General features: G+C 41.8%; 2 protein-coding genes across 4 annotated transcripts in view; one reads left to right on the top strand and one right to left on the bottom strand.

The window, feature by feature from the left end:
• Window positions 1-6,629, top strand: part of LOC110532180 (RING finger protein 223) — a 7,261-nt gene extending 632 nt beyond the window's left edge. Inside the window, exon 2 of the mRNA XM_021615852.2 lies at window positions 5,287-6,629. Within this exon, the coding sequence (XP_021471527.1) occupies window positions 5,369-6,079 (711 nt within the window). The 5' untranslated portion in view covers window positions 5,287-5,368 and the 3' untranslated portion in view covers window positions 6,080-6,629. The remainder of the gene's footprint in view (window positions 1-5,286) is intronic.
• Window positions 6,630-11,745: 5,116 nt separating this feature from the next.
• On the bottom strand, window positions 11,746-69,650 carry LOC110532179 (tyrosine-protein phosphatase non-receptor type 11). 3 transcript variants are annotated; one of them, XM_021615849.2, is made up of 16 exons: window positions 69,487-69,650; window positions 43,148-43,270; window positions 32,665-32,859; window positions 32,064-32,256; window positions 27,286-27,405; window positions 26,919-27,032; window positions 26,158-26,254; window positions 25,989-26,068; window positions 24,899-25,054; window positions 22,952-23,083; window positions 22,379-22,533; window positions 20,720-20,787; window positions 20,278-20,429; window positions 19,856-19,959; window positions 19,569-19,697; window positions 11,746-15,128 (listed from the first exon to the last, which is right to left on the bottom strand). In XM_021615849.2, the coding sequence occupies exons 1-15, from the start codon at window positions 69,498-69,500 to the stop codon at window positions 19,607-19,609; spliced, it is 1,794 nt and encodes a 597-aa protein (XP_021471524.1). In that variant the 5' UTR covers window positions 69,501-69,650; the 3' UTR covers window positions 11,746-15,128; window positions 19,569-19,606. The 3 variants fall into 3 exon arrangements, with proteins under 3 accessions (XP_021471524.1, XP_021471525.1, XP_021471526.1); XM_021615850.2 differs by having other exon boundaries at window positions 27,286-27,402; window positions 69,487-69,648; XM_021615851.2 differs by lacking the exon at window positions 69,487-69,650 and adding an exon at window positions 65,857-66,174.
• Between the last annotated feature and the right edge of the window lie 2,439 nt (window positions 69,651-72,089).

Below are 72,089 nucleotides of genomic sequence, written 5' to 3'. Positions count from 1 at the left end.
AGTATTAAGCAGAGCAGTATGCTGTTGCACACCTCATGTTTCTGAGGATCAAGTTACGTGTACTTTACAATTGGAGAACAGGTAGAGCAGCAATGGAAGAGAGGCAGTTTAACTGTCTACTCTTAAGGCTTCAACAGATGACCTCACAATAAACCCGGCTGAAGAACACAACGGCCACGCTAGTCAGTTGGAAACACCGTCTGCTGCCCTAAAAAGTCAACATAACTCTACTAGCTTTGTTTCATCGTATCATCGTAACATAATGTTCTTACCTTACCATTTAAAAAAGGGAGACCTGGTAACACTTTAAAATAGCTATCATATATAAGCACTGATAAACTATTTATATACTGTTAATAAATAAGTATTTAATTATTTGTAAACATTAATATACAATGCCTTCAGAAAGTATTCACACCCCTTGACTTTTTCCACATTTTGTTGTGTTACAGCCTGAATTTAAAATGTACTAACTTGAGAATTGGTGCCACTGATCTACACACAATATCCCAAAATGCCAACGTGGAGTTTTGTTTTTAGAAATTAATTAAACATTAAAAGACGAAATGTCTTGAGTCAATAAGTATTCAAACCCTTTGTTATGGCAAGACTAATAAATAAGTTCAGAAGTACAAATTTGTTTAACAAGACACACAATAAGTTGCATCGACTCACTCTGTGTGCAATAATAGTGTTTAACATTATTTTTGAATGATTATCTCATCTCTGTACCCCACACATACAGATAATTGTAAGGTCCCTCAGTTGAATAGTGATTTTCAAGCACAGATTCAACCAAAAAGACCAGGGAGATTTTCCAATGCCTCGCAAAGAAGGGCACCTATTGGTACATGGGTAAACATTAAAACAGACATTGAATATCCCTTTGAGCATGGTGAAGTTACTAATTACACGTTGGATTGTGTATCAGTACACCCAGTAACAAAGATACAGCGTCCTTCTTAACTCAGTTGCCGGAGAGGAAGGAAACCGCTCAAGGATTTCACCATGAGGCCAATTTTAAAACAGTTACATAGTTTAATGGCTGTGATAGGAGAAAACTGAGGACGGAACAACATTGTAGTTGCTCCACAATGCTAACCTAAATGACAGAGTGAAAAGAAGGACGTCTGTACAGACTAAAATTATTCCACAAGATGCATCCTGTTTGCAGTAAGGCACTAAAGTATTACAACAACAAAAAAAAAACTGGCTAAGAAATGTAACTTTTTGCCCTGAATACAAAGCATTATGCTTGTGGCAAATCCAACACAACACTGAGTACCACTTTTGTGGCTATCTCATCTTATGGATATGCTCGTCACCGGCAAGGACTAGGGAGTTTTTTTTAGGATAAAAATAATTGGAATAGAGCTAAGCACAGGCAAAATCCTAGAGGAAAACCTGATTCAGTCTGCTTTCCAACAGACACTAGCAGATGAATTCACCTTTCAGCAGGACAATAACCTAAAATTCAAGAACAAATATACACTGGAGTTGCTTACCAAGACGACATTGAATGTTCCTGAGTGGCAGAGTTACAGTTTTGACTTAAATCGTCTTGAAAATCCATGGCAAGACTTGAAAATGGCTGTCTGTCAATGATCAACAACCAATTTGTGCTTTCTAAAAGAATTTAGAAAATAATAATGGGCAGATATTGTACAATCCAGGTGTGCAAAGCTCTTAGAGACTTAACATTAGCCAGAAAGACTCACAGCTAAATCGCTGCCAAAGGGGATTCTAACATGTATTGACTCAAGGGTTGAATACTTATCTAATCAAGATATGTTTTATTTTTCATTCATCTTTAAAAAATAACAGAGTATTTTATGTAAAAAAAGACAAATCCATTTGAATCCCAATTTGTAACACAACAAAATGTGTAAAAAGTCAAGGGGTGTGAATACATTGATGGGTTATTCATGTAAGTTATTATACAATGTTACCAAAAACTTTAAACAAGCTAAGATTCCACTCTGAAACACACTAATTTCAAAATATCTCAACTCAAGCAGCATGTATAGATTTGGAGGCAGTGACAAAACCAGGTCATTCGGCTAAGCTGGCGATAGGGCAAAAATGTGTCGTATAGATAGTGACAGGGAGAGTAGGGAGCACAAGTGTTCCGACTTGCCTGACAGAAATTAGGTTAATGACTAACTGTCATTTGTCCCGCACACTAAAATGTGCCCCTAAGCACCTGATCTATAGTCAGTGTTGTGGTTTGTTGACTGTTAAATAAACCTGATTGTTCCAGTTAAAAGTTAGGGAGGGTAAGCTGATCCTAGCTCTGTGCTTCGTTGGTAACTTATACCTGAATTGCAAACAGTGGATTGGGGATCGTGGTAGGACTCAGTTAAAAGTGGTTTAAACAAGTTTAATTGACAAGAAATACGTTTTTATCAGCTCCATTAAAGTGAAGGTTGGAATGAAATCCATAGGCCACAAACAAGCTGGAGATATTCTCACTAGGTCCACTTAGTGATTGTTGTTCATATTTCCCAATGTCAGAGCAGTTGCTACATTGTAGTAGTTTGCGGAGGAGGTTGGGGTGGTCCACCGAGACCTCTATTTGAGGGCCTTAAATTGTTACGGTCTGTGACATGGTGGTGAGAGAGAGAGTGAGAGAGAGAGCGAGAATGAGGAGGCCTGGGCAGAGGCTGGCCCTGCAGGAATGCCAAGGGTAGATGGAGCGATGAGAGGAGAAGGAGAACAAGCAGGCACATTGTGTCAGCCGGCTGGCAGAGCTTGGGCCGGACAGAGAGAGACAGGGGTAGGGCTGCCCCCGCAGGGCACGGCGAGGGGAACACCTGCAACTCAACCACCCCCCACGTCGCCCCCTCATCACAGCTCTCACCTGTCCTGTACCTACCTACCTATCTTAAAGGAACACAAGTGTCAATCACACTCAAACCAATACCAGACAGTTTGCCATTTGTCAGGCGTACATAGTTACAGCTATTCTGACTGCTTCTATACAACAGTAATCCAATCATGTTTTTTTAACACTTATCCCATACCCATGTATCTATGATAACACCCCCCCCCCCCCCCCTCCGAGACTGACAGCTGGCTGGGTGACTTAAGAGGTTCTGGCCAGAGGGAGGTCTCTGTCATGGGTGCTCATGCTGATGTCTGTGAGAACAGGGAGTAACAAAGCACTCTGTGTCCGTCCCTAGTACTGCCTGATGAGAGTCCCACATAACCATTCCCCCGTCACTAGAAAGAGGCTTTCAACAGCTGGGGCCTCGTTCAGCCGGCGCACAATGTTTGTGGAACGCTCAGATGCGCTTGTTTTAGATGATGTGTTAAACTGTTTGGATCATAAAAATCCTTGTGCCGCCTTATTTATAGACCTTCCCAAGGCCTTCGACACCGTTCACCATCACATTCTCATTTAAAGGCGGACTGAAATAGGCCTGGATCAGGCGTCTTGCGAGTGGTTTGAAAATGATCTGTCAGACAGGACTCAATGTGTGATCTCTGATGGTTTTAACTCTAGTTTCCTGGATATTACAAAAACTGTACCACAGGGGTCAGTCGTGGGGCCTGTTCTCTTTACTATTAATGAAAATAATATTCGGTCTATCTGTTAAAATTTGTAATATGAATCTGTATGCAGAGGACAAGGTTATTGGCCATTGCTCCAAGTGTTGATCAGGCTGTTAGAGCTGCAATCGGACTATTTTACCTTACAGAGAGCCCTGGTTGGTTTAAAACTTGTACTTAATGCAGGCAAGACTAAATGCACGTTGTTCTCTAGTTCTCGCAAGAATGTTTCAGATGGACTACATATTTATTCATTGGATGGTTCTCCCATTGATAGGTTCCCACCTACAAGTATCTGGGAATTTGGATTGACAAAGACAATGTTTTAAAAAAAAAACATATGGATGAGCTAGTTAAAAAGCTATGATTTAAAGTGGCCTTCTTTTTGGAAATAGACCTTACCTCTCCCTAAATAATAGGAAGCAGATTGTACAGTCAAAGTCAAAGTCAAAGTTTCCTGCCAGTTCTTGATTATGGTGACACCATTTACCAGATTGCAGCAGCCACTAGTCTTAAACCTTTGGATGCCGTCTACCACAGCGCTGTTTATTTTATCCCTGGGGACAGGTTTAATACTCACCACTGCATCCTGTATCAGAGGTTTGGCTGATCTTCATTAAAGTCCCGTAGATCAATTGATTACTCCATTTTTCCTTTACAAAGCCCTACTACACAAGTTTCAACTTACTTAAATTTGCTGCCAACGTATTAAAGAATGAGCGACCAAACCCGCTCGCAGGATTGGTTAACTCTTGAGGTCCCTCTGGTCTCAACCAATTTAAAATCCTCCTTTAGTTTTAGTGCCCCCCCCCATTGTTGGAATAACCTACAAAATGGATTCCCTGGTGCCGCTAGGGCAGTTTAAGACTCTGGTATTGAATTAATTCATTGACGATTGCAGTTGTTTCGATAGATTGTAGGGTTTTAATTGTTGAAATTGTGGTGTTGAGGTTGTGGTTATTTTTTATTCTTCTAGTTTTAATTATAATGTAAATTGTTCTTCCTGTTGTGAGAAAAATGTTGTACTCAGGGCACCGTTGGGAATCAGACCCGGGTCTCCATTGGGCTACCCTGAAGAAAAAAAACATTCTGATATAGGTTTCCAGGTCACCCCTTGTAAAAGAGGTATCTTAATTCAAGGGTCGTTCCTGGTTAAACAAAAGTGATAGAAAATATAGAAATATATTATGTGGAACAAAGAAGCCTCTGACATGTAGAATGAGGAATCGTGTCAGTTCTATTAATGCCATTAATGACAACGTTTCCCTGATGAACGTGGCCCAGGGAATGCAAGAGGTTGCTCAGGGACTTTAGTGGGTTTAGTGAATGGAAGTCAATCAGCCCCATACTGTATAAAGTAGAGAGTACGCAATAAATTAATTGTAGATGGCATGGTCTGATATTAAAAGCAAAAAAAATATAGACATATTTAAATTATAGACATATTTATATTCCACCAAATGCTGAATTATTTGTGACTACTGTGTAACCTCTAGAATAGTTCAGAATGTAATCGTATTCTGAAGGGAATAACATAATGGTATTGCAACTCCGTCTGCATGGGGTCATAAACCTTAAACCTACTGTATTTTATAATATGCACTTGACACAAAAATCACAAAAATCCTGTGAACAGTTTGGGATTATGTCCACACTGCATGATTTTAAAAATAGATTTTACTCACCATCTGAGCACGTTATTAAGAGATAATCTGCATTTCCATTCATTCTCAGATAATCCACATCAAGTACAAAGAAGAGAAAGGGGGACAACGACTAAAGGAAGCGGGAAAAGGATACAGAACATCCATTCAAAATGGCGCAGATCCCTCAGGTGTGGCACACCCAGGAAGAGAAAGTGGACCTGGATATAATGGGGGCTGTTGGCAGCCAACCCGAGTGCTCCATCTGCTTCAACACCTACGACAATGTCTTCAAGACGCCCAAGCTGCTGGACTGTGCCCACACCTTCTGCCTCGAGTGTCTGTCACGCCTCATGGCCATTTCACTGGGAGAGCAGGAAGGAGGAGGCAGCAGCAAGATCCTGTGTCCCTTCTGCCGCCATCCCACCCTCCTGACCAAGGAGGGTCCCCCGGCCCTGGCCACCAGCAGCGAGGTACTGTGTAAGCTGCCCAGCCACCAGCAGCACGAGGAGCCTGTGTGGCTAGATGGAGAGAAGCTGTGCTACAAACGGGCCTTGGAGGCCAGCCCCGAGGCCTCTAGCTCCACCTCGACCTTCTGCATCTGCATCGACATAGGGGCCAGCAAAGCAGGCGAGGTCCCGGCTCAGACACACCCCCACAGCACGGCCTTTATGAGGCGTCTGACCAGCTGTAGGCGGCTGCTGCTCTTCATGGTGCTGATGGTGCTGCTAGTGGTCATCGTGCTGTGGCCCCTGCAGTGCATCATCACCACAGGCAACATGTACTGCATGCCTCGCCCTGTGGGCTCAATACAAGGCTCCATCACCACCACAGCTACCCCATTTACCAGCATAAACCATTCCACAAAGGGAGCCTCTCATTAAAATACATGTATGTAGTATGCCAGATTCCACCGCTGCCACATACTCCTTCAGCTCCACTAAAGGGTATCCAGCCACAGCCCCCCCCCCCCCCGGATATAGACTGGATAGAGAACACAACTGTGAGAAACTCTGCGCACTATCCAGTTGTTTTAGCAATTGATATTGGCATGCTCAGCGTCATTATTCTGACAAGGAAGTTAGAAATTCATACATGAATTCCAATTCTGGCACTTTGATTAACTGATTTTCCTTTTCTCTTTATAACGTCATTTTGCTGTAGAAATATAATATGTGGATGAAATGTGTTGTACTATTCAGACTACACAGACCATCTGGGTGAAATGTATTCATATCTACATTATCAGATCTGATGGCCACAGTGTAATCCCAACTCAAAATGTTCAGTTAAGAAAAATGTGCAAGTTTATTGCTGTTTTGAAAAAATGGTATGCCAAAACATGAAATTGTAAGTGTATATACATGTATAGTTGATTGTACTATTTTGATATATATTTTGTTTACAAAATTACAATAAATGAAAAACAAAACAGGCATGGTCAAGGTTTTAGTTCTGAAAAATATTCTGTATGTCACGGTTTTCCTCCTCTTCGTCTGAAGAAGAGGCGAGAAGGATCGGAGGACCAATATGCGGTGTGGTAGGTGTCCATGGTTTTAATAGGAAAACTCAAACATGAACACAACTACAAAACAATAAACGTGAAAACCGAAACAGTCCTAACTGGTGCATAAAACACAAAGACAGGAAACAATAACCCACAAAATACCCAAAGAATATGGTTGCCTAAATATGGCTCCCAATCAGAGACAATGATAAACACCTGCCTCTGATTGAGAACCACTCTAGGGAACCATAGACTTACCTAGACAACTAAACTGAACACAACCCCATTAATCTAATAATCCCCTAGACAAGACGAACACAATAAATCACCCATGTCACACCCTGACCTAACCAAAATAATAAAGAAAACAAAGATAACTAAGGCCAGGGCGTGACACTGTAGCTTTGTTTATGATAGTCTTTGAACAAAATGAAGTACAGTAGACATGGGTTGTTGGCCGTGGTAGGAACTAATGATTACTGGACTACCATTCCCCACTTGCTGTTAGGATCTTATCTGGGCACACACCAGTAACCTGTAAGGATTTTCCAAATACACAACGATTATTACTAACAACAAGATGTTGTAAACTGCTTCAATGAAATTGTGAACCCTTCCTCGTAGATTAAGGAGTGGTCATAACAGTAAGGAGTGGAATTTCCTGTATTGGTGTGAAATTACTGGATAGGTGTGTACAGGAGACCAAAGGTGAGGTCTGGGGGAGAATCTCAAATGCATTTCCTTGATTCCTTGCGTCCTCTTTGTTTCCTTCTCAAAATCCATTGGTTGAAATGGTGATTGTATAGACTCTATTTTGTAGAGTCTTTGTGATGCAAGGTCACAAGTGTTGGGTCGTTCCACGAAACGAGTGCCTTTGATATTTTAAGTAGCACCAGTATTGATTATTTTACTATTAATAAAGACTTGCTAAATTGTAAAAATTCTGCATTTTGACATGTCCCGTTGTGCACCTTCTGACTTCTAGGAAGATTTTAATCCACTTAACCCCCAAATTCCTAAGTTTCCTGCATCAATGTAAATCTTTAGTTATTTTGTTGCTTTGACAAAGTCATTTCTGGAGAATAATTATTGACAGTATTTCATGCGACCAGTGAAACATTTGAAGGTTAAACAAGACCTGTCCGTAAGGTCGACCCTGATAAGTGAACTGAACTCTCGTTTTAATGTGGTGAAACGATTCCTTATGAAATAGTTTTTCAAAAGAAGCATTAAACATCTAGTCAAATCCTAGTGTAAAAGCAGGTGAGTTGGTTCTACTTTTTTGGGCCATTTTCTGGTGTTTTATGGTGGAAAACTGAGCAGGCTGAGCATCACGCACCAACCATGTTACCTGTAGATAGACAGGTTCGAAATGTTTTAACAATAAAATTAAATTGTTAAAGAAGGGGATTTATGGCTGATTTAAGATGAAATCGTCAACTGTGTTTCAACACTGTTACATTATTCGGCACTTAATAGGCACTTACTATCCTCATTTTATTTAACCTTGCGATGGTAACGTGTTATTTATTAAGTTGAACTAGTGCTCTTTTGATCAAAGTATATTGGTCACATACAGTTTAGTTTATGTCCTAGTGGGTGCAGCAAAATGCTTATTTTACTAGCTCCTAACAATGCAGTAAAATGCCAAACAAGTACAAAAAATATATTCCAGAAATGTCAGAATCCAGTTGACATCCCAAATGGCCCTGTAACAGTAGTTCAAATGCAATCTATACATTATATACACCGGATGAACTTACACCAGATACACTAAGAACGATATGTACAGCAGTAGATATATTAGAGTGACCTATATCAATAATCCAGTATATACATAAATATGTAGTGTGTACAGTATAAACAGCGTAACTAAAACGCAGTAGTAGAAATATGTTGAGAAAATAATATTTAAATACAGTGTAAAACAGGAAGTGTCTGGTGGTTTAATGTCTCTATAACATGGGACAGCAGCGTTGGCTGTGTATGTGTTTGAGTGTGTGTGTCTGTGATAGATTGTGTGTGTGCGCACATCACCTGGTATAGACTGCTAGTGATGGCTGTTCAGTCTGATGGTCTGGTAATAGAAGCTATCAAGTCATCGGTGATAACATAAAATTCTTTAAAAAAGGAGTCAGAACAGGTACATCAGAGCCGGGACCCAGAGAGTGAAAAACAGCTTCTATTACCAGACCATCAGACTGTTGAACAGCTTCTAATACCAGACCATCTGTTACGCACGCCTCTATGAAGAAAGAACGCAACACCCTGCTACAACTAAACTCTCCGTGAAGCGAAAGAGGTATGGACGGACTGTAGGCGTGAGTAAGGATGACAACAGGCAAAATGTGGTACCATTTACAAGGACTTTATTCCTTTACACTGTAATATGGGGAAAAGGGGCTGGACGGAACCAAAGCAAAGAAAGTACATCTCAAAGCCCCCCCCCCTCTCCTATCTTACCTGCCTACCCACTACTTACCTAATTTAGCACCACCTGGTGCCCTAACCAAAATACAGGGGGTGGTCTGCCCAGGTCTTACCTATTGTGCCTAGACAATGAATATACTACGGGTATATGTATGCCCGCGGGCCTCTTGCCTAAGCACTCCCTAGGTGCCTTCCCCTTCCCCCCTGGGAACAAATGAAACAGAATATTAAACAATTTCACAAACAAACTAAGAAACAAAGGACATCAAATAAGCTCTACCTGAGCAACAAACTCACAGAACATACCAACTGCTACCAACAACTAACATAGTAAATTATCCACAGCCATCAGCCTCCTCTCTCAGCAATGACCTCCCTCACATTCAATCTCTCTGCAATGACTTCCCAGCAATGAACTCCCGGCAAAATCAACCTCACTCCTGAACAGAACACTGGCTTTTATATAGCTTCTGAAGGAATGGGTAATTGGAGACAGCTGTGTCTTGACGAGGGGGCGGGGTCAGTTCTCCAATTAGCCATGGAGTCGACCAATCAGCTGCTTGAGGGATTTCAGGAAGCCATTTCCTGAAATAAACACATGCAAATACACAAACTACAACACAAACTGGGGAACGTAACACCATCAGACTGTTGAACAGCTTCTATTACCAGGCCACCAGACTGTTGAACAGCTTCTATTACCACCAGACTGTTGAACAGCTTCTATTACCAGGCCACCAGACTGTTGAACAGCTTCTATTACCACCAGACTGTTGAACAGCTTCTATTACCAGGCCATCAGACTGTTGAACAGCTTCTATTACCACCAGACTGTTGAACAGCTTCTATTACCAGGCCACCAGACTGTTGAACAGCTTCTATTACCAGGCCACCAGACTGTTGAACAGCTTCTATCACCAGACCTTCTATCACCAGGCCACCAGACTGTTGAACAGCTTCCATCACCAGACCATCAGACTGTTGAACAGCTTCTATTACCAGGCCACCAGACTGTTGAACAGCTTCTATTACCACCAGACTGTTGAACAGCTTCTATCACCAGGCCACCAGACTGTTGAACAGCTTCTATCACCAGGCCACCAGACTGTTGAACAGCTTCTATCACCAGACCATCAGACTGTTGAACAGCTTCTATTACCATCAGACTGTTGAACAGCTTATATTACCAGGCCACCAGACTGTTGAACAGCTTCTATCACCAGACCATCAGACTGTTGAACAGCTTCTATTACCATCAGACTGTTGAACAGCTTATATTACCAGGCCACCAGACTGTTGAACAGCTTATATTACCAGGCCACCAGACTGTTGAACAGCTTCTATCACCAGGCCACCAGACTGTTGAACAGCTTCTATCACCAGACCAGACTGCTGAACAGCTTCTATTACCACCAGACCATCAGACTGTTGAACAGCTTCTATTACCAGACTGTTAACTGTTGAACAGCTTCCATTACCATCAGACTGTTGAACAGCTTCTATCACCAGACCATCAGACTGTTGAACAGCTTCTATTACCACCAGACCATCAGACTGTTGAACAGCTTCCATTACCACCAGACCATCAGACTGTTGAACTGCTTCTATCACCACCAGACCATCAGACTGTTGAACAGCTTCTATCACCAGACCATCAGACTGTTGAACAGCTTCTATTACCAGACCGTCAGACTGTTGAACAGCTTCTATCACCAGACCATCAGACTGTTGAACAGCTTCCATTACCACCAGACTGTTGAACAGCTTCTATCACCAGACCATCAGACTGTTGAACAGCTTATATCACCAGACCATCAGACTGTTGAACAGCTTCTATTACCAGACCGTCAGACTGTTGAACAGCTTCCATTACCACCAGACTGTTGAACAGCTTCTATCACCAGACCATCAGACTGTTGAACAGCTTCTATCACCAGACCATCAGACTGTTGAACAGCTTCTATTACCAGACCGTCAGACTGTTGAACAGCTTCTATCACCAGACCATCAGACTGTTGAACAGCTTCCATTACCACCAGACTGTTGAACAGCTTCCATTACCACCAGACTGTTGAACAGCTTCTATCACCAGACCATCAGACTGTTGAACAGCTTCCATTACCATCAGACTGTTGAACAGCTTCCATTACCATCAGACTGTTGAACAGCTTCTATTACCATCAGACTGTTGAACAGCTTCTATTACCAGACCATCAGACTGTTGAACAGCTTCTATTACCAGACCGTCAGACTGTTGAACAGCTTCTATTACCAGACCGTCAGACTGTTGAACAGCTTCCATTACCATCAGACTGTTGAACAGCTTCTATTACCAGACCAGACTGTTGAACAGCTTCTATTACCAGGCCACCAGACTGTTCAACACTGATGGTCTGGTATTAGAAGCTGTTCAACAGTCTGATGGTAATAGAAGCTGTTCAACAGTCTGGTGGCAGTCTGGTGGCCTGGTAATAGAAGCTGTTCAACACCTAATAAACCTAATAAATAACCTATCAGTCCACATTTCCCTGCATATATAGAGAAGGTTGTGCCATCTGTCCACGGACATCAAGCATACAGCATACATCAGCATACAAGAAGGCACTTGACATATTTCATTCATAGATTTTTATTAAACTATTACATTTTGAATCATTTTGTTGTCATTTCTGACATTCTCATTGCATCAGCGCTATAAGCCTGGACAGAAGGCGTTAAGGCTGAGCCAGTGCAAGAGGGAAAAACAGTCTTCACCTGAATACAGGAACAGTCAGTATACCACTACTCAAATCAGGCATATCGCAACCAACTATGTCAACATCATATTCAAGTAAATTAAGGAGCAGAAATAAGATAACTCATATAATTTCTGTATACTTTCAAGAACACCTGCTTAACTGACAATTCATTATCATTATGTTATTATCAACGGTGTAATAACACCAAATAGAAACTAAAATAATAACAATAATCAAACAAATAACCTTACACAATATAAAATGCACCAACAGGAAATGTAAAATTCGAAACACCTCAGTAAATGAAAATTAAATTTACAACACTGATGTCATAATTCTAGCAGACTGTCAACATACTGTACTCTTTTAAAACAGCCAATGGGCATCCTGACAGTCACAGATCACAAGTCTGCAGCTACAGGATTTAGCCATTTTGAATAGAATTTCAAGTATTGAAGTGTTAAGAGCGAACACTAATTTCCACTTCAGTCAAATTTTCACATCGTCTCCCACTGACATCAATGCATAACTCAATGAAAATTCATCTTTAAGCTAAGTAGGATTCACCCCTCAATGTTTCACCACATCATACAAAGTTGACCCTTAGAGGCAAAGTGAAATACAATAAAAAAATCATCAACAACAGTGCAACATAATTAAAGGACTCTAATCAATCACATCCGATTTAGCCGACATCCACACAGTAGTAATTTTGGCAGTGCTGTAGGTGGAACAGCGTTAGAGCTGTCAAATGCATAAGTGTTCTCCTATCATTATACATAAAGCGGACATTGCCATTGGCTGCACGGAGTCACATTAAGAGTTCGAAGACTGGAATGTGAGACGTAATCTACACCTCGATTAGGCTGATAGAAATCCTCATTATTTTGTTTAATGATTTTCAATTTGAGCGTCATTATTTCTATGTAGGCTAAACTTTCTCCTTCTGAACTAACGCGAGTGGGACAGGGGTGGCTTTGTGACAATGATCACAAGAGCAGCTCTTCACCGATTTGACAGCTCCAATGCAGTTCCACTTGCCGACACCGCCAAAACATCAGCTATGCGAGTGTCGGCTATCACCGGTTAACGATTGATCTGATCGAATCTAGGCCTAAGAAAATAGAAACTAAACATTTCCATTTTCATTCATTGGACAAGATTGAAAGTTCGGCCGACAGTTGAACAATGGAGAAGGTTCATTTGACAAAGATTTTCAATGTTCACTTCAGGATAGCATACCATTTATAGCATACCACTTATAGCATGAGTATTATATCAACAACTAAACTGCAGCGAAATATGTGTCCTATAACACTTACTGAACTTACTGAAACATTATTTGAAGGGAAATACTGAAACATCAGACTTTCAGTATTGCGGAAAGTTACTGCACTGGTGTTAGGATGAGCAAGGGATGACGTAGTCAAGCCCTAGTTGAAAGGCCTGAACACTATGTACAAGAACAGCTCTGCACAACCAGCAGATGACACTGCACAGCCTCTATCTAGCCAACCAGCAGGGTCGCTCAAAAGGATGACATCATTGAGCCACTGGCTAAATCCAGTGTGAACACCTTTGACATTAGATTTTTATGCAAAATGCTAAGAATAGTTAAGAAAGAAGCCACTGCCCAATATATATATATATAACTGAAGGCTCTTTGCTGTGTGGTGTCACCCTTCCTATGACATCATCACTGATGTCGGTTTTTACTCTCCCAAACAAAGTCAAGCCTGGATTATAACCATCTTGTAAATTACTTTTTGGAGACAAATCCACTCTTTAATCTTGGGCTGTAGGCCATCTGGCCCAGTAATATTCATAAAGACTTCAGTGATGGCAGCCTGGCTGGCATCCTAACATTTCTTCTCCCCTATCCCATTTTCTGCTACCCTTGTCTATCTCTCACTTGGCAAAGGTTTAACCCTGTTTATTATGCCATTCGATTAGGAGGAAAACCGTCGCAGAATCCAACGGGAGTTATAACCTACACAGAGAGAGACAGACTGCAGATCTGACCGATTTTATCGTTTGACGTTGACCTCAAATTTCACACACATAAAACAGGATCTGCAAAGCAACTGCAAATTCAGAGAATTGTGCTTTTTGTCGCCTGATAATAATGGAATTGGATCTAACATTAAAAACCATGTCCTGTACATTACAAAATCACACCAATAATAACAATAAAAGAAACAAGACTGAATTGAAAGGACACAGATTAAAACTAAATAAATAGAAAAATTGCACAAGTAAATTGGTGCTTCAAGCTCCCCCTCCTTGAGCTTCAAGCTCCCCCCTTCCAGCAACCACAGGACAAGAAACAAAATGGAGTCCGGAGAGGAGCTCATTATCCTTGATTCAATAGGCTCTCAGTAGCTGTGATGGTGGAAGCACTACAGTAGATGAGCATGGCACAAAAGACCATCGGTGGAACCAATAAGATAAACAAATCAGCTCCCCACTGACAAAGGCCCATTAGGAATATCCTGACTTTCCTCTTGCCTTTCATGGGAAAGGGTCGTGTAAGGACTTTGCTTGTCCGTGCCAGTGCCTCAGTGGTAGCAGATCACTTCAATGTTTCCCCGCCATTACTCAACGCTGCAGTAATGACTGCTGCTAGCAAAAACAGAACATCGCTAGAGTCTTTGGTTCAAGTAGATGATAGCCAGCAGAGAGAGTGAGCACTTTGAATTGAGAGAGAGAGAGAGAGAGAGAATAGATTGGGATTCCAACAGCGCAAAGAGAAACGGCATAGCTTTACCCATTCTTGTCCCGTCCACCCCATTCATGGTTGAACACGATGGAGCAAAACATCACTTGAACATTGAGTACACCATTGTTTGTTTCTCGCGTCGATTTAGTTCGAGAGTCGACAGAAATAAGCAAAGGATATTTGTTGGGTTGGGGGATGAGACGGAACAACTGTGGGACCAAATACGGGGGTTACAGACATGTCTGTAGACGAGGCACTTTGTCCGTAGACAGGAGAGGTTGTAGAGACTTGAAGTCATTGAGAGAAAGAAAGAGAGAGAAAGAGAGAGAGAAAGAGAAAGAGAGAGAGAGAAAGAGAGAGAGAAAGAGAAAGAGAGAGAGAAGGACAAGAGCACTGTGCTGTACCCCTCTATCCTTGGAGAGGGAGGCTCCAGACAGCCAGCAGGGCAGCGGGAGGGGGGGTTCCACTGCCAGGGGGTCAGGGGCCAGAGCTCCACAGGTCCCCCATGGTGCGCTGGCGAAGCGGCACCTCTGTTGAAACTGAAGCACACACAAACAGCACACCACTTTAGACATACACAGTACCACTCTGCATAGAAACGCACACAACAAACACAGTTGTCCGCATGACATCCTAATAAATACTAGAATCACTATGATGGTCAACAGCAAAATGTGTTTGTGACGTCTTCCCTCATCTGGAATATGTCTGGAACCAATTCTTTGGAAAAAAACTGACATTTCTGTCCTGTGTTGCTAGAACAAACAATAACAACTGCTTGTCTGTAGACACTGAGTTCTGTATTTTCGAAGGTTTACTGGGTCGAATTCTGTTGAGATTTGATTATTTATTCCCCCCCGAGTACCCAAGGAGCCTGTATATATATACACAATGACACAGTTTTACCCTGCCTTGGTGTTCCCTTTTTAGGGAGCGGGATCTTTAGAAACTCTTGAAAGGAACCCAACAGTATGCAGAAGTGCATCTCAAATATGATGGTTTATTAACACTTGACAGATGAGAAGACATAACTGCTTGCTAACATCTCTCCATCTGCGCCCGCTCACAGGGTAGCAGAGGATATATCCCAGGCCCACAGCCAATGAGGACCTAACAATTAAGACAGTTATAACCAAATCACACACATGCATTCTTTGATAATGCACTGAACAAGTTCATGCACATTTTAGCAGTGCATAACACTGCTGTATATTCTCGTACACAACATTTCCCTCATCCCACCTGCATTGTTTTTTCAGATATCGGCTCTACTGTAATCATTGTACTCAGTTGAAGAGTGCTAAATCTGATTGAAATGTTAAGTTTAACCACCCTATTAAACTTGTATATCCTCCTGACCTCCACATCTTCTGTACGTTGTAGTTTGTTATGCAAACCGTTATATGACACAAAGAACATTTGTCAAAACAGACAATAAAACGCCTTCTTAAATCTTCTTTGCCAATAATGATTATTTTTCCTATTACTAATTAAACTGTTTAATGTTGGTTACTTTCTAAATGTAATCAGTTAGTTACTAGTTACCTGGCCAAATTCAGAATCAGTAATATAACGTTTGGATTACCCAAACTCTAATATAATCTGATTACTTTCAGTTACTTTTAAAATGGTGTTCCCCTAAAGAGGTATTAGAAGAAGTTTGTAGGAATATTACCAATTGAATGACATTATTGTAGGATAAATCAATGTTAGAGTTTACATAGCTGGCCATAAATGGATGTTGCGTTTTAGTTATGGGTAAATACACTTAGGTTGGAGTCATTAAAACTAGTTTTTCAACCACTCCACAAATTTCTTGTTAATGACCTATAGTTTTGACAAGTTGGTTAGGACATTTACTTTGTGCATGACACAAGTCATTATTCCAACAATTGTTTACAGACAGATTATTTCACTGTATCACAATTCCAGTGGTTCAGAAGTTTACATACACTAAGTTGACTGTGCCTTTAAACACCTTGGAAAATTCCAGAAAATTATGTCATAGCATTAGAAGCTTCTGGCTAATTGACATTTTTGAGGCAATTGTAGGTGTACCTGTGGATGTATTTCAAGGCTTACCTACAAACTCAGTGCCACTTTGCTTGACATCATGGGAAAATCAAAATAAATCAGCCAAGTCTGTTTCAGTCTGTTTCATCCTTGGGAGCAAATTCCAAATGCCTGAAGGTACCACGTTCATCTGGACAAACAATAGTACGCAAGTATTAACACCATGGGACCATGCAGCCGTCATACTGCTCAGGAAGGAGACGCGTTCCGTCTCCTAGAGATGAACGTACTTTGGTGCGAAAAGTGCAAATCTATCCCAGAACAACAGCAAAGGACCTTGTGAAGATGCTGGAGGAAACATGTACAAAAGTATCTATATCCACAGTAAAACGAGTCCTATATCGACATAACCTGAAAGGCTGCTCAGCAAGGAAAAAGCCACTGCTCCAAAACCGCCATAAAAAAAGCCAGACTACAGTTTGCAACTGCACATGGGGACAAACATCAAACTTTTTGGAGAAATGTCCTCTGGTCTGATGAAACAAAAATAGAACTGTTTAGCCATAATGACCATGGAGAAAAAATGGGGAGGCTTGCAAGCCAAAGAACACCATCCCAACCGTGAAGCACGGGTGTGGCAGCATCATGTTGTGGGGGTGCTTTGCTGCAGGAGGGACTGCTGAACTTCACAAAATAGATGGCATCATGAGGAAGAACATTTATGTGGATAGATTGAAGCAACATCTCAAGATTCAGTCAGGAAGTTAAAGCTTGGGTCACAAATGGGTCTTACAAATGGACAAAGACCCCAAGCATACTTCCAAAGTTGTGGCAAAATGACTTAAGGACAACAAAGTCAAGGTATTGGAGTGGCCGTCACAAAGCCCTGACCTCAATCCCATAGAAGATTTGTGGGCAGAACTGAAAAAGCGTGTGCGAGCAAGGAGGACAACAAACCTGACTGAGTTACACCAGCTCTGTCAGGAGGAATGGGCCAAAATTCAACCAACTTATTGTGGGAAGCTTGTGGAAGGCTACCTGAAACATTTGACCCAAGTTAAACAATTTAAAGGCAATGTTACCAAATACTAATTGAAAGTACATAAACTTCTGACCCACTGGGAATGTAATGAAATAAATAAAAGCTGAAATAAATAATTCTCTCTACTATTATTCTGACATTTCACCTTCTTAAAATAAAGTGGTGATCCTAACGGACCTAAAACAGGGAATTTTTACTTGGATTAAAATGTCAGGAATCATGAAAAACTGAGTTTAAATGTATTTGTCTAAGGTGTATGTAAATTTACAACTTCAAATCTAGGCTTCTTTCTAACCAATTTCTTTCTACTACAGATAATAATACGATTAGGCTAGATTTTTACGTTAAAACATCTGTCAGATTTCCAGTCATTCCAATTCATTTAATACCCCTTAATCTTCAAGAATACGAAATATGGAAATATGGAAATATAGATTAGCCAAATTGTTTTACCTGAGCATAACTTATTAGCCTACTCTGTTGTTTATGATTTTGTTGTCATGGAGGACTGATTGCTTTGCGTTGAAAAATAAAGGCTGCTCTCATGGAATGGCATGCTTTGAGCACTACCAAAAAGTGCTATATGCATGTGAAAAAGGTACGGCATATGCTGCATTTGCTATAGGCTTATGTTTTAGTTGGTGACACCATAGAATACTTCATTATTTTAAATACATTTTTTATTGTCACATACACCAGATAGCTGCAGTGAAATGTGTTGTTTTACAGGGTCAGTCGTAGAAATAGGGCACCCCTGGAGCAAATGTGGGTTAAGTGCCTTGCTCAAAGGCACGTCAACAGATTTTTCACCTTGTCGGCTTGGTTATTCGAACCAGCGACCTTTCGGTTACTGGCCCAACACTCTAAACGCTAGGCTACCTGCCGCCCAGGATCTAAGGATTTAATACAATCTCTATTGGTGACACTTTGATATCTCGATAATTTGCAGTCTATCAAAAGTGCGGGAGTTTAAGCACGTGTCCATTAGGCCTTTGGATTATTTTATTTATCAGCATGAATTACATTGAGCAATAAAAGCCCCACTCGTGGTCTTTGTGAATTAAACTAGTATGGAGCTCAATACCACGGAGGTGTTGGGAGGAACATTTTTCACTGGCTGTCCACTGGTCTCAAAAACAAGGATTTATAGGCAGCTTAAACTTCTTAAATTCAACAATTATTGGGTTAAAATACAGAAATACATTTGTGAAGACCCATTCACAACAACCACAATCCGCAAGGCGCAAATAGCTAAACGAGAGAGCAGCAGTGTGATTCACATCAATGCTCTATGTAGATATCAATAATAAGTGATATCCGTATCGCCTGTAGGCTACACCACCGCTGTCATCCTTACCTCCAAGCGTTTATTCAAATTGGATAATCTTTGGATGCAGACAGCAGTCACACCATTGAAAGACATAGCTTGGACTGTAGCCTATAAATGTCTATTCCTGCTCTTTTCCCCGCGATCCATCAAACGCATTTGACGCATTCGCTCAGGCGGAACAAACATAAACTGATTTGAATGTAATTGAGAAAACAGAAAGGTGTTTTTTTTTTCTGCAAACCACCTTTAAAAGTAAAAGTGAATTCAAAAGTAATCCTAGAAGTAATCATCTAGTTTTTCAACAGTATCTGTAATCTGATTACAATATATTTGCTGGTAATGTAATGGATTACCCTCTTTTTGTGTGTACATGGAATCCATTATAATAATCCCTAACCCTGTAAATCAAATAGAGCAATTATATGGAGCAGTTCCTCAACAAAAAGTTAACAATGATTTAGCTAAGAAAATAACAATAACACTTTACTTAGGTATGCCGGTATGATGCTTCGTAACTTGTTATAAGCAGGTATGATCCTTTATAATATCTTATATAATGTATAACTAAACAAGCCACAGTAATTTAACACTCACAGAGAGGTTGAGAGAGGCAGAGGTCTGTGGCTGAACTTTTACTTCCTGGTGTTACTGCTGTTCCCAGAGGTACTTGGGTTCTTGATGTTCAGGTTCTCATACACAGCGGACGGGTCTTCGTTCGTCACTCTGCATCACACAAAAATGGACACACGCACGCACACACGCAGGCACACACAGACAAAACATGGTGAGATGAAATGATAGCGGTAGTGTGTATTTAGAGAGAACAAAACACTATTTGCCTGTGTACTATATGAGCTGTGTGTATTTGCAGGGCTACTCACACAGAGGAGGAGCGTGACACACAGGTCATGTTGGGTTTTGACCGAGCGTTGGTCATCTGGGGGTATTTGATATTGGAGTACTCCCTCTCCTTTGTCTTATTCCTCTGCAATGAAAGCAGCCACAATAAACCATATTCTTTTAGCTTGAAAAATAAGATTATCATTGAAACATTGAGGCAAGATAACACGCACCTGGCCAACTTGCTTAGCTGGTTGACACCATGAAATGTAATACCTGTATCTCGGGTTTATCTTGATTGTTCCTTTGAATGAAGCTATCATGAAATGCTTGGGGCTCCAACTGTAAGGCAGTCACTTTTGAAAACATGTACTGCGATAATACTGTTGGTGTGTGTGGTAGTTACTGGTACCTTTCAAATTAAACTACTACTGTATTGGCAATATTATAGTATAAGTACTACCTGCTCCTCCTCCAGTCTCTTCTGTGCCGTGTCAATGTACTGCTGGACAGCCATGTAGATGAACTTATACTGGGCCTCTGTCTGCACCATGCCTGACCGCTGCTGACGAACCCTCTGGATGGTCTTAGGGATGTCGATGTCACAGTCTAATCCTGAAACACACACAAGCACAAAAGGTCAAAAGGCAGCATATTTAGCACGGTTACACTAATACCTAATACACGCAGATCCCTCCCAAGACTGGATCTCAGAGCCGTAACATTTGGATAGGACTGATATCTAAGTTATAACATTAGGATATGACTGTTTTCAGAGCTGAAACGTTTGGATAGGACTGATGTCGGTGCGGTAATGTTTGGATAGGACTGATTTGATTGGTCGGTAACGTTTGGATGGGACTGATGTCAGAACCCTCATGTTTGAAAGTTCAACATTCTCTTACCTTGTCTGTTGATGATGTCAATGAGAATATCAATGACAATGATGGTGCCTGTTCTCCCGATTCCTGCACTGGAGAGACAAAGGAGACAATAAGGTGTCATATTCATAACGGACATACTGCGATTCTGCTAAAGTTCCAAGTAGAATTTTGGGCATGTGCTCCTGAGGACTGCTACGCTAATAATAAGTTACACTTGTAAATATGAACAAATCTATATGAAAGACAATTCAGCTTGTGCTTGTGAAAATAAAATATATAATTTTAACGTTAAAATGTTTCAACAAAATTGGGATCCTTAACATTAAGACAAATCACTATCCAAAAAAACTGTTTTTTTTGCCCACAAATTTTAAATCACAGTGCAGTCAACACAAAACATATTATTTTCTGTGTTATAGCCTAACTAGACAATAGGCTATGAAGGCCTGGGGAAAGTTGTGTAATTTAAAGCTAAAACCATAAGAAGCAGATGCAGAAAGTAAACATCAGAAAGAAAACATCCACTGTTTTGGTGCCCTACACATGGGCAGATAGTGGGTGTGACTGTGTGAGAGTAAAGTGTTGCATCTCGCACATCTTAATATCCTAGCCTATTAATTGATGATTGGCCCTGCTTTACTGAAGTTGCGAGACATTGCAAGCCAAGAAATTGCGAGATACAATATTCCATTTGGTGGTACAGCTTTTTTGTATTGATGATAGATGTGCCCCGTGCACAGTTCTGACTCTTGTCTGCCTGGTGGTCAACCTGCCTATACTGTGCCCCTACCCTCTCTCTCTCTCTGTCCCTCACTAGCTCGCTATGAAAGATGCTAGCGTTCATGTTCTCAGAAGTACGGCAACTAATCCATCTCCTCCTTTCCAAAAATACAGAATCTTAGGAGTCGCTTCCCATGCTCTAGGCCTAAGCCTATTTAACTGCTTTTCAGTGACTGCTGCAACTAAAAAAAACGAGGCTATTTGGTAGGCTATTCGCCACGAGCGTGCTTAAAACAATCCACAGCTCATTTTTAAAAGAAGCTGAAGATCCTCTGTGGCCAAATCACGCTCTCTGGTGTAGTATTTTGAATGATTTCATTTATTTCTGTATAGGCACGAGTCATTATATAGCCATTTTTTTTGCAAATGTAATTCAATTTATTTTAAGGGAAGCTTATCTTCCCCTAGCCTACTGCACACGCCGCCTATGCCGACATCAATGTGAAAGTAACCGGTGCGTAAAACAGCACTCAGGCTTACAAGGTGCGCAGGTTGGCATCTGCTCTCTGAGCGATGCTCCGCATGGTCCTAAAGCCAGTCACTCAAACAATATGCTAAAACAGACGTTGCATTTTCAACGGGATTGGAATGATTTTAGTGTACTTTTTTTGTAACATACTTTTACATTTTTGGTCTTGAGCTAGGGTATGGTGACTGCCCTGCCATACCCAACTGACGCACGTGGACGTTTGTAGACTGTCCTAGACTACTATATCTATAATTCTAGCTTCATGTTTTGCCAAACATAACAAATAAGAATGGTCAACTCAAACAGGCCCGGTCAACGTGGTGCAGGCATTTAGGCGTTTGTTATGACTGATGTTATGTCAGTAGGGCTTGGAGAGGTGTTGTGTCTGATACATGCGGTCTGTCACAATGTGTGCACCCTGTGTGTTTTACCTGCAGTGGACCACAATGGGCCCGGTGTCTCGAATGGTGGTCTGCGTGCGGTTGACCTGCTCCAGGAAGCTGAGCACGCCCCCAGGCTCGTTGGGAACACCGTGGTCAGGCCAGCTCAGGTACTGGTAGTGCCAGATATACCTCATCGGCTCCCTCTGCAGATCGGGAGAGTTAGCGCTACAGTTTACGGGCCTATTCCAGCATGTGTTTTACCTGGTATTTGCTAGGTCTTGGTTAGACACTCTATGATAAAAACAGGTGCTTTAACTTCAATTCATAAAAAAATGATTATTTAGCTATGTTATTGTTACGTAAAAATAAATTCAACATACTACCTTAAAATGTCTACGTAAATATCAGGTAAAGTGGGCTCCAATTTTAACAAGTCAATCAGAAATGGCCCATGTGATACAGGTTCATTAGGAATTACATTTCATACAACCAAAACGTTATACCTAAATCAAGCCCCCAGCAGAAGTGGGCTTATTGTGAAAGAATGTGCCATACTAAAACAGACCACTTTTATAAAGATCCTCCTTTGATTTTTGTGGTCACGACACGGGGCTGTCTTACCCGGTCCAAACGCGTCACCTCCAGTTCCCTCAGGATGTAGTCCTGAGCCGGACGCTCCTCAACGTTCTTCACACACACTTTCCCAAACTCCTTAGTGGCGTTGAGGTCAGGCCAGTAGCGCACACACTTGTTCTGACGAGGACAAAGTGGAACATTAGACAATCTAGAAGGCCCAACTTTTCTTTTCAAGCAGCTTAAACAACCACCTTAGCTGTCATACTATCCTGTTAACCCTGACCCATCCCCAAACCCCACGTCGCTCACCTCCACTCCTAGAATAAAAAATACAACAAATATACATACTGAACAAAAATAAACGTAAAGTGTTGGACCCATGTTTCATGAACTGAAATAAAATATCCCATACATTCTTCAAGCACACAAAAAAGCTTATTCATCTCACATTTTGTGCACAAATTTGTTTACATCCCTGCTAGTGAGCATTTTTCCTTCACCAATATAATCCATCCACCTGACAGTTATGGTATATCAAGAAGCTGATTAAACAACATGATCATTATACAGGTGCACCTTGTGCTGGGGACAATAAAAGGCCACTCTAAAAGGGGCCGTTTTGTCACACAACACAATGCCACAGATGTCTCAAGTTTTGAGGGAGCGTGCAATTGGCATGGTGACTGTAGGAATGTCCCCCAGAGCTGTTGCCATAGAATTTCATGTTCATTTCTTTGCCATAAGCCGCCTCCTAAGTCATTTTGGAGAATTTGGCAGTACGTCCAACCGGCCTCACAATCACAGACCACGTGTAACCACGGCAGCCCAGGACCTCCACATCCGGCTCCTTCACCTGATTGTCTGAGACCAGTCACCTAAAAACTGATGAAACTTAAATTTATTACATAGAGAAATACTTCTATTTGGATTGGCTAGGTGGGCCTGCCCAGTCATGTGAAATCCATAGATTAGGGTTTAATTTATTTATTTCAATTGGCTGATTTCCTTATATGAACTGTAACTCAGTAAAATAATTTAAATTATTGCATGTAAAATATAAACATTTAAGCTGCTTCCCACATAATAGTAGAGAATTTTGCAGTACGTCCAACCGGCCTCACAACCGCAGATCACGTGTAACCACGCCAGCCCAGGACCTCCACATCCGGGCTTATTCACCTGCGGGATCGTCTGAGACCAGCCACCCGGAAAGTTGATAAAACTGTGGATTTGCACAACCAAAGAATTTGTCGTCCTCATCAGGATCTTGACCTGACAGCAGTTTGGTGTCGTAACAGACTTCAGTGGGCGAATTCTCACTTTCAATGGCCACTGGCATGCTGGAATAGTGCTCTTCATAGATGAATCCCGGTTTCAGCTTACCGGGCAGATGGTAGAAAGCATGTACAGTGTTGTATGGGTGAGCAGTTTGCTGATGTCAACATTTTGAGTGTGCCATGGTGGTGGTGGGGTTATGGTATGGACAGGCATAAACTACAGACAACGAACACAATTGCATTTTATCAATGTCAATTTCAGTGCACAGGGATACTGTGACAAGATCTTAAGGCCCATTGTCGTGCCATTCATGTCCAGCAACTTCACATAGCCATTGAGGAGAAGTGGGACAACATTCCACAGGCCACAATCAACAGCCTGATCAACTCTACGTGAAGGAGATGTGTCACGCTGCAAATGGTGGTCACATCAGATACTGACTGGTTTTCTGATCCACACCCCTAACGTTTTTTAAGGTATCAAGGACCAACAGATGCATATCTGTATTCCCAGTCATGTGAATGAATTTATTTCAATTGACTGATTTCCTTGTATGAACTGTAATGCCTGATCTAATAATTATATTTCGTACTCTGAACTTGTTATTTTTGGGTTGAAAAGAGCAAACTGGGATCCACACCACGGGGGGGATATATGTGACTCCATAGACGAGACCGATATCACCCGTTCATAATTCTATTTCTATGACCTCACCCGTCCTCTCTCCATCTCCTTGGTGGTCATGACAATGACGTGCGTGTTCTCCTGGTAGACCATCTTCCAGAAGTCCACCACAGTGTTCTGAAGGCAGCCCTGGGTGGCGATGAACACCTTGCCCTCCTCCACGTGACAGCCCTCTTCATGCATACTCTGGGGGGAGAGAAACATTTCATTCATCCCATGTCTTCATTGGTGAGGAACATATAAAACGTTGATAGCCTAGTGGTGGTTCAGTCTGTTAGTGCTTTAGCCAACTCCTCACTGCGTTAATTCATTTTCATGCCAAACATGGAAGAGTTGGCTGCGACAGCACATAGGCTACAGTATAGGACCCGGACAAATCTTTAGGGCCCGTCTGTGACAACATGTACGGACGGATCCGTTACTAGAGACATTGTGAGAAACTTCCAGAGTTTCCAGTGCGCAGATCAGTTTCAAGTTACGTGTTTCACATCAGAATATGGTCATCGATGAACATGATAGGCATCTCATTCTGCATTTCTAACAGTTGTTTATTATGGTGCTTTAATATTTAATTGTAAGGGGCGAATTAAATTCAAGCCACATTTTCACTTAGTCGTGCATTGATGAAGTGGAAGTTAGGTTTCGCCCCTAAGTGCCATGTAAATTATTCCACTCAGCAATAGACACGTGGGTTGCTTAGCAAAAAAACCGATGCATGGGGCAAAACAGACAGGGTTGGCTTACATTGTCGACAACATGTAAACTATATTTCGTTGCGAATGTTTATTGAAAACATAAATAGCCCTGGTTGTCTCTCAAATACATCATTACAGTTGTTGGTTAGCTAGCTAGCGAATTTTAGCTAAATTAGCATTGACGTGACATCAATCAAAACACCTCAAAACAAGACATGGTACCAAGAACAAGATAAAATGAGCCACCTATGATTCCCCACATGGCAGCTTACTGTCACCGTTGCTAGCCATCTGACCAACCCAGAATCACAACACATGGACTTCACATGGACTTCTCCATTGAAGAGCGCGCATCGTTTTTGTGACCTCGTCAGATAAAGTGCATCGCTAAATTCTTGATTCTATCAGTCATCTCCAGAACTCACTCTGATGTAGTTGGCATTGATGTAGTCTGAGCCAGGCACATCTGCATCTGCTTCCCTGATCTCCACCCGCGTAGTGTCGACTGGAACATAGATACACAGGGACGAGGGCCTTTAGTCTCGCACACGCACAGTTTTGTAGACAGGATGTACAGGTCGGTATTTCACTCACAAGGGAGGATGTTCTTGTATCTGTTTTTACTCTTGTTCTCTGCGGTCTGTCCTTCTTTCCTGGGGTAGAGGAGCTTACACTCCTGCTGCTGTAGCACCTGGAAGGAGACAGGATAAAGAAGAGAAGAACAAAAAGAGATTAGGGAAAAAAAGTAAAGGTTATAGAGAAATAAGAGATACAATAAAATCATACAGAGGCAGCATCTGAAATGGCATTCCTTCTATCAAGTGCACAACTTTTGACCAGAGCCTTAGGGAGCTATTGTTTGACTCCCCCTTGTGAAGAGCCTGACGTGAGCCACAGACAACCCAATTTATGCTTAACTATATTTATGCTTAACTGAACTAAGCTAGTTCAGTTTGTTTTAGGACCGCTTTTTGTGTGTTTGGCCACACATACAGTAGGGGTCTCTATGGAGAAGATGAAATCAAATCAAAACTCTGCTAGAAAACAGGAGGCTGAAAGTTAAATCTCTCACCACAAGAGGTCACAATGAGACAAATCCCTTAGACCCAGGCTGTGTCCTAAATGGCACCATATTCTCTAGTGTCCTACCTTTGACCAGGGCCATGAACCAGACCATGACAGGAACCAGTGGTGTCTGTCTTAGAGTTAACAATAGTGTTCCTTGGGTTGTCCCTCAGACAATGCCTCATGAACATACTGGACTTGACTTTCATGTTTTGGAATATGAGATGATATATGTGATCTAGAATCATTGAAACACACTGGTGGTGGTGTTGACATCACCCCCCTTGTACCTCAAACTCTTCCCAGAACCCTTGTTTGGGCTTCTCGGAGTTGTCCGCCACTTTGTTGAGCTCCTTTACCCTGTTCTCAATGTTGGCTGCATTTATTCTGGTGGCATTGAAGGGCTTTCGTTGGAAAAAGGGAAGAGAAATACATTCATAAATTAATTCCATGGATTATCATATGATCCACCATTCACATTCAAGTATATGTTATAGAACTTGCAGCTTAACCATACTTGGACTTACACATAATTCCATATTTAACACACCCGATTTTCAGAGTAGATGTTCTAGAAACAACGTGGCTTCCATTTCTTTTACAAGGACATCACTGTTTTATGTACTGCTGTCTGAACGCACTGGTCCAGTCTCTCACCTGTTTGAGGTGAACAACAATTCCGCTCTTCTCCACCATGGGGTTCTTCTTGTAGTGATCCACCAGGTCAGCTAGCGTGTCAAACCTCTCTCCTCCGCCCACGTCATACTTCCCATCCTGCTGGGGCCACACAGAAACTCTGTTAGTAGGGATGGAGAACATTCAGCCTGCTTCATAGTCAATATGGAAGCTCTAGTCTACAGTGCCTGGCATTGCCTTATGTCAGATGGCATCACTCCTTCGTGACACTCGTCCCTCAATCAGTGCAGGCGGAATTGCCGTGCTATCTGACCTAAGACAATGGAATGCCCGGCTAAAGAAGAAGCTTTTTAAAACTCTCCATAGTTGAACTAGTTGCAATTTTAGAAAAATCTATGAGTGTGCTTTATTAACTATCATCCTAAATCTAAATATTGAATCATTTTGACAAATGTAATTATTTTATATTACGCAAATGTCGTCTATGGTTGACTGAACATCTTACTACATTACACAGACTAAAGTTAACACAAAATAATTAAAAGAAATTCACATCCTGTTTACCTTAGATTGGTGATGTTAGTGTAAAAGTTTGTAGTCATCACGATCTCACAACATCAATTGCTTAAAACATATCAATTTCTTTGGTTTAGTATATATGTTTTTGTCATAGTGTGCCAGTTTGTAGTGGAACAGAAAACACAGCTGCTTATAAATGTCTCTGACCTAACATGAATTCACAGATTTTATGGTTAGCTATCACTCAAATGAAAGCCAACCTCTGTCGCTATTTAGAAACCGATGTGAGGTGGTGATTCGTTGAAATTATCCAGTCAAGAAAAGTGTTAACTTTTTCGTATTAGCCATCTACCGGAAAAAAATTCTTACAGAGATAAGTTGATAAATGGCTACTACAGGTTTTCATCTACCGACTGGTGTATGTAGTATACCCAATATCTTTGAGTTTGATCTCTTAGAAGAGTTTAAAAGGGACATGTCGCCGCAGTTATTTTCCCACTTCCATTGATCTCAATACAATATTGATTTGAGTGATTCATTTTGCTCGCTATTGATTACAGTAGAACAAGGCCGCTTGGTAAAGGTGCGTGTGCACTTCTAAGGTACTAATTAAGCAAAATTACAAGTCATCTGTGACACGTATGTTTAGACACAAATGTTTATGTTTTGGTGTTCCAAATAGTATGACATATTTCAGCATATTGATTATGAGTTTGGACATTTAAAACCTGTGTTTTGACACTAGGCTTTTAATTTAAAAAACGATGACAACAGGAAGCAGAAAACAGCATCATTTTCAATTTATAAGTAGAAATGTTACTTTTAACAATATTTTTTGATGGGATTCTGCTTAATCAGGTAAAAACTACTGAATGAGCCCAAAAAACCTGCTATGATTGATTTTAATGTCATTGGTGAAATCATGAAAATGTGTTTCTTGCCTTCTGTTAGATAGGCCAATCTAGCTGGCAGGATAGGGGCTACAAGCATGCTAGTTCCTACTAGTCTGCCAGCTAGCTTGCTAGCCCTACAAGCCTGCTAGTCCCTATATTCCTAGCTGCCCTACTGGTCATCTAGCCCTGCCAGGTAACCTGCTAGACCCTAAGCCAAAGGCCTTTCTATGATAAAAGCTAGCCTGTAAGAGTTAGCCTACTGCTAGCTAGTCCTGTTTTCAACTAATCAAGCCCCTGTTAATTTGAATCAGGTGTGCTTGTGTTAGGATATATGGAATACTGGTTGGGCCCACGACAGATTGAGAAAGGCTGCTCTAGCTCTTAGTCTAAACAATTAAGTCTATCAAAGTATGTGCTCTACAAATTGCTTACCAAGGTGTGTTATGCAAAGATGGTATATTATAGGAGTAACAATTGCAGTGCCATCCGGCTCACAGAAGGCGCAGGGTAGTGAGTACCTGTCAGGTGAGCCAGAAGCGATGACTCTCATTGTATTTTTTTATATTTCCTTCTGGAGACACAGTGACAACTAGGAAAGACTAGTTCACAACCATGAAAGTATGGTGACAGCTAGGAAAGACTGCTGATATCTGGGAAAGACCAGAGACGGGGAGTGGAGGCTTGGCAGGCTGAAGCACGACCTTTACAAGGAGATACCCACTATCAATTACTATGGAAAGATATATAATAAGACCCCCAAGGTCGGACGAGAGTGGGGTAGGATGATCGACCTACAGGACAGACCACTGTTGAGACGGGGGAGATTCCGGGGTAGGAGCCAAACCACAGTCCCCAGAATCTCCATATGCAACATCACTGAAGCATCAGGGGAGACAGACGACCAACAGGAGAGACAAGGCAATCTGTATTGAACACCAACACAGGAGAGACCAGGAAGCTACCTGTGGAATCGACTGCTGCATCAGCAACGAAGGAATCGGAGATGTTCAATTGAGATGTAAACCAAGTGCTGGAGGTAACCCTCACAGGAGATGTAGGGAAGAAAATCTGAGCAATGTCAACTATCATCTGGATCATAGGGGCTGACTGCTTTGGAAAGGAGGAGAGGAAATCCAAGGCAAACATCAAGACAAAAGAAAACCGAAGTCTGAATGACATAACACTAAGAGGCGACTTGCGCAGGCTTATGAAGGCTTTTCAAAAACCAAGGGGGGAAGAGAAACTAGCATTGAAGAACATCCGTGACAACCTGAGAGAGTGCATTCAGACTTTGTGGTGAGCTGAGTACCATCGCAGGGCCAGAAGGAGGCCGATGAAGGAGAGGAGAGACTTTACAAAGAACCCCTTCCAGTATCTATCAAAACTCCTGGGGGACAAAATATCAGGAGAGCTAAAAGCAATGAAGGAAGAGGTGGAGGAGCACCTTTGTGGAGTGCACAGTGACCTCAGATGTGAGATGTCAGAAGTCAGCTGGTGGAGGTGAATGACTTTCTCAAAAAGGCCAGGGGAAGATCAAAGCCAGAGCCTAATGGTATTCCATACAAGGTGTACAAATACTGCAAGAGGCTCAGGCAGAGAGACTGAGGCTGCTGAAAGGGGCATGGAGGAAAAACTATCTGGCAGAAAGCTGGCTAGTTGCTGAGGGGTGTTTCATTCCAAATGAAGAAAAGTCCACAAACATCAAGCAATTCCGAAACCATCTCACTCTTCAAGCGGAGACTTTACCACCACATGGCAGAGGCATGAGAGGGGCATCGTGACCGGGTGCACTCAGTCATTGCTTTTTCTGCCGCGATGAACTTCCTTGTGAGACGGGGTGCGATACTGGCAAGCGGCGTTCATGGACGATCTGGTGATTACAGCTAAGTCAGTCCCGGAAGGCATATCGATTTTGCAGGATCTGGAAGAGCTCACCAAATTGTCCAGAATGGAGTTAAAAATCAAGAAGTCTATTCCTGAAAAATATGTCCAGGAACGGTACCGATTCATAACCGGAGAGGAAACCATCTCCACCATCAGAGAGAAGCCTGTGAAGAGCTTGGGGAAGTGGTATGGGGCAGAGCTCAATGACAAAGAGAGTGCACTCAATGACATCTACGTGTGCAGGCCAACACGTAGATGACATCTGTGGATAAGTGCGGCCTACCTGGCAAGTGTAAGGCATGGGGCTTCCAACACGGGGTACTTCCTAGACTCCTTTGGCCACTGTTTGAATATGAGGTACCTCTTTTAAAAGTGAAGGCACTAGGAAGGAAACTTAACAACTTCCTCAGGAGATGGCTAGCGGTCCCAACAAGCTTCTGCTCCATCGGTCTGTACAGCACAGGCAGCAAGCTGCAGCTGCCAATATCATCTGTGGTAGAGGAGTTCAAGGCAACAAAAGCATGTCAAGTCCTGATGCTTCGGGACAGCAAGGATGAAATGGTTTGCCAGGTACTTCCACAGGTCAGGAGAGAGTGCAGCAAAGAGAACAAGGACCAAAGGGATACTTGCCACAGCAGGCAACTGGGAGATGCAGGCAGACCTCAAGAAGCAGCTGCTCTCCCAGAGGAGATAGCCAGCACAAGCCTAAGACCAGATATAGTCCTCTGATCTAGAAGCACAAACCAGGTGGTCCTCGTCGAGCTTACAGTGCCCTGGGAGGAGAGAATGGATGCACAATAAACACCAGTCCCTCATCCTTGAGAGTCAGCAAAATGGATGGAGCCTGGAATATACCACTTGAGGTTGGCTGAAGGGCCTTCACAGGCAATTCACTCTGGAGAACCCTGGGGCTGCTCAGCATTGAAGGAGTGGCAATGAAGAAGCTGGTGGCTGATATCAGCAAGCAGGCAGAAGAGGCATCTCGTTGGATCTGGCTGAAGAGGAATGAACGGTGGCAGAGCCAAGCAGGCATTAGGGAGGCTGAGTTGAGTGGTGGGATCGAGGGGGTAATTCCAGAATGCTGGTTCTGCCGCTGAGGCCCTCCGAAGTGTCGTGTGCTTATCGACGAAACACCAGTCGAGGGGGGTACCACACTTCAGAAGTCCCACTCCAGTTACGTGTGGAGCGCCTTGAAGGAGGAAGAATGAGTAGCGATTGCAGTGTCATCTGGCTCACAGTAGGTGCAGGGTAGCGTGTACCTGTCAGGTACGCCGGCAGCGATGACACTCATCGTATTTTGATAAAACCAGAACTAGTTCAGTCTGCAATGTTGGCATCAAACAATGTTAATAACCGTGTTATGACCTGCCTAAAACGTTTGGTGCTAACATGGCACCCATTAAAAGTCTACATCTCAAACATTGCTTGCCAAACTATATGCATAGCTCTGGCTCAGTATAGGCCCTAGCTGGTCTTACCTGATATCGGATCATGACATGTTACCTGGTATCGGATCATGACGTGGGTAACCTTGGTCTTGCGGTCCACATTTTCATGCTTCTCCTCGTTGGTGAGGACAGAGAGCACGAAGTCACCTGGTTTACTCTGGCTCTCGCGCACCAGGAAACTGCCAGGCTTGCCCTTGTCCGTAAGCAGCTTCTCAGCGTCGCGCCCAGAGAGGTGCCCGTGGTACCACCTAGGGTAGATTGGTAGATGTAGAGCCAGACAATTTATGACATGACTATTACGTTTGAATATACTAATACCATTGAAAAGCAATGAGGACTGAAATGAAAGTCACCCCAACCCAGCCGTATATATTGAATTGTTAACTTAAGAAATCAAAAAGTGTGTTTGTTTCTGAGTTGAGTTTGCACACGTGATGGTGTTACAAAGAAACTTGAATAGTGTGTGCCTCTGCATGTCTGTGTCTGTATGAGAGCTTGCATATGTGAATGTGTAGGAGGTTCCAACAAGAGGTCTCAGCAGGTGTTTCATGGAGAAGCCACAGAAACCATGCTTGACAGAGATCACACATTGTTCTTAGAAATAGATACATTGTACGTCACAATGTGTGGTTGTTCATTTCTGTGTGTGTGCGTACCTCTCGGAGGTTGGGTCTTTGCAGTTGAGTGGGTACTTGAGCTCGATGACGTCTCCATTCCTCTCTCTGAGGAGGTCGTGCTGCTCTGTGTAGTACTGCACCAGCTCTGCCAGCGTGGCAAACTTCTCCCCTCCATAGAGGTCGTAGTAGTCCCCTGAATTCTGGATCTTAATATGGGTGACCTCATCACTCCGCCTGACACACACACACACACACACACACGGAAGAGAGTCAGGGAAGAGAGTTAGTCACAGCGCACATTGTTCAAATAGGTCACTTTTTATTAGGTAACCGGTTTACCCTGCAGTATGTAGCAGAGGTTAGGTTAATTAGTCCCTCCAGGATTTCGCAGGGATTTTGTGTTTTTGCGGGGTAATATGCTATGAATTTCTAACATTTGTCGCGAAAATGCACCGATGAGGACAAAAGTCTGTTGACTTGTGGCTTGATTGAACCATATTATGTGGTAAATGTTAGGTTGATATGGCGAGCCCTCTTTCTACACTACGGTGATGGGTCAGTTTTGCAATGCTTTGACAATGAGGTAATTATGCAGTGAGTGGTCAAATTTACAAGCCTTCGCATAATATTTGGGGGATTGTTGATTTTGGTAAAAATGTGGCCATCGCAGAATCCTGTAGGGTTGGCTAATAGAGGTTAGATTACCACTGTTCTGTGTGTGTGTGAGCGTGTGTGTGTGTGTGTGTGTGTGTGTGAGTATGTGTATACAAACAGAGCAAGACCACAAAAACCTGCATGAAAACAACAGGTTGATTTGATCAGTGGTACAGTGAATACCCAATCATTTCTAAACAATAGGAAACCGTTCATTCAACAAATCTGTACAGAAATAAGACTGTTTCCCTTCTAGAAAAAAACCTTATCAGACAATATTATCCCTCTATAATACCATGTTTATTTCATATTAAAGGCTTAAAAGAGATTTTATTTGAGGTGAGTATTTGAAAGAAGCTGCTTTTCATTAAATGCAGGTGACTAGAGAGCACAGCTCAGACAAGGTCATAAAACAGTCACTGCCACTTTACAAGATACACAGCCACAAACAGACAGTGACACACACACACACACACACACACACACACACACACACACACACACACACACACACACATTCTAAACCGAAACATTCTTATCAGTATGGAAACAAGTCAGACTTCTTCTTCAATTTTTTCCATTGCAGTAAAAATATCAGAGCACCATTTTTCTGCAGCAACAAGCAAAACCAACCTTCAAAACATACGCTTTGTTGTCTAAGTACACCTACACATTCAGAAGAAGACCGTTTTTGAGCATGCAGCCAACCACAACTCCCACTCCACGCACTTTTACAAAAAAGATCATAGCTAGCGATCTAACACAGGCAATTAGAAAAGTGACAACACTGCACATTACGCTATCTGATATCTAGTTTGAATGTAATTAGCAAGCCTTCGCTCTGCAAATTGATGATCAAGTAACAGTCATAAAAAGTGTAGCTAATCATATCTCCCTCCCTCCCTCCGTTACTCTGCTTCCCATCACTCTCTCTCTCTCCACTTCTCTCGCCATCCATCTCTATCTTGCCTATAAACCTGCACTCCCTCCTTCCCTGTAATTGTGTTATGAATGTTTGAGTGGAGTAGTATGCCTCCCTGTCTGTGGCTACTAATGGCCAGCGATGGCTGCAATGTGCGCGCGTGCGTGTGGCAGGCTGTTTTGAGGGAATTTAACACGATTAATGACATCTCAATGAGCCAAAAACATCCAACTAGATTTTACTCTGCAGATGGGCTTGGTCTGTTGCAGACTTGGAGACATTGCACACATTATCAATGTGCCATACTTCATCCTTGAATCTGCTAGATACTAGCTCCTGTACCTGATTATGACAAATGCAATATCAAGTAGTACTGTTGGACAGGGTTGTGTATTTTTTTTTGGGGGGGGGGGATACAAAGTATTATTTACAAAATTGTTACTGTGTAAATGATTAAAGGCCGAATTTGGGCAAAAGCGCAAAAATAACGGCTGTTAAATGTATAACTGATCAACGAACCATTATACCAGGTCGTTTAATGCTTAAAAATTTTAACAAAAATGGATGAATAAGATATTTTGCTATAGAAACGCTGTATTTGGCTCCATTCATTGTGCACTCTACAGTCCGCAAAAACACTACAGTTTAACTATAGTAATACTACAGTATTTAATTTGCTTATACCATGCACATTTCCTTCCCCCATATCCTAATTTGTGCCACCCATAAGTGAGAAACCTACATATCAAGTAAAGTTACTTCTACAAACTAAGGGGTGTGAATACTTGTGCAAATAAGATATATCTGTATATTCATTTCAATAAAAAAATAGAAATATATTTTTTTTCACTTTGTAATTATGGGGTATTTCTTGTAGTTGGGTGAGAGAATTAAAAAAAAAATCCATTTTGAATTCAGGGCAACAGGTAGCCTAGTGGTTAGAGCGTTGCACTAGTAACCGAAAAGTTGCAAGATCGAATCCCCGAGCTGACAAGGTAAAAAAAAATCTGTCATTCTTAACAAGGCACTTAACCCACTGTTCCTAGGCAGTCATTGAAAATAAGAATATGTTCTTAACTGACTTTCCTAGTTAAATAAAAAGGTACAAATATATATATAATAATAATTGTTCAGGTTGTAACACAACAAAACTCAAACTGTTGTAATATCTGAGCTGTAGTCTAACCCGTAACAACTGGTCTCACCTAGCTATGTTTCAATTAACTTGTCCAGTGATATTTTTGTGGACAATTAGAAAGTTTGCATAGAAAATAGATGTGACAATTGACTGCTACAGTGCGTTTCCATTTAATTGTCTTGGTGTCGATAAAAACCGCTGCCTGGAGGTGATGACATCACAAAAAATATATAATAAAAAAGTAACAGCTGGTGTCGAATAATAATGGGAGTTGAAGCGTTTCCATTATCCATTTAGGCAAACTGTGCATTAATAAATAACAATCCATATGCCCTCACCTATCTGCTTCGTGTCTCAGGAGGCCCGCAGAAGCCAGTTTGGATAGAATGCAAGTAAGTCATCTAATAACTCTAAAGTGCCAATATTATTTTGTAATGGTGGATTCAATTTAGATTTTTTTGTCACTGACCTACACACAATACCCCATTATGTCAAATTGCAATTATATTTTCTAAATGTGTACAAATGAATAAAAAATGAAAAGCTGAATTGTCTTGAGTCAATAGGCATTTAACCCCTTTGTTATGGCAAGCCTAAATAAGTTCAGGTGTAAAAATATGCTTAACAAGTCACATAATAAGTTGCATGGACTCACTCTGTGTGCAATAATAGTGTTTAACATGATTTTTGAATGACTACCTCATCTCTGTATCCCCACACATTCAATTATCTGTAAAGGCCCTCAGTAGAGCAGTGAATTTCAAACAAAGATTCAACAACAAAGACCAGGGAAGTTTTGCAATGCATCGCAAAGGGCACCTATGGTAGATGGGTAAGAATTTAAAAAAGCAGACAATGAATATTCCTTTGAGCATGGAGAAGTTAATAATTACACTTCTGAATGTGTATCAATACACCCAGTCACTACAAAGATACAGGCGTCCTTCCTAACTCAGTTGCCGGAGAAGCAGGAAACCGCTCAGGAATTTCACCACGAGGCCAATGGTGACTTTAAAACAGTCACAGAGTTGAATGGCTGTGACAGGAGAAAACTGAGAATGGATCAACAACATTGTAGTTACTCCACCATAATAAACTCATTGACAGAGTGAAAAGAATGAAGACTTTGCAGAAAAAAATCTATTCCTAAACATGCATCCTGTTCGCAACAAGGCACTAGAGTAATACTGCAAAAAATGTGGCAAAGCAATTAACTTTTTTTTTCTATATTTTCAATAATAGTGGTGGCTGTATCATGTCATGGGTATGCTTGTAATCGTTAAGGACTGGGGAGTTTAAGGATAAAAAAATAAATGGATTGGAGCTAAGCACAGACAAAATTTTAGAGCAAAACCTGGTTCTGTCTGCTTTCCACCAGACACTGGGAGATGATTTCACCTTTCAGCAGGAAAATAACCTAAAACACAAGGCCAAATCTACACTGGAGTTTCTTACCAAGAAGACAGTGAATGTTCCTGAGTGGCCGAGTTACAGTTTTGACTTAAATTTACGTGAAAATCTACGGTAAGACCTGAAAATGGTTGTCAACCAATTTGAAAGACCTTGAAGAATAATGGGCAAATGTTGTACAATCCAGGTGTGGAAAGCTCTCAGAGACTTACCCAGAAAGACCCAGAAGCACTTCTACAAAGTATTCACTCAGGGGTGTGAATACTTCATCTCCGTATTTCATTTTCAATACATTTGCAAAAACTTCCCTTTGTCATTGTCTATTGTGTGTAGATGGGTGAGAAAAAAAATCTAATACATTTTGAACTCAGGCTGTAACAACAAAATGAATAAATCAATGAGTATGAATACTTTCTGAAGGCGCTGTACATGTCCTCAAAGATGGCAAGCTCAGGTATGACCATTCTAGCTAACGATAGGGCAGATATGTATGTGAACAACAGGCACAACTAAGTCGTTTTTTTCTCCAAAGTTGCCAGAATGCTGATTGCATCAACTTATATCAGTACATTTGTAACAGCCTACACATTACTAAACTTCTATTCGATCAAATAAGCCTCACATAATTCAACATTCTCTCATAGACTTCCATACAAAAAAGAGATAGTTGATAGTAGCTTTAGTTGCCTGATGACATGCAGTACCAGTTAAAAGTTTGGACACACCTACTCATTCAAAGGCTTTTCTTTATTTTGACTATTTTCGAAATTGTACAATAACAGTGAAGACATCCAATCTATGAAATAACGCATATGAAAGCATGTACTAACCAAAAAAGTTGCCACCTTTTGCCTTGATGACAGCTTTCACACTCTTGGCTTTCTCTCAACCAGCTTCATCTGGAATGCGTTTCCAACAGTCTTGAAGAAGTACCCACATATACTGAGGACTTGTTGGCTGCTTTTCCTTCACTTTGCAGTCCAACTCATCCCAAACCATCTCAATTGGGTTGAGGTTGGGGGATCGTGGAGGCCAGGTCATCTGATGGAGCAGTCCATCACCCTTCTTGGTCAAATAGCCCTTACACAGCCTGGAGGTGTGTTGGGTCATTGCCCTGTTGAAAAACAAATGATAGTGGGACTAAGCACAAACCAGATGAGATGGCTTATCGCTGCAGAATGCTGTGGTAGCCATGCTGGTTAAGTGTGCCTTGAATTCTAAATAAAACACTGACAGTGTCACCAGCAAAGCACCCCCACACCATCACACCTCCTCCTCCATGCTTCACGGTGAGAATCACACATGCGGACATCATCCGTTCACCTACTCTGCATCTCAAAAAGACACGGCGGTTGGAACCAAAAATCTCAAACTTGGACTCACCAGACCAAAGGACAGATTTCCACCGGTTTAATGTCCATTGCTCATGTTTCTTGGACCAAGCAAGTCTCTTTGTATTATTGGTGTCCCTTATTAGTGCTTTCTTTTCAGCAATTCAACCATGAAGGCCTGATTCACGCAGTCTCCTCTGAACAGTTCATGTTGAGATGTGTCTGTTACTTGAACTCTGTGAAGCATTTATTTGGACTGCAATCTGAGGTGCAGTTAACTCTAATGAACTTATCCTCTGCAGCAGAGGTAACTCTGGGTCGTCCTTTCCTGTGGCGGTCCTCATGAGAGCAGTTATCATCATAGCGGTTGATTTTTCCCCCGACTACACTTGAAGAAACTTTCAAAGTTATTTACATTTTCCGGATTGACTTAAAGTAATGATGGACTGGCAAAGGGTGGCTACTTTAAAACATCTTAAATATAAAATATATTTCGATTTGTTGAACACTTTTTTGATTACTACATGATTCCATGTGTTATTTCATAGTTTTGATGTCTTCACTATTATTCTACAATGTAGAAAATAGTAAAAATAAAAGAAAAACCTTGAAATGAGGTGTCCCCAAACTTGTGACTGGTGCGTGATCACGTGCCCCGTGTACCTTCAAAATTATTTGGCACTCATCATTTATTTGAAAAACAGTTTCCATCCTCATTTGTCGCAATAAAAGAAAGTTAGACAAAATAAAAATCCACCCGTCGAACAGATAACGATTAGAAAATGTCTCCTATGTCAGCCATTTTTACATTACACAACGCAAAGATTTTTTTGGTGACATTACTTTTGTCAAATAAACCTGGGTCAATGGAAACCAGCCTACTTAAATACACATTACTCTAGAAGGGTCTCTGACTCCGGACCCTACTGGAACAGTTAACATCACAATGTTTAACCTTCCCCATCCCCCACTACCCCTCCTGGCCTCCCCCTGCCATCCAGCCCGGGCCAGGAAAGAAGGGAGAGATAAGCAAAGGGAAAAGCAGGGAGAATGAGACAACACAGCCTTGTGGAGTACCAGGACGTCCATTACAACGAGAGAGAGAGAGACGAGCTGGATTTCCCTCATCTAACATCTACTATAAACTGGGTGGGTTGAGCCCTGAATGCTGATTGGCTGACAGCCGTGGTATATCAGATCGTATACCTCGGGTATGACAAAACATGTATTTTTACTGCTCCAATTCTGTTGGCAACCAGTTTATGTAGCAATAAAGCATCTCGGGGGTTTGTGATATATGGCCAATATACCACGGCTAAGGGCTGTGCATTGCATCATGCATAAGAACAGCCTTTAGCCGTGGTATATTGGCCATATACCACACCCCCTCAAGGCTTATGCTTAAACCTCTTAACAACCTTTTTTTTCAATTTTCGCCTAAAATGACATACCTAAATCTAACTGCCTGTAGCCCAGGACCTGAAACAAGGATATGCATATTCTTGATACCATTTGAGAGGAAACACTTTGAACTTTGTGGAAATGTAAAATTAATGTAGGAGAATATAACACATTAGATCTGGTAAAGGATAATACAAACAAAAAAAACATGCGTTCTTTTTGGAGGTTTTCCCCCATCATCTTTGAAATGCAATCAGTATGGGTGCAACGTTTCAGACTGATCCAGTGAAGAATTGGTCAATTGATACATTTTCATTGTACATAACTATAGAGAACATACAAAAATGCTTTGGTAATAAAAATGTTTACACACCCCCAGGAATGTCATGTTGGATCATTATCTTATTCACTAACTTTCACACATCTACATGGTCGGGCGGGGTGGGTGTGGAGCCAAAGACAGCAGTGGGGTCAAAATGTAGACCCCAGTCCCTACATTTGAACATGAAAATAGATTTGATCAAACAAAACTATGCAACATTTTATCTCTGGGACCCTCAGGATGACAAATCAGAGCAATTATTTACCTACAGAGGTGAATGTATCAAACCAGTTGCCGTGATAAACATTTGTTGTTGTTGTGCACTCTCCTCAAACAATAGCATGGCACTTTTTCACTGCAATAGCTACTATTAATTGGACACCGCAGTTAGATTAACAAGAATTTAAGCTTTCTGCCCATATAAGACATGTCTATGTACCGGAAAGTTGTGTCTATGACCCGGCTGTTGTATACAACGTCATTCTAGTCACATTAGCAACCACCCATCCCGTGGAGGTTAAGTAAGTAGACACTCTACTAATAACTTGTTAATTACTCTCTCATTGAGTGTGTCTGTGAGAGGAGTGTCTGTGATGTGTGATTGTGTGTGAGTATATACACAATTGAGAGAGAGTGTTAAATGCAAGTGTGTGAGAGTGTGTGTGTGATATGAGAGTGTGTGAGTGTGTGTAATGTGAGTGTGAGAGTGTGTGTGTGTGATATGAGACTGAGATATGAGAGTGTGTGATATGAGAGTGTGCGTGATATGAGAGTTTGTGAGAGTGTGAGTGTGATATGAGAGTGTGTGAGATACGATTACACAAGTAAGAGCAGTTAGCTTGGTCACAGGGTAAGGCATCCCTGAATAGTCACAAAGAAATAAAAGTACAAAGAACTGTGCTTAAAAGGACATGGCTCTCATCAGTTCTTTTAAAAGGACTTTCATCCGTTCATGATAACTTAATAAGTATGGCTTCTGGGGGTTTTTCACTATCAAACAGGATATTTTGATATCATTTATTTTTGGTGTAATCTCTCACGCAAAAAAATGTGTTCGAAAATGGAATCTTATCCATTGATGTCGGTGCAGAGCCTACTTTCAATAGCAAAACAGTGCAGACACAAAATAAGGCTGCCAATTCTCAATCACACACACACACACACACACACACACACACACACACACACACACACACACACGCAGCCCAAAGTCACCACATAGCCACAGGCATCAGCCAGGTCAGACCTCGACATGGACCCCCGGCCTTAATGTTATTAAGAGCTACTGCCTGGCCTGCCACACTCACCACTCACTGCTGCTGCCAGCCTAACTGCTCTCTCCCCGTCTCTCTCTCTCTCTCTCTCTCTGCTAAAGAGCGGTGCGCTAAAGGCCGACGCTGGACCTTTTCCAGGAGCTTTTTCCAACTCATGAGCCTCTTAAAAGCTTCCGTTGCCAAAGCAGAGCCACTCTCTCTCTCCTCGCACTGCAGGAAGTCACAGAGGCCTGCTGTTTACCAGAACTCCACACTTCTCTTTTGTAGTCAGCTCTCCAAATAGAGAACTGTTCTACAACTGTTCATAATTCAGTGAAATGTAATGTCATGGGACAGGGTTAGACTTGACGATTTCATACACGGAGGTCAAAAGAGGTCATATTCCTCAAAGGGCTGTTGTGGCGTAAAGGTCGTTCTATATGAATTCAATCACTTTCTGACTGCACTCCTTTTGAGTTGAATGAAACCTTCCTTACATGCGTGCTCATGGTAGAAGTGTTCAGAAATACCACATTTCAGACAGAAGCTGTGGTAAGTTTATATGACCTCCTTTCAAACAGACCCTTATTTACAGGTACCCCTTTATACATACCAGTGGGTAACTGGCAAATTGGGAGGGGTGGGGATTGTTGTTAAACCATGGCAGCTGTTTGCAGTTCAAATTAGGGAAGTGTTAATGAATTTACCTGCAGAAAAGCAGAGAACCATTCACACAAAAATGAAAATGCAGTTATCATGACTAGGTCTTTAGGTGGCTTTTATTTTCTATGCCTTTTACCCCCTACACCTTTCAGATATGCAAAAAATCTGGTATAAAATGCAAGCATGTAAAATTAGTGGGATTTTGGTCTGTGTATGAAAGAGATAAATATCCTTTTATGAGTGCTTGGTTCTGAAGTCAATTTGCCGTTGCTGCCACATAATTATGGACACTCCCATCCTGCACACGCTTAGAAACACACACACACTCCCTATACCCCTACGCACCCTTCTGAACAACAATTACAGACGTCCCAAAGCCAACTCTATAATGTGCGTTTGTCTGAGTGGAAGAAGTACATAGTAGTGGGGACGTGGTGGTGTGGTGTCACGTTGAGAGGTGACATGTGGCACTGGAGATAACATCTCGGGACAGATTGGAGAGGCCATCTGGAGGTCTGGATGAGTGTCCGCAGTGAAAGGGATCAGTGGGACAGGGAAGAGCGAGTGAGCTGTCAGAGATCTGGAAGGTTCCAATATGATACGGGCCTTTGTCTGACGGTGATGTAAATCCATTTCAATTCAATCATTTTTTGACAGCATCCCTTTTAATTGAAACAAAACTTTCCATACATGTTTGCCCATGGAAGAAGTGATCAGAAAGTGACATTTTGGACCGGAATCAGGAGATAGAGGTGCTCAAGGTTGACCCATTTTGCATACCCCACCCTACCAAAATACATCCATGTCTTAATCACTGAAAACGATAAACGGTTGAGTTTGATATCATTTGAACGCTTTCAACATGTCTGCCAGGGTTATGATTACAGGTCCAAAAGTCACCTTCTGACCTCTTCTACATTGGGCAAACACTTATGGTTACCTTATGTATGGTAAGGTTTTGTTCAAATTAGAAAGGGGTACAGTCTAAAAAGGGATTTAAAATCATATGTGAATTCTTGTGAAAGGTTCTTACACCAGTTTTATACTTTTTTTTCAACCGAGGGGGGAAACAAACGTTCTCCATTTCCTAGAAACTCGGGAGAGCAACAAAGGTATATTTGAGGAGCGATTATTTCCCATTTCAGCTTGGCCAACTGTGCACAGATGACATGCGGCTTGACTCCTGCCTTCATTAAAATTGCTCAGCCGGCCCCAGGAGACAATACACCCGAGTTTGGTTCTCTCTGAATGCTGAAGTTGACATCAGTGACAATGTTGTGGTGTATAGGCGGCTAGCGTTAGGCTAAAGCGCTAGGCTAAAGCGCTAGGAGATAACAATGCTGTTCTCCTTTGGTTATTGGACAAATAACTTTCCCACAACATTTTGGCAACCAAAATGTGACATGCTGGTAACATGGACGCTGCTACCTGACAGAGAGAGTAAAATCCCCCGGGTTGCTCTTGCTCGGCCGGGCTAGGAAACTGCCGTGGACCCCCCGCGTCAACAGGAGCTGCTCTGCCTCGATGCCGGTGATGTTGGGGTGGAACCACCTTGAAGAACAGAGAGAGTGAGAGAGAGAGAATAGTTTTGATCACAAAAGCCAAATCCAGAGTCACCAGTGTTTCTCTATACATCCCTAAGGGACTTCCAGGCGTATACAGAACGTTAGTTAATTACCTTCAAATAACCTACCATTTCCATTCTCAGAACGTTAATAAAACCTCCCAGGAAAACTGTTAGAACCTCCCTGCAACCTAAACATTTACATTCCCAGAACAGGCAAAACATTTTTTTTAAACTTAACATTTTACCGGTCAGGAAACTTATGGGTTTGGTCCCAAAACCAATGGGAAACCCACAACTTCCATAGAACCAAATGTGCTAGCTGGGTCAGTTTGGTGACAGTAGTTAGATACACATAAAAAGTGAGATATAAACTTTTGGAAAGCAGAACACCAATATTTACAGAGCTTAATATAACTGGCAAATGTTTACTTCCTCTGTTATATAACCAAGTAGAGAGTAAAAGATAACATTTACTCCATCCAGCTCACATTATGATAAACCCTATCGTCCACTATCAACCATTACAAATTTGGATGTTACATTATCCACCAACCTAAAATAATATAGAGAAATACACACTAGCGTAATTGAAAAGTATGGCTCTGGTCTGTGTCCTTCTATCACTATCTCCCCCTACATACATCCTTACTGTTCTGTCATAAATAAATAAAAAAATCTATACTAAAAAAGGGGATTGTGACTCCTCTTCATAGCAAAAGATCTATAGATGTCTGAGAAATACAATTTATGTGGTTATGCTAAGAAATGCAACATGGAATAATGTTTTTTCCTCTTCATAATGTGTGTTTTTCATCATTGTTAGTATGCTAAATTAGTGAAGCATGTCAGTAAGTCAGTTGTTTGGAGTTGCAGCTCATGGTTCAGTTAGTTCACAGGGTTCCAACCTTTTCTAGCATGAGAGCTAGTGTCATGTGTTTGTTCACCTGCACCCGGACGCATTTGTTAATAACCCATCTGCAACCGCACGACTATATGTGATGAAGTGAAATTCTTAAGCACGCACCCGATCCTAACCCATAAACATAGAAAATGCACTGTACAGTCAGAGATGGTGGAATTCATTTTTGACAGGCCTTTTAGATATTAGCCTGTTTCTGCTTATCATTTCCAGCCATTTGGCAGTGGTGTAAAGTACTTAAGTAAAATTACTCTATAGTACTACTTAAGTCGTTTTTTGGGGTGTCTGTACTTTACTATTTATATTTTTGTCAACTTTCACTTCACTGCATTCCTATAGAAAATTATTTATACTTATACTTTTGATATTTAAGTATATTTTAGCAATTACATTTACTTTTGATACTTAATTATATTTAAAACCAAAATACTCTCAAGTAGTATTTTACTGGGTTTTCTATTAAGGTATCTTGACTTTATGACAACTGGGTACTTTTTCCACCACTGCAATTTGGTAGGCTATTTGTTAGTCAACTTGACTATCATTAGATACATACAGCTTATTTTCTGTCATTACTGGTTGCCCTATAAGACTAAATAAACCCTTGCTCACAAGAATAATGTTGTGGCAGAGATCTTTGTGTGCTATACTCGGCCTTGTCTCAGGATGGTAAGTTGGTGGTTGAAGATATCCCTCTAGTGGTGTGGGGGCTGTGCTTTGGCAAAATGGGTGGGGTTATATCCTTCCTGTTTGGCCCTGTCCGGGGGTGTCCTCGGATGGGGCCACAGTCTCTCCTGACCCCTCCTGTCTCAGCCTCCAGTATTTATGCTGCAGTAGTTTATGTGTCGGGGGGCTAGGGTCAGTTTGTTATATCTGGAGTACCCTCTCCTGTCCTATTCGGTGTCCTGTGTGAATTTAAGTGTGCTCTCTCTAACTCTCTCTCTCTCTCGGAGGACCTGAGCCCAAGAACCATGCCTCAGGACTACCTGACATGATGACTCCTTGCTGTCCCCAGTCCACCTGGCCGTGCTGCTGCTCCAGTTTCAACTGTTCTGCATTATTATTATTGGACCATGCTGGTCATTTATGAACATCTTATAATCTCCACCCGGCACAGCCAGAAGAGGACTGGCCACCCCACATAGCCTGGTTCCTCTCTAGGTTTCTTCCTAGGTTTTGGCCTTTCTAGGGAGTTTTTCCTAGCCACCGTGCTTCTACACCTGCATTGCTTGCTGTTTGGGGTTTTAGGCTGGGTTTCTGTACAGCACTTTGAGATATCAGCTGATGTATGAAGGGCAATATAAATACATTTGATTTGGCAGCAAAGATGTTTATGAACCGAGGAGAAAATGCTAACGATGCCATTTCCAAATGGCATCAGACCGGTTTGAAGGACATTAAAAGTTGTTACAACATGTTAAGATTTCAGTTTGGCTCGGATGCCTATTTTATGTGGTTGAAATACTATTATCTCTTAAGATGCTGAAAGAAATAACATATTTCTCCTCTCCCGTTCACGAAAAATTGACATTTGGTGTATAATTTTACTGCAAGAAATACTTAATTCTGCAGGAGTTAATATTATATGAGGCTATGTTAGATGTTATAGACCTACGGACAGTGGCTAGGTTTCAATCCAATTGGTGAATATTCAAAAATCGCATAAAAACAATCTGTGCATTTTCCCACCAGTGATGTTTCCATCAAATTGACTTGTTGCGAATAAAAGGGTGTTGCTTGATGACATAGTGTTCATAAAAATACCATTTGTAGTTCAATTCCTATGTACCGTGGCATTTTCAACTCTACTGATGGTTTTCTCACAAAAAAATGTTCCGTTATATAGCGAGTCTGCCCACTGCGCACTGTTGGCTAGAGCACACATATGACTAACGGACAAAAGAATGAGATGATTTTTATTTGTCAAACGGCAGCCAACAATCGATTATCATGTCACCAGAATAAGACCCTTAATATTTATTGGAAAGGAGCATCAACCTCATCACCTTGCACTTTCACCACCCTGTGAAGTTCATCATTTATTTAATCTGTAGCCTAATAAACTGCATGCTTTCCCGAGTCGTAGTGGGAGGACCACACATGTCATCGCGTGACTAACTTTACTTCGATATGGTTATTTATTTGAATATTTACACATAATTATTGCACAATTAATTTTAAAAAGACAAAAACATCCCACCTAGAAGTCCCCATCATGTAACTGTCTAATTTGTATAGCACCTCACAAACATAACACTGCCATCATCCTCTTTCACCACATCTTTCCCAAACATTAGATGACTGTTCTGTTCCTCCCTTCTAGATATTTTCAACTCTCCATTTTGCAGCTTTTCTCTTCTTGAATGAATCTCCATTGTTCATTTTGCCTCAGTGGATCAACGTTAACTTTTTCTGCCCAAGTTTCCAAAAGCATTTGGCAATTGATGTGTATTGGTGTGCTACAGTTAGCCCTAAAACTTAGGCTACGCACTAACGGCAGATTAACATAATGAAAAAATAAGAATATTCAAACTGACCGCCACCCACCCGCCCTTCATCTACACAATATTTCTTGACCCTAAACCCGCCCCGCGGATATAACCGTGCGGACTGCGGGTTATGAGTCAACTCGCACATCACTAATGAGAGCAACTCATCAATTTCTTCCTAGCTTTCAAGTAATCACTTGTATTTTCCCAAATGTAGCTTTGTTATATTTTTCCTTTTAAATTTAATTACATATTATGTATTTTTTTACAAATTACAATTATTAGTAGAGAAACAATGACAATTGATGCCAATGCTTAAATCACATCAGAAGACCATTCTTGAGGGTAAAAGATTTGAGTGTAATACCCCTCTAATTGAGAATTTTAGGAGCGAAGAATGTGCTGGTCTAGTAATATTTTTGCTCCTGCATATGTCATGACAGAGTTTGCAAAACAAAAGCCCACCCGATTGATACTGTAGAAAGAATCCTGATATACACTGAGTGTACAAAACATTAAGAACACCTTTTGCCTCAGAACAGCCTCAATTCGTCGGGCAAGGACTCTATAAGGTGTCGAAAGCGTTCCACAGGGATGCTGACCCATGTTGACTCCAATGCTTCCCACAGTTGTGTCAAGTTCTTGACAAACCGGTGCGCTTGGCACCTACTACCATACCCCGTTCAAAGGCACTTAATATTTTGTCTTGCCCATTCACCCTCTGAATGACACACATTCACAATCCATGTTGCAATTGTCCCAAGGCTTAAAAATCCTTATTTAACCTGTCTCCTCCCCTTCATCTACACTGATTGAAGTGGATTTAACAAGTGACATCAATAAGGGATCATAGCTTTCACCTGGACTTACCTAGTCAGTCTACGTCATGGAAATAGCAGCTGTTCTTGATGTTTTGTACACTCAGTGAAATTCTGCCAGGTATACTTACTTTGCAGTTACCATTTAATCGTGAAGGTTTTGGGGAAAGTCTTTGCCTACTCAGAAGACAGTTATAGTTATTGCTAACTGGCTACACGAAGTGAACGATAAACAGAGGCGCACACCACACAGACATACAGAGGCAATATTCCTAGAAATGAATTGGCAGATAGTGTTACGTTTGGCTTTTTAAGCCAATTGTGTCTAACCAAGGGTGGGACAATGTCAATGTGGATTTAATTATATAGTATCTGGGAGCTTGCGGTGTCTGATACTTGTGAGATTTGTTTGTGACAGATTGCGGTGGAGCGTGTGAAAAATACATGCACTTTCTGAATTATTTGGCAAGCTACTCATACAGTAGGTGGGCTGAGAGCTACTGGTAGCTCACAATCAAACTGTTGGAGACCCCTGCTATCACTACTGAGGCTAATCTATTACTTATTAGTGTCGCAAGGCCCATTTCCACAAGTGGCTGCTATGGCCAATGAATTCACTATTGTGGCTTTTTAAGACTTGTGAAAGTGCAGAACTGTGAACCTATTTGCATGAAGCATAATGAATAATGACATTAAAACGAGAGCTAACGTTGATTGAGCCCATTGCAATGATGTTGTGAATGGAAAAGAGAGCTCATGGTACGTTTTGTAGATGCACAAGCGCAGGTTGAGAATTTCCACAAAACACTGTTGAATATGGTTGGATACGCTCTTAGATGAATGTAGTACATTGTTCTGGTATCAGACTTAAAGGTGCAATCTGTAGCTTCTTTGTCTGCTGTGGCCACGAGACAGGTTGCACCCATTGTTGATTCTTCAACAAACTCATACACTCTCAAAAAAATCTTTGTTCAATTTAATCCAATCGGTGCACAGAATCCTCACAAAGGCCTTCGTCCTTAGTCCTGCCAGGTCAATAAATGACAGGAAACAAACTAAGATGAGCTGTCAAAACAACAATAGCCTATGAATATTAAAAACACACCTACTGGGTGTTGTGACACTGTCAATAGTCTGTTACGCCATAAAACAGCAAAAGCCAAACCTCAAGACCTAGTTCACTGCTTTACCAATACCACCCTTTCCTACAACTGCTTGCTACTGCACATCTCCATCAGTTGCTTCAGAATCCAAACCATTTAGCGAGCAACAGCACAAGAGAGTTTCCATTGAAGTATGCATTTTCACATTCCCCGTCATGGATTTACAGGCATTGTATAGGTACTGTATAAGCTTTGGGTGGGGGTAGTTTTCGACATTGTTAAATCCCATGACTGTGAGTGTGCAAGTGCACACTTTAGGAGAAGTGTGAAGAACCAGGTCGTAGCTACAGTGAATGTAGTGGTGGTTTAAATACAGCACTACTTTCAGAACACTGTTTACAATGTGTTAAGAAAAACACTGCAGGGGACTTTTGAAGATGACTTAATACAAAATATCAGCGATAAGAGGGGGATTTTGTTAAATGCCAGTGATTCAACACGAGTGGGAAAAGAATAGATTTTGACACTAACATTTAGAGAAACAGTGAGTCACACAGCCCATTCATTTCCACAGCAAAAGATTGCTTTCCTTCCCCCGCGCTTCCCAAAGAAGCATGGACAGTGATACATGCAGCGAGCGCAACAACAAGAGATCCTTTTATTAAACTCCACATACAATCTTTACCAGATCACGTTTCTATGCCCTGGCACAGTAGTGAGTATTTGGGTATTTTCATGTTCATATTTAGGACAGCAAAAAAAACATGACCAGTGTCAGAAAGAAGTTTTTTTTTCTCTTAAGGGACTGTATTCATAAGATAAGGACATCAACAGACATGTTAACACTAGATCTACTTACAAGCCTTGTGAGACTTTCGTACAGCCTTCAAGTAGCCGTGAAACACACATCCTTTCATATTTCTGTTTGATGGCAAAACTATGGATCCAATTTAACCGGACTCGTGGGGAGCTTGAGGTCAACCGCTGGGCAAACATCTATATCGATTAAGTCCCTACAACGTCAAACGAGTAAAACCCAGTCCTTGGAATGGCGGATCGTTGTCCTGTGCCTTCGCTCCGAACCTCCGGTGGAATTGCACTCAGATCACGCTTTATTGACAGCTTGTCATTCACAAGCAGATTCACATGAGAGAGACAGAGAGAGACAGAGAGACAGAGAGAGACAGAGAGACAGAGAGACAGAGAGACAGAGAGACAGAGAGACAGAGAGACAGAGAGACAGAGAGACAGAGAGACAGAGAGACAGAGAGACAGAGAGACAGAGAGACAGAGAGACAGAGAGAGAGAGAGAGAGAGAGAGAGAGAGAGAGAGAGAGAGAGAGAGAGAGAGAGAGAGAGAGAGAGAGAGAGATGTAGACAGTAGTGGAGCTGATGGAAGAGGGAACAGACGGGGCCAAAGCCACGGGAAGCTGCAGACATCTGGGGACTGACACTGGCCCAGATTGCACCTGACCCCCTCATCCACCCAGGCACCATGCTTTTTCTCATTCCAAGCCCAGGAGATTACTGAGGAACTTTTCAAACAGCAGCAGCAAATCATAACCGATTACCACTGGCATTCACCAAGGGATTAGACACAAATACATGGCAGGGGGGGAATGAACAAGGCTCTCTCTGATATCATCAAATGCCCAAGCTGTGGCATTAACATTGGACTGGGATATAGAGCAATTGTTTTTGCGTGTGGAGACTCAGAAACACACCTGATGTACTGTAGAATAGGGATCACTATGGTCCACCTGGTTCAAAAACAAGCAGTCAGTAGGAGATAAGAGGAATTACAAGAACATGACTGTTACCAGTACAATACATTGTATTGCTGTAGTAGCAAGATGACAGCAATGTAGTGTTTTATTCTTTTTTTTGGTATTCAATCTTTTTCTGTGAGTTGTTGAGCGCGTTTGACATTTCTAACAGTCAACTTTTTCTCTGTTTGAAATTTCAGCAGCACCATGCTCTGTCTACCAAGCTATCATAACTACAAATCCCATTCTCGGAGCCAAAATCAATGGTTCTGTCAAGGATGGCGAGGCACACCAAACACTTTCCATCCTGTGCATTACCACAGGCCTCAATGTTCCATGACTGCCATGACCTCAAGACAAACCAAACCAAATAGCAGGGTCGTATTTACTAGGCACCAAATGGAAGAAAACACACTGAAACAGGGAGTGACTACATGGATTTGTCGAATAAGATACACTTGATTTTGTTTTCCTTTGTTAAAATGTTTTGCTACAGTGTGCACAAATGAATACGGCCCAATAAGTGTGAAAACGTAACAATAAAATGTTGTTCCAGTTCCTTGTTTCAATCACAGCGGACAAGAATCAAGCTCATCTCACTAAGCAGTATAGCCTTACGTGCCAGTCTTCCAGATTATCCTACGATACAATGCGAGTATGGCGTCAGGCTTTGCAAAACCTAACTATGCACTTTACAGAGAATACCATACGGCAGAGGTTGGACATAGCTACATAAAACTGTTATGTCTTCTATAATACTCCACTTTGTATGACAGTACCTTTAACATTCAACAAATCAGTTCTGTACTATTCTACACATGGCTCTGTGGCTTAGCTGTGCAGAAGAGGGAACTATTGCTCAGTACAGGGGGAGGAAGAGGAAAATAAAAAACAAAATGTAAAAGGACAAATACTGTAGCGCACATTTTTATGTCTATTAGATTTCTGCTGTACAACCAGTCCTTTCATAATCAGATATAGTATTATAATTACACTATTACATGTGGTAATAAAAATATTTAAAAAAGAGGTAAATCTAAATAAACAACAAGCTCCACATCCTCCTGATCACACTGCTGCCCACCAGTTGTTACTTGAACTATGAGTATGTGCAACATTCTATGTACAGTACCAGTCAAAAGTTTGAACACACCTACTCATTCATGGGTTTTTCTTCATTTTTACTATTTTCTACATTGTAGAACAATAGTGAAGACCACAAAATGACGAAATAACACATATGGAATCATGTAGTAACCAAAAAAATGTGTTAAACATATTTTATATTTGAGATTTTTTACAGTAGACACCCTTTGCCTTGATGACAGCATTGCACACTCTTGGCAAAACATTGAAAAAGTTATCCTTTTTAAATAAAACTAAATTAGTCATATGTTCACCAAATAATGGATTAAAACACACGCTTTTGCAATGAAGGTCTACAGTAGCCTCAACAGCACTCTGTAGGATAGCACCATGGTGTAGCCGGAGGACAGCTAGCTTCTGTACTCTTCTGGGTACATTTACTTCAATACAAAACCTAGGAGGGTCATAGTTCTCACCCCCTTCCATAGACTTAGACAGTAATTATGACATCTTCCGGAGGACATCCTCCAATCTATCAGAGCTCTTGAAGCATGAACTGATATGTTGTCCACCCAATCAAAGGATCAGATAATGAATCTAGTACTGAAAGCATAAGCTGCAGCTAGGTAGCACTGCAGTGCATAACATATGGTGAGTAGTTGACTCAAAGAGAGGGAAAGACAATAGTTGAATAGTTTTGAGCAAATTCATTTCTTCCAAAATGAAGGAGAACCAAGAGAAAGACGAAGACAGAGGTGTCATTATTTATTTTTCACTTTCTTAGCTAGCAAATGGAGCTAGCTACTTTAGCCTACTCAAACACCTTGCTCAATCAGAGGGATACTATGTTAGCTAGCTGGCTATGACTATCCAACACAACACTGGAACTCTTCAAAGTCAAGGTAAGCTTTTGGTTTTACAAATGTATTGCCACCGGGGCACACCGGTGTAACTGCTAAACTGCTTACTGACGGTACACTGTAACATCACTGCATGATTGTAGCGAGTTTACTAACGCATTAGTTTTATTAGCTATGCTGATTATGACGTTACTTTAGCTAATATTGTGACAACGATGTAGGCCGTGTATAGCGGTTATAATATGGTTTGGCTTGAAAAGTTTTTTGTTTTGTTTTGCCTGGTCACATACAGCTGATCTGTTGTGCATTGAAGTCCACAAGTGAAGGTTAACTAGGCAAGTCAGTTAAGAACAAATTCTTATTTACAATGACGACCTACCAAAAGGCAAAAGGTGTTATGTGGAGGATGAGGGCTGCAGTAGATATCTCAGATAGGGAGGAGTGAGGCCTAAAAGGGTTTTATAAATAAGTTGATGCGAGAAGAAATGCAATGTGGCTGCTGTGAAAGTGAACTGTGTTTACTCGTGATCAGGGGTGTATTCATTCCTCCGATTTCGTTGCAAAACACTTCTTAAACGGAAGCAAATGGAACGAAACGGGGATAAACATACCTGAATTTATCCAATGGAAACTCGTTTGCAACTAATGATTTCACCCTAGATCTGCTAGATGCAGTCAAGAATGTGCAAGGCCGTCACCTCAAATTTCTCTCAACCTGTGTGCACCTACGTTGTAAACTTTCATTCACAGGCTAGGTTGCAGCAACCTCATGATGGGTATAGGGAACATTTGAGTTTCATGTAGTAGCCTAAACCTATCGCTGTTACATTGAACTGGGTGAATGGAATATGAATGACAGCCATCCAATATGCTGTAATAGAAATAAGGCCATGCTCATAAAAAAAAAAACGGCACCGACCACCACTGGGACATACAGTATATGGTATTCTGGGGTGCTGCCATCTTGAATACACAGTCCCGTAGAGTAGAATACACCACTTGGGTTGTATTGTATTGACTGGGGTCCAGACTAGACTTGATTTTGTTATTAATCTGACATTTTTTACTGGGTCATGGGAGAAAAAAAAATGTCTACCAATCAGAAAAAAATGCCATGTGTTACTATAAACAGCAAGTGTTGTTAATCCCAGACAAGCAGCTTTTTAAGTCAGCCCAGCATTGCTGTCACTCGTTTCAACTGATGAAACAATGGCAGCCCACTCAGACCATGTAGTCTCGGAATCCGTTAAAGCATAAAAGATACACTTGTTGACCCTGCGAAAATTACCATTGCTCTGTAATAACAACTAACAACCAACATTGCAACATTACTGGTATCTTTTCTGCACAATTTATACAACAGTTTTTGGAGTGAATCACATTTTTTGTATTTTATAAGGATCCCCCTTAGCTGTTGCAAAAGCCGCAGCTACTCTTCCTGGGGTCCACACAAACCATGAAACATGACATAATACAGAACATTAATAGACAAGAACAGCTGAAGTACAGAATTACATAAATGTTTTAAAGACACACGTAGCCTACATATAAATACATACACAAACTATCTAGGTCAAATAGGGGAGAGGCATTGTGCTGTGAGGTGTTGCTATATATATATATATATATATATGTTTTTTTAAACCAGGTTTGCTGTTTATTTGAGCAATATGAGATGGAACGGAATTCCATGCAAAAATGGCTCTATATAATACCGTATGCTTTGTTGAATTTGTTCTGGATTTGGAGACTGTGAAAAGACCCCTGGTGGCATGTCAGGTGGGATAAGTGTGTGTGTCAGAGTTGTGTGTAAGTTGACTATGCAAACAATTTGGGATTTTCAACACATTGTTTCTTATAAAAAGAAGTGATGCAGTCAGTCTCTCAACTCTTAGCCAAGAGAGACTGCATAGAATGTATATCAGCCCTTGGAATACAATGAAGAGCAAGATGTGCTGCTCTGTTCTGGGCCGCCTGCAGCTCAACTAGGTCTTTCATTGCAGCACTGGACCACACGACTGGACAATAATCAGGTTAAGACAAAACTAGAGCCTGCAGGACTTGCTTTTTGGAGTGTGCTGTCAGAAAAGCAGAGCATGGCCTCCCGGGTGGCGCAGTGGTCTAGGGAACTGCAACACAGTGCTAGCTGTGCCACCAGATACTCTGGGTTTGCGCCCAGGCTCTGTCGCAGCCAGACGTGACCGGGAGGTCCATGGGGCGACGCACAATTGGCCTAGCGTTGTCCGGGTTAGGGAGGGTTTGGCCGGTAGGGATATCCTTGGCTCATCGTGCACTAGCGACTCCTGTGGCAGGCTGGGCGCAGTGCACGCTGATCAGGTTGCCAGGTGCATGGTGTTTCTTCCGACACATTGGTGCGGCTGGCTTCTGGGTTGGATGCATGCTGTGTTAAGAAGCAGTGCGGCTTGGTTGGGTTGTGTTTCGGAGGATGCATGGCTTTCGACCCTAGTCTCTCCCGAGCCCGTACGGGAGTTGCAGACAGACAGACCTCTCCCCATATTTACAACCATTGAATCTATATGTTTTGACCATGACAGTTTACAATCTATGGCAACATCAAGTAATTTAGTCTACTCAACTACACCATTAATTTCCATAGAACATAGGGAATGATTTATACCAAATACAATGCTTTTAGTTTTAGAGTTGTTCAGGACCAGTTTATCACTGGCCACCCATTCCAAAACACATACAACAATGTTCAGAGAGCTTTGTTTTGTTTGTTTTGATATTGAAACAAATGCCCGACAAAGTGGCCGACGCTTTGTGTCCATTGCAGGTCAACGGGCAAGAGAGAGCGGTCAGTATCCTTTTCTGTTTTGGGCTTTAGTCCGCAACCCCCACCCCAATGCACTTAAACACACACGCACACATACACTCGCCTGCCTGCTAATGGGGATCAGGCAGGAGGTCACCCCTTGTTTGACCCCTGACCCCTCAATAGAACAAAGAGCACTTCTCACCAATTACTGCACTAATCCTCCCCTCTCTCTCTCTCTCCCTGGCCTGACCTACTCAGAGGGACCACACTGCCCAGGTCTATCCCCAAACACTTAACAGTTAGCAGGCTCACTTCCCTCAGAAAGCTCTAACACGGACCACATGTCCACAAATAAGCACACCCACTCAGTCCACTCCAGCCAGACCCTCCAAAATGCACACAAGGTTATGAACTGTCAACCATTGAAGCATGAGACCAACTTGACCAAGTGCGTTGCACTAGCAACATAACAGCAGCAATCTACTGGTAAGACCCAATGCATGTGGGTGGAAAAAAAAGAGGCTGTTAATGAATGTCAGGAAGTGAATGAGAGTTTTCTCCCCCTACCTAACCATTCTGGTCGGAGCTTGTCAGGGCCCCCCGGTTCAGTTGCCTCAGAGCTTAGTAATCCAGCCCGGCACGGTTACACAAGGAGGGGAAGGGAGGGAGGAACGAGGGGGGAGGGCAGAGACTTGTAGGAGTGCTGCCTCTGCGGGTTTAAGCAAGAGAGGCGGGGGAATTTAATCTAGGATTTGGATGAGTGCAAAGGGCCTTGATAGGATCATCGGAGCGGCTATCAGGCTGTCCCTCTGGGGACCTACATGACACGGCACCGTCTCCACTCCAACTGAAGACCCCTACTCCTAATTCAGACTTCCTTCCTTGTGGTTGCCAGTTCCCAAGCAAGGCACATTGAAAGGTCTAGTCTACATGTGCAGTAGGACATTACTGACCTCCTTGCCTAGTAAGGATGTATAAACATAGAAAACTATGTCTCTACTGGCATATTGGAGTCTATGTTGCTGTTATGTGGGAGATAATGGTGGACATACAGTACTGGTAGATACAGTAGTACTGGTGGATACAGTTGTACTGGTGGATACAGTAGCTGGACTACATTAGTTCTGGCATTTTCAAATGATGATGCCTGACGAAATGCTTAAATTACATTGCAACACAATATTAAATGCATTTTCAACACAAATGAAACAAATGAAGAATATCTTGAAATTATCTAGAAATTGATCAAATCGGATAGAAGATGAAAGCACTGAAATTAGACATGGCAATGATTGCACTCTTTTAAGAATGGCAAGATAGTGGTTTCGGAAAGTATTCAGACCCCTTGACTTTTTCCACATTCTGTTAGGTTACAGCCTTATTCTAGAAATTATTAAATAGTTTTTTTCCCCCCCAAATCTACACACAATACCCCATATTATATGTGAAAGCAAAAACAGGTTAAGAAATGTTGGCTAATTTATAAAAAAATGTAATTTAAAATATTCAGTATTCAGACCCTTTACTCAGTACTTTGTTGACGCACCTTTGGTAGGGATTACAGCCTCGAGTCTTCTTGGGTATGGCGCTACAAGCTTGGCACACCTGTATCTAGGGAGTTTATCCCATTCTTTTCTGCAGATCCTCTCAAGCTCTACCATGTTGGATGGAAGCGTTGCTGCACAGCTATTTTCAGGTCTCTTCAGAGATATTCGATCGGCTTCAAGTTCGGGCTCTGGCTGGGCTACCCAAGTACATTGAGACTTGTCCCAAAGCCCCTCCTGCGTTGCCTTGGCTGTGTGCTTAGGGTCGTTGTCCTGTTGGAAGGTGAACCTTTGCCCCATTCTAATGTCCTGAGCACTCTGGAGCAGGTTGTCATCAAGGGCCTCTCTGTACTGTGCTCCGTTCATCTTTGCCTCAATCCTGACGAGTCTCCCAGTCCCTGCCACTGAAAAACATCCCCACAGCATGATGCTGCCGACCACCATGCTTCACGGTATTGATGGTGCCAGGTTTCCTCCAGACGTGACACTTGGCATTCAGCCCAAGGAGTGTGATCTTGGTTTCATCAGACCAGAGAATCTAGTTTCTCATGGCCTGAGTCTTTAGGTGCCTTTTGGCAAACTCCAAGCGGGCTGTCATGTGCCTTTTACTGAGGAGTGGCTTCCGTCTGGTCACTCTACCATAATGGTCTGATTGGCGGAGAGCTGCAGAGATGGTTGTCCTTCTGGAAGGTTCTCCCATCTCCACAGAGGAACTCTGGAGCTCTGTCAGAGTGACCATCGGTTCTTAGTCACCTCCCTGACGAAGGCCCTTCTCCCGATTGCTCAATTTGGCCCGGGCGGCCAGCTCTAGGAAGAGTCTTGGTGGTTCCAAAACTTCTTCCATTTAAGAATGATGGAGGCCCCTGTGTTCTTGGGGACCTTCAATTCTGCAGACATTTTTTGGTACCCTTCCCCAGATCTGTGCCTCGACACAATCGTGCAATCGTGAGCTCTACGGACAATTCCTTTGACCTCATGGCTTGGTTTTTGCTCTGACATGCACTGTCAACTGTGGGACCTTATATAGACAGGTGTGTGCCTTTCCAAATCATGTCCAATCAATTGAATTTACCACAGGTGGACTCCAATCAAGTTGTAGAAACATCTCAAGGATGATCAATGTAAACAGGATGCACCTGAGCTCAATTTCGAGTCTCATAGCAAAGGGCCTGAATACTTATGTAAATATGTTATTTCTGTTTTTTATTTGAATACATTTGCAAAAATTCTAAAAACCTGCTTTTGCTATGTCATTTTGGGGCATTGTGCGTAGACTGCATATTTTTTTTTTTTTTTTATCCATCTTAGGTTATTAAGGCTGTAATGTAACAAAATGTGGGAAAAGTCTAAGGGTCTGAATACTTTCCGAAGGCACTGTATATGATTACTTACATTTGAGAGGAATAATCACTATGGAGAATTGCTACTGCATGTCAAGCAAGACATTGTGGATGAATAAAGATAGACATGACGCTGACAAGGACAAAAGCAAACATTTTAATTTTGAGCAGCATTCAATGCTCAGCCATGCCATCTACTTCGCCAATAAATAAAGAATATACATTATAGGTCACACTGAAGTCAAGAAACCCGTTGACTTTTCCCAGAAAGCTCACGTCACTAGCAGCCTGTGCCCAGACATGACACCTTGAGGCCAGGCCAGTTTATTAAGAGTTTCCCATTTTAAACCCCGTGCTTAAGCTTGATCCAGTCCCAGGGGTCCTATTCAGTCTGCTATGAAGATGCTAATGGTTAACAAGTTCACCCTCAAGAGCCTGCAGGCTCCTCTATTGCCTTTCATTGGCATTGGTGCATAAAGAGACATTATAAGCATTGTTCTAAGAAATTATAAAGGCTAATACATGTTAATAACAAGTTATAAAGCATTATACCTGAATGCTTTAGGTAAAATGTTACAATGGTATTCATACAATAAACCAATGTGATGTGGTATGAGTGGACAGCCCTTCCGTGTACCTTTTCGCTGAAAACCAGAATGGGAACTTTTTTGTCAAACTATGATTTGGTTGGTTGTTGTGTAAGTCTGGGGCAAATGTGTTTGCCCTTTCACTTTCTGTATGCAGAGTTGAATGATTAACTGGTAGTATCCATGCTTGTCCCATCTCTCACTGAGAAATCGCTTTCGGAAAAAAAGGGGAAAATCTTGTTTCTCGTTTTGTTTACCCATTTAGACAACTTGACTTACTGTACTATAAATTACACAAGTTAAAAATACAATTAGAAATATAAAAAGACATGAAGTATGCCCTTTCTGTGGTGTCCTCACGCTACAAGTATCATAGTTATCTCCACAGAACATGACTGCAGGAGTGACTCAGGGCTTTCCAAGAATAGGTTTTCCTTGACAACTACCAGGCGCTTCACTTCCTTGTATTATGCATTGAGCACTGGGAGGGAGAGAGAAAGAGAGCGAGAGAGGAGAGAGAAATAAAACTGTCATTGAGAGACTTGCATAAAATTCGACATACAGATCGAGAGAGCATGAGGTAGAGCGAGGGAGAAGGGTAGAAGAAGGGAAAGAGAGGAAGGGAGAGCAACAGTCAGAGCCATGGCTCAGCGGACAAACATAGCAGAGCGCTAGCTTGCTCAGACAGACAGGGGAAACAGAGGCCCCACGTGCATCCAGCACGCCAGGCTCTCTATCCTCTTACATAATGTCTCAAGTTCAATACAGCCGTGGCTATTTAAAGTCCTGGCTAGGCCTGGTGACAAAAAGGTGATATACTTAGTGCCCCGAATGCTGCATGAAAGCCCCGTTAGGGCTATATCGGTCACAGACAAGCCCTGGGGTGTGGATTTTGGTCATGCTGCTGGTATTTTTAGAACAGCTGATGATCTTGGGTTATTTACAGTACATGCAGTGCAAACCCACCCTCAGCGGATAGATGCCTCACATCACTGTAGCCAGCTAGCGTCTAGAAGCTAGCAGTTAACGTAGCGCTTTGATGTTGCGCATGATAGCCATAAGTATTTGAGGGATATTATGGACTAACCCCATCTGTTTTCAGGGGATGGCTAACTAATCTTCCTGATTGTGTGCACTGATTTTGAAAATCAGGGGGGGGGGGGGGGGGGGGGGGGAGAGGGCTTTTACACTTAATTAAAGGACAATCCATTTAACTTGCATGAGCAAGCTAGCACAGGCTATGCACACAGTTTTAAGAGAGCGCAATCATGCTACTCTGGTTACATGGAGCTATAGGTTCAACTATGGCCAGACAAGAAGTGTGGCATTGGTGTTTTAATATAACCTGACCGTTATACATTGTCTGAGAGTGTACATTGTCATGGCCCATGCCTTGATAACCACCATTGCACATTTGTTGAAGCAAACAGGTTGATCAGTCATAATTTAGAAGAAAGCAGAAAGAAAAACTGACAGTTAAAAATAACCATATAACGCCTAGACTGCTCTCTCTTAAAAATGCAACTTTAGCCCCTGGTTGTTAAAATGTATGTTATTGTAATTCCAATTGGAGCAATATTATGAAGTCAGAAATGTACACGTTTAAAGGGATAGTTTTTCATATTTCAAAAACTTTGTCTCTGGTAGTTGTGAGCTGCCCCTTTAAATGGCATTAGGTAGTCATTAGCCAGTAACAGTGACTTCCTTTTTTCTCTGACCTAAACCTGTTGCCTTTTTTTCACCACACACAAAAACTGCATAGACTTTGAATCATACAGATACAAATAACAGAAGAAACCCATTTCCAACCAAACCAACCAACGAAATGACAAACTGGCACATACATTTGAGAGTGCTGTGTATATGCATCAAACAGGTGCTGGAAATGATATCAAAATGTGATAACCTAACTCAAACGCAGCAGGAAGGAAGATTAGAGGATTTGATTCCATTGGTAATTATAGCAGCTCTTATCGTGAAGTCCTGGTGACGAGAGAAAGGGCTTCACAGAGTGTCGGAAACATGAGTACTGCTAGTGCTAACGAGAACGGCAATTTGGTGCAAAAAAAGGGTGCATATTAGGCGGTATGGCAGTATTTCGGCTACAGGCGAACTGATGTCAACCAAATGCAAGTGTTATGCAAAAAGAGCTTCAGAGTTGTGGCAACAACAAGAGGCAACCTGACACATTTATTGAACCATTTGAAGAAGAACCAGCCCTTACTTTACAACAATTGCAGCAAACACCCTCAGCCATAGCCAGCATTAAAAAGACATTGATTGCCAATGCGTTTTCAAGTGTAACACTCTACGAAAAAACATTGAAATCCCAGAGGCCATCACCGATCTATCACATAGTGTCAACAAGAATCATGTCTTTGGCTGTGAACAAAGACGGCTTCAAAAAGATCACAAACACGCTGGACAGGAGATTAATGATACCATCTCACACATACAGTGCTTTCAGAAAGTATTCACGCCCCTTGACTTTTTCCACATCTGGTTGCGTTACAAGGTGAGATTAAAATGCCCTCAGAACAGCCTCAACTCATCGGGGCATTGACTCTACACGGTGTCGAAAGTGTTCCACAAGGATGCTGGCCCGTGTTGACTCCAATGCTTCCCACAGTTGTGTCAAGTTGGCTGGATGTCCTTTGGGTGGTGGACCATTCTTGATACACACGGGAAACTGTCAAATTTGATTTGAAACCCAGCAGCGTTGCAGTATTTTTTAAAACTGCACTGTCGGTTAGGGGCTCGTAAGTATTTCACAGTAAGGTTATATTCGGTGCATGTGACTAATAAAACTTGATTTGATTCTTGACACAAACTGGTGCGCCGGCACCTACTACCATACCCTGTCTTGCCCATTCACCCTCGGAATGGCACACCCACAAAATCCATGTCTCAATTGTCTCAAGGCTTAAAAATCCTTCTTTAACCTGTCTCCCCCCCTTCATCTACACTGATTGAAGAGGATTTAACAGGTGACATCAATAAGGGATCGTAGCTTTCAACTGGATTCACCTGGACAGTCTATTCAGTGTTTCCCAAACTCGGTCCTGGGGACCCCAATGGGTGCACGTTTAGTTTCTTGCCCTAGCACTACATAGCTGATAATCAGCTGTGTAGCACTAGTGCAAAAACCAAAATGTGAACCCCTGTGGGTCTCCAGGACTGAGTTTGGGAAACACTGCTATGTCATGGAAAGAGCATTCAACCTCCTGAGTCAATGTTAAAAACACATTTGGCAACAATTACTGCTTTAAGTCTTTCTGGGTAAGTCTCTAAGAGCTTTGCACCTGTTTTGTACAATATTTGCACATTATTCTTTAAATTCTTCAAGCTCTGTTAAGTTGGTTGTAGATCATTGCTATGTAGCCATTTTCAAATCTTGCCATTGATTTTCGAGACGATTTAAGTCAAACCTGTAACTCGGCCACTCAGGAACATACAATGTTGTCTTGGTAAGCAACTCCAGTGTAGATTTGGCCTTGAGTTTTAGGTTATTGTCCTGCTGAAAGGATTTGTGAATTTGTCTCCCAGTATCTGTTGGAAAGCAGACTGAACCAGGTTTTCCTCTAGGATTTTACCTGTGCTTGGCTCTATTCTGTTTCTTTTTACCCCAAAAACTCCATAGTCCTTGCCGATGACAAGCATACACGATGCACCAACCACCATGCTTAAAAATATGAAGAGTGGTACTCAGTGATGTGTTATGTTTTGGTCAACTCCAACACAACGCTTTGTATTCAGGACATAAAGTTAATTTCTTTCCCATATTTTTTGCAGTTTTACTGCAGGGTGCATGTTTTGGAATATGTATATTCTCTGCAGGCTTCCTCCTTTCACTCCGTCAGTTAGGTTAGTATTGTCGTCAATTAGGTTAGTATTGTGGGGTAACTACAATGTTGTTGATCCATCCTCAGTTTAATGACTGTGATAAGAGAAAACTATGTAACTGTTTTAAAGTCACCATTGGCCTCATGTTGAAATCCCTGAGCGGTTTCCTTCCTCTCCGGCAACTGAGTTAGGAAGGACGCCTGTATCTTTGTTGTGACTGGGTGTAACATCCAAAGTGTAATTAATAACTTCACCATGCTCAAATGGATATTCAATGTCTGCTTTTATTTACCCATCTACCAGTAAGTGCCCTTCTTTGCGAGGCATTGGAAAACCTCCCTGGTCTTTGAGGTTAACTCTGTGTTTGAAATTCATTGCTCAACTGAGGGGCTTACAGATAATTTTATTTGTGGGTTACAAAATCATGTTAACCACTATTATTGCACACAGAGTGAGTCCATGCAATTTGTTGTGACTTGTTAAGCACATTTCTATTCCTGAACTTATTTAGGCGTGCCATAACAGAGGGGTTGAATACTTATTGACTCAAGACATTTCAGCTTTTCATTTTTTATTTATTAGTTTTTAAAAATAAAATAAAAAAAGTAAAGATTATTCCACTTTGACATTGAGTATTGTGTGTAGGTCAGTGACACACCTCAATTTTAATCAATCTAAAATTCAGGCTGTAACACAACAAAATGTGGAAAAAGTCAAGGGGTGAGAATACTTTCTAAAGGCATTGTATTTCTCCCAAATTGTCATCCCAACACTGTATAACAAAATTAAGGGAGAAGTTGAAACTCACACGTTGATTATTACCTTTGGCCTAGTAGAACAACCAAGCCCTACATTAGTTTGAAAGTACACTTTATTGATGAGAAGTTTCAACCGAATTGTTGGTGCTTGCAAACACCATAGGCTACTTCACTGGAGATCACATGGGAGTTGAGAGACGCTTTAGCTGCCTGAATGCGGAACAGCAAGTGTGATTTACGATAACGCCGCAAACGTGGGCCAGACTCCAATGTTTTGGACACAGGCTGCACCTTTGCAATTGGTAGGCTACGTGTTACATGTTAAGGCACTTTGACTTAAATTATAATAATGATTGAGACTACTTATACATATTTGCACAATCATACGCTTCCTATTCCATCTGCAGCCTATGGTGCCCGACTAAATAATTAACTTAGGTTATTAATGTTATTAATGAATTAAGTGCTGCTCTTACAGCACACGATATTTTGATGATCGTGTTAATTTAAAAATGTGTTTGTTTTGTTAATTTGCAGGTGTAATAATCCTATCAATTAGCATATGTATTACAATGTTGTTTCAATTGGTTTTGTATTCAGTTAGCACAGTATGTCTTCATTCAAATTATCTCATTTCAGCAGCGACGTTATCTAACCTGACACTTGTCTGATGGAATAACCAGGTTTTTCCCCAAGTGCTTGAAAATCTCAATTGCAATATCTGGCAAAATAGTCGCAATTAGATATTTTGTCCAAATCGTGCAGCCAAGCAAAATCAAGCTCTATCTCTGACTCTGCTGGTGATCCTTAAAAAACAGTAAATGCACTGAAGCGTACAAACTCCTCTTCTACCCTGGCTAAGAAAGTTCTGACGGACTCTGGCATCATAACTGAGAATAATAAACGCATCACTTATGCCAATCTGCATTTTATCTCAGCAGGCTTTTTATTTGAGAGAAACAGTGGTTTAATTGACCCTGGTCAGTCAATAGGATGCTCTTCCCTCTGCCAGCTTCTAGCTGACTCGACGGTTAACCCGTCACGTTCTAGTGACTCTGTTTTTATTTCAACAATTTACTTCCTGTGATGAGCTAGATGCCTTCCTTAAAAGTGGGACTGACAGCGTTTTAACTACTCTGCAGATATGAAACAAACGGACAATCGTAATATCAGTAAAAAAATATATATATCAAATTCCCAGTTAATGCTTCAAAACCAACTTTATAGGTTTTAAAAATACGTTCTATTTGACTTAAAATTACATGACGTACAGTAAGGCATTTGTTGGTATAATAGATGAATACAGTTCAATGCATGGTAGCCTAGTGGTTAGAGTGTTGGACTAATAACCGGAAGGTTGCAAGTTCAAATCCCCGAGCTGACAAGGTACAAATCTGTCGTTCTGCCCCTGAACAGGCTGTTCAACCCACTGTTCCGTCATTGAAAATAAGAATTTGTTCTTAACTGACTTGCCTAGTTAAATAAAGGTAAATAATAATATAATTCACCAATACATTTCTTGGTAGTCCAAAACACATTGCTATCAGGTTGTAAATCACAGCTGACCTGGTACATTGTTTGCTGCCTCCACCCATTCAGGATGCACCGTTTTGAGTTTCAATCATTTTGAACAAAAAAAACGGACAATTTTAACTAAGGCTGGAAATGTCAATACAATCAACTATTAGTACATGTACATGTGTGTGTACTGACATGTATGTATAACTGATAGATGCACACACACGCTACATGTTAATGTTTTTAAATGTATGTAAATGGTAGTCTTTTGTCTGTAATTCATTTATCGTTATACGTAAGACCCCAGTAATACTAGCTGTCGCCACTGGCGTCAGCTAATGGGGATCCTAATAAACCAAATCAAAATCCAGTCATAACGTGGCTAATAGGCCAGCACACATATCAAACACAAGGCCCACGGGCTTAATAGGACACACAAACAATAATAAATGAGTCAATAGTTGAGTAATCTACTTTCTGAAATTACAGCCTGATGCGCTCGTATCGGTGAATTCAACTTCAATTGCGCCGCTTTCGTGTCTCCCGTTTACAGCGCGCAGCAGAGGGAGAGTGTACACACACATGCCACAGTCCAAGCTAGACCACTAAAATGTTGCAGTCTGGCTTCAGTTTTTAAAGATTGACAATGAGGAGCCAAAAAACTAAACCTGCAACAAAACACCATGCAGAGGACAAATATGTAGGTCTATTACAGCAACATTTGAGCAGTAGCCTAGGCTGACTTCTCAAGTACAATACAATTGGAGTGCACCATAAAGCGAGTCTGTATTCCACCGCAATGGTGATCCATGCAGTTCAAAACAGCTACCACTTCAATAAAGCCATTAGATGCGGTTCACTGTGCTTTATTACAGGCGACAGTTTTAGTACTCATCACTGCATCATCTACCAGAAAGTTGGTTGGCCCTCTTTGAAGTCACGTAGGTTAATACATGGCTATTTTTTCATGTATAACAAAAAAAACTTTTACAAAAACTCCCACAGTACCTATCATTACTAAACTTTAGATTTATGAGTTACCACAATCAGTCTCCGGGGTGGCTAACTCTGGAAATTCCTTCGGTCTCTACTGTGTTAACTAAAAGCTGATTTACCTTTCTTGCACCTTATTTGTGAAATGATCTTCAAAATGTACTTACATTTGATTTTCTGGTGCTTCTAGGGCAATTCAGAAAGCTGATTGAGCTTACTGATTGATGAATGTGTTTATTTTTCTTTCTGCTTGCATTGAGTATTTATACTGTTTGACAAAACATTAGGAACACCTGCTCTTTCCATGACACAGACTGACCAGGTGAATACAGGTGAATGCTATGATTCTTTATTGATGTCACCTGTTAAATCCACTCCAATCAGTGTAGATGAAGGCTAGAGACATGTTAAAAGAAAGATGTTTAAGCCTTGAGACAATCAAGACAAGGATTTTGCATGTGTGCCATTTAGAGGGTGAATGAGCAAGACTAAATATTTAAGTGCATTTGAACAGGGTATGGTAGGTACCAGGAACTGCAACGCTGCTGGGTTTTTCACGCTCAACAGTTTCCTGTGTGTATCAAGAATGGTCCACCACCCAAAGGACACCCAGCCAACTTGACACAATTGTGGGAAGCATTGGAGTCAATATGGGCCAGCATCCCTGTGGAATGCTTTTGACACCTTTATAGAGTCCATGCCCCGACAAATTGAGGCTGTTTTTAGGGCAAAAGTGGGTGCAACGCAATATTAGGAATGTGTTCCTAATGTTCTGTACACTCTCTGTATATTTTCATATGTGTATTTTCTATAGATCAGGGCTCATCTGTAAAAAAAATAAAAAAATACAAAAAAAGATTTAAAAAAAAAAGAGACATTGGTCTCAGTATGACTCCCTGATGAAATAAAGGTTAAATAAAATATACAGCACCGGTTTTAGAACGTTTGGGATGTGCCTTACTGAAAATGATACCGTTCATTGAACTCAATGTCACAAACTACTTTGCATTTCATAACAAAACGTAATAGAGGAGGAACACGATAACTATTGGTTGATCTGAAGTGAAAACTGAGACTCAAAAGTTTTGACTGCTAAATGGTAAGTTCGGTCTTTCCAAGATGGCGCCCAGGCTATTGTTCAGATGACTGTGTCAGAAACTGTTATCCTGTGGCTCACAGGAGCAGGAAGTACTGAGCCTCACACTAAACAGAACTGATGACAAAGGATGGAAAAACACCCACTAACCAACTAGGTTATCACGATACCAGCATTATGTTTTCACGAAACATGAAAGGAAAACAAAACATGAAGCAGACTTCCATTTCTTGAGAAAAACTGTCCTAATGTTACTCAGTGCCATTGCTTATTTTCCTAGCTATAAAGGACTATGACGGTTGGTCTGCCTAATGTTTTCCTTTTTTTGCCATGGGAAATACCAGTATCAAAATAATATGATACTATATCGTGACAACCTATAACCAACTAACTCCAATTCAATACTACTAGTGTTTCCCCTACCATTACTTAGATGATGGAAGCCCCTCTGCCTATATCAACTGCCAGAATAAATGCACCGAATCTAACGCCACATCCAGGCAGTATTAATGATGCACTTTGTTCTCAAAGAACAGAAACATAAGCCTTTGCATTTTCTCACAATGACTGCATTGCTAAATGACATTGTTGTTATCTAACATCCATGAATTTGTTTGCACAGCTTTACTTCTACCATACCGTGGCAATCCCGCTTTTGGAAACTTTGATGTGATGCATCTCTCTCACTCAGAGCGTACTCTTATAGGGGTGTCTATGTACACTGTCAACCCGTAGGATTGCTGACATGGTGCATTTTGAGTCCATACTCTTCATAATAATCATCTCTTCGTCCACAGACTCAGCAGAACATTGGAAAATACTGCCCAAGACAACATTTGTGGGTAAATCTCAAATCGACTTCCCGATGCCTTCATCTGTATCAATCCAAAATAGCCCTATACCCCCCTCCACTTTTTTACAGTTATTATATTACGGTACAACTGGTTACAAACACAAACCTTATGGTTTGTTATTTTGTGTACTGTGGGCCAATTCGGCTTGCAGGTATATGCAACTGCCCACCTGTAGACTAGATGTCAACAAAGGCATTACCAGAGATACGCATATAATGACGATATAATGTCTCCGCCCAAACCATGGGATTTGTTGTCCACAGAGCAGAACGGCGGGCTTTCAAGCTTCTGCCTATTCCTCTCTTTGGATTGGTGGATACACCTAATTGAAAAATTTGGGGAATATTTGATGAGGGGTATTCAATGCAGAGTGAGATGATATTCTAGCCTCATGAATATGCATATACAGTCTCGAAATTCACTTCTATTAGAATAAGCCTCAAATATCAAAATAGCAATTCATGTTTATCTTGACTAAATTTGACACTCTTATTGCTCCACATACAAACAAATTCTCACCTGCTTAATAATTAAGGATCTGCTTAGGGTGGACAGATTTTGGGTAGAGATAGGGCTCTCGGTTTGGCTCTCTCTAAGCATAACATAACCACACAGAAGTAGATTTATGAGTAAAGTTACACACTTCCCCCAAAAAGCATAATATACATATGTTATGATGGTTTGACCTTGTACAGAAAATGTAACACAAATGTCTTGATTGATATTGCAACGAACAGCCTTTGCTGAACTCAAATACATCCTACAGTTGTGGCACTTAAGTGGTTGTACTACAGTTAAAAGGCCCAGTGGGCAGCTTTTTGGGGCGACCCCTGATAGGAAGAGAAGAGAGGTTTCACTCTTGCCAGAATCTGTAAAAAAAAAAAATTGCCCAACGCGTTTCTATGAGTTCATTTTGGACCGAAGCTTGTCGCCTGCCTTCCTGCCTTTGGGATAACAACTCCCATTGTTAAGGCATGAGACATGAGCATCTCATCATTATACAGATCTCTGGCGACCTGACCAAATTAACATAGAAATGTGAGTTATAGATCTATCATTCTCATTGAAAGCAAGTCTGAGAATCAGATCTATGGTGGCTACATTCAGATTATTTTAGCATTTTCTTATGAGGCGACTGACACTACCCACTGGACACAGAAATCAACTAAACATCTATTCCAACGTTGATCAACCAGTGCGTGCCCACTGGGTACATTTAAATATGTCTTATTTACTGACATTAATAAGATATGAGGGGACACATTTCAGTTAATAATTGAACAACTTTGTTGCATTCCAACGACAAATACAGAGCACTCTGCAAAAGCCAAACCATGCACCTTGATATCAAAGGCCAACTTCTGCCCATTTCCTACACAGCAGAGAGAGAGAGAGAGAGCGAGCGCACTGGGGCTAGAGCAAATAAGACCCTCGTTTAAAGAAGACCCATCCACCCAATGAACAGTCGCTTTTATATCAATCTATTATTGAACGGCACATTAGTTTAGCGATGTCCCATAGCTTACAAGCGTAAAATGATCAGACGAAAGTAATAGCGTATTCCACCTAATTGCCAATGACAGTTTTATTCCAACTCTGAACTCACATTAAATAACTTTTGTCACACAAATAGGCTACAAGATGCCGCCAAGGCGAAAAATACCCCTAATTGAAGCAACCATTGTGGGCTTCGTGCGTTTTAAAGAGTCGGAGAAAATGCATAGTACTTTTGCTCGTAAGCGGAAGGTCCCAAACATGTCCTGTGATAAGTCATGAAACGCTGTTTATAATGGGTGAAAGGACTATTCCCGGTTCGTTCCATGGTTTTCGATAAAAACCCGTCTTACCTGCGAGACGTCATAGCAGTCTTAGAAAGCTGTCTTCGAATGAGAAGGGAAAGTCAAATAAAGTGAACGTTCCCTTTACGTCTTCGCCGTGTCGCTGTTGGACAGCGTGCACTCAGGAGGGCGTTTATTGAACAATGTTCAACTCCAAAGGCAAGTTATCGCAGCACACCCCGCCTCCAAAACCCACAGTCATATTCATTGTACCACGCGGTCCCTGCAGCTTAAACATAAACTACACACTTTTAGTCTATTCCAGGGGCGCAACTTTAGTTTTAGAAGTGGGGGGTAACTTGATGGGGGGTCTGGGGTTCCTCCCATTTTTGGGGGCATCCATGACCCTTCTAGCCTTCTCTATTTAGAGCAACATAAAATCAGCAAAAATGGCCAGTCATCAAGCTAGGTAAGAGATCATTATTAAATATGTTTAAGTGATTGATAAGACTGAACTAGATCATTGATAATTCAATAATCAATATTATCTTGTGTTGCACCTTTAATCAATAGCCTAACAAATGAACAACTCTTACAAATAAAGTACAAATATTTTTCATTGTCTTTATTAAGACATCCTCTATATCATATTTCAGCCAGACAGCCTGAGTCACCTGCACGCCCAACCCCCACCAGTCTAGTCAATAACTCAACAACATATTTTTATATGTCAAGGAAAGGTTTGGAAAGCAAACGTTTTATAAAAACACACATACATACCTACACATTAACACACAGAAACAGTACACCCTCCATATAATTCATATCATAGGCCTAATAGTACTGCAGAGCTCTTTTTACTTGTACACAATCTAGCTGGGTCACCCAGTCCTGCCCCTAGGGGTCCACGGCCCTGCACCGCCCCAACCCAACACACCCCACTCAGCTTTACGATCTTAGTGAAACATGTATTATTGGTTTCAGGTGTGTTAGGCCAAGCCCAGAGTGTCAACCAACAGTACGGCAGAGCCCCAGGGCCAGGACTGAGCAGCCCAGCAGCTAGGGATTACCTAAATAGGTATCTCCCCTGATGTGGGCATGTTTTCAATACAGACTCTGTTTGTCATACTGTATTCCATATAATGCAGACAGACCTTACGGAAGTTACACAGTATACCCTTAATCTATTGGTATTTAATTTGACATTTCTTTCATCCATTGTGGGAGGATAGCCAACCTTCCAATTAATGGCAATGCATTTCTTAGAGGGTATAAATGCTAGGATCCTGGCTGAATGGCGGCTCTGGCGGAACCTGGCAGACTGGCGGCTCCTTGCAGACTGGCGGCTCCTTGCAGACTGGTGGCTCCTTGCAGACTGGCGGCTCTGGCGGCTCCTTGCAGACTGGCGACTCTGGCGGCTCCTTGCAGACTGGCGACTCCTTGCAGACTGGCAACTCTGGCGGCTCCTTCAAGACTGGCGACTCTGGCGGCTCAGGACAGACGGGAGCCTCTGGCGGCTCAGGACAGGAGGAAGGCTCTGGCAGCGCTGGACAGATGAGGCGCACTGTAGGCCTGGTGCGTGGTGCCGGCACTGGTGGTACTGGGCCGAGGACACGTACCTCAGGGCGAGTGCGAGGAGGAGGAACAGGGAGTACTGGGCTCTGGACACGCACAGGAAGCCTGGTGCGGGGGGCTGCCACCGGAGGGCTGGTGCGTGGAGATGGCACCGGATACACCGGCCCAAGAAGGCGTACTGGAGGTCTCGAGCACCGAGCCTGCCCAACCTTACCTGGTTGAATGCTCCCCGTAGCCTGACCAGTGCCGTGAGGTGGAATAGGCCGTACTCGGCTGTGAAAGCGAACCGGGGACACCATGCGTAAGGCTGGTGCCATGTACGCTGGCCCGAGAAGACGCACTGGAGACCAGATGCGTAAAGCCGGCTTCATGGCACCTGGCTCGATGCTCAACCTAGCCCGGCCGATACGAGGAGCTGGGATGTGCCGCACCGGGGTAAGCACGCATACTGGGGACACCGTGCGCTCCACCGCATAACGCAGTGCCTGACCAGTACGACGCCCTCTCTCACTCCGGTAAGCACGGAAAGCTGGCGCAGGTCTCCTACCTGCCTTAGCCACACTCCCCGTGTGCCCTCCCCCAATACATTTTTGGGGCTGCCTCTCGGGCTTCCAGCCCTGCTTCCGTGCTGCCTCTTCAAACTGCCGCCTCGCCGCTTTGGCTGCCTCCAGCTCTGCCTTGGGGCGGCGATATTCCCCCGGCTGCGTCCAGGGTCCATCTCCATCCAGTTTCTCCTCCCAAGTTCAATAGTCCTGATTGCGCTGCTCCTCCTGCCGCTGCCTGTCACCACGCTGCTTGGTCCTGTTTTGGTGGGTGGTTCTGTCACGGCAGATTTCCTCCTCTTCCTCTGAAGAGGTGAAACAAGGATCGGACCAATATGCGGCGTGGTAAGTGTCCATGGTATTTAATATGAAAACTCAACATGAACACAAATACAAAACAACAAAGTGAACTGGCAACGAAACAGTCCCATATAGCACAACCACCCACAAAATACCCAAAGAACATGGCTGCCTAAATATGGTTCCCAATCAGAGACAACGAAAAGCACCTGCCTCTAATTGAGAACCAATCTAGGCAACCATAGACTTACATAA

Source organism: Oncorhynchus mykiss, chromosome 9 (genome assembly GCF_013265735.2).
Source record: "Oncorhynchus mykiss isolate Arlee chromosome 9, USDA_OmykA_1.1, whole genome shotgun sequence".
In the NCBI taxonomy this organism is placed as follows: Eukaryota; Metazoa; Chordata; class Actinopteri; order Salmoniformes; family Salmonidae; genus Oncorhynchus; species Oncorhynchus mykiss.
This window is presented reverse-complemented; position numbering and strand designations above follow the sequence as displayed.

Coding starts and splice junctions, on each gene's coding strand:
- LOC110532179 (XM_021615849.2), bottom strand. Junction 32,257..32,664: donor AAAGACCCAACCTCCGAGAG/GTACGCACACAC, acceptor AATCTACCCTAG/GTGGTACCACGGGCACCTCT. Junction 23,084..24,898: donor AGGAGATGGAGAGAGGACGG/GTGAGGTCATAG, acceptor TGTCCTCGTCAG/AACAAGTGTGTGCGCTACTG.